Consider the following 72,089-nt stretch of genomic DNA (forward strand, 5'->3'; position numbering starts at 1 on the left):
TATTTCTTAATAACAGAGCCATATTTTCATAAAATAAATAAAATCTGCTTTTTATTGATCATCGACTTTCTTTGGTTAAATAGTATAAATATTCTTATTTTATTTACGTTATTCTAATATTTTACTTTGGTCTTGCACTTTTAATTAATATTGTATTTTTTCTGCTTTCATCAAATACTGTTTATTCTTTAAACATTAACCAGTATTACGATCCTTATCTAGGTGACTTTCCTGCTTCTGCATGTTACATTAATTTGTTTCTGGTTTATTAAATGAGCAATACAACCTAAGAATGGTAGCAATATCTATTTTTTTCTTAATGAAGTTGTAGAAGAAAATGACATTTTCTTGAAAAATGGGATCACTTTACATCTCATAATTCTTGAATCCATTATTCACATAATAATTTTAAAATAGATTAAAATACACAAACATGTATACATACACACACACACACACACACACACACACATATATATATATATATATATATATATATATATATGTATATATAATTGGATTTAAATTTTAAATAGGTGAAAGGATGGACATGATCAAACTTAATAAATGGTTAATAAAAAGCCAGACAATTTCATAGAATTATCATTTTAATGAGAAAATATTATTTGGACGACTAGGTTCATAATTTAACGCAGACACTTATTTTTTGTAGTCTGACATACACACATGCTGTGAATAATAACATCAATAAGCAAATGCCATGCCTTCTGTACAACAAGGAGACTGAGTGGTCACTTCTTTACAGCTCAGATGACAGCAGGGTAACTTTTAATTAACTTAAGTTCACCACATAACTTTTTTTTGTATTTTTAAAACATTTTTTTAGCAAAGGGCCTAGATTAAAACAAAAAAGTTGGTAAAAAAGTGCATTAAACACATTTTATATTCATTCATATACATAGACATTTACAATACCCTCTTCACTGCACTTTTTGTGAGGTCCTAAAAAAAACCTAACAATTAAGAATCTACCTGTGCACAAGGCTTTATACTCCTCACTCCAAAAAAAAAAAAAAAAAAAACATATAAAAATAAATAGATATGCATTTTTAAATTCAGTGACATGGACCAATAGTTTTCCAGTGCCTTGAAATCAATACTCACCATTGACAGCCAAAAAGTACAGTTAATGATTTGATTCATAAGTTGAATATTTACATTAGGGCAGCCAAAGTGTAAACAATTATTTTTCTCTTCAGTATTTTATGTTTTGTGTTTATTACAGTGTATGTGCAATTTCTATATTGTAAATATGTGATTAGTTAAAACTAATAAGTTTCATGTTAACACGAGAACAGGTTGTAAAGTGATTGCTATTACCATAGTTGTACATGGATATATATTGGAAATAAAAAATATGTCAATGTCTCAAGTATATTAGTTTCTGTCTATACAACTAAGAACTCTTACTAAATAAAATAGCTTGGACATAAATGCTTGTATGTTACTATGTTTTACAATATAATAGCATTTTCAAGTCATTAAACAGTAGATGTACCGTAAGTATGCTACATGAAAATGCCTGTCCTTTTCTTTTGCAATACATTTAATAAATGATGTGCAAAACTGTATTTCAGATGGCAATGCTCTGCAGTAAAACATTTTCAAGTGTATGAGGACATGTACAGTATGTAATAGTCAAAAAGCAACACTGAATAAACAATAAACAAAGCTAATGTAAAGTATTAACCTCCTTCCTGGAATGAGTCTTCTTTACTTAAGAGAAAAAGTAAAGTGTGTAAACTTTGGAGAAATAATGTATACTGTCCAACAGGTTAGTGTACAGCCACAGAAAGTAGAGTGGGAGGACTGGTGAGAGTTTCACTAGGGGTAGCTGGGCTGCTTTGGCTTGTAGCTGTTAGGGGAGATGTTGGGCTCAGAGATGGAGAAGAGTTCGACAGAATAGCAGGGATATGTGTTGGGAGTGCTGGTAGCCCTGGCACAGCTGCTGGTGTAGGTTTTATAGGAACTGGGATAGCAGGCAACGTTTGTCCTCCGTGGCAAAGTGGCTTTATGGGAACTCCATAGGCACTCACACTGTAATCACTGTTAGCCATTGATATAGGTGTGGTAGTGTCTATCATGCTGGAACTGTACATGTGGGGCCAGCCTGTGCCAATGGAGCTGCCAACTGTAGTCAATTGGTTATGGAGGGGATAAGCAGCTGACATTGGTGGCATTGTGGAAAAGGCAAGTCCTCCTGGCATTTTATATTCTCTAGCAATTATATTCTCAATAGCAAAGGGATGTTTGAAGCTCGATGTCTGTGAAACTCCCAGGTTGTAAGTTGACATCTGTGGTAAATGGGTACCAGAAGCAGCTAAAGCACTTAGTCTAAGCTTTGCTTGCTGCTGCAAATACTGTGCTGCATCTGATGGCTTAGTAGGGGCAAGATGATCAGATTTCATCACCTTGAATCGCTTTCTACGCCGTAGGAAACTACCATTTTCAAACATATCCCCACAACTGGGATGAAGTGCCCAGAAACTGCCTTTGCCAGGCTGATCAGGTCTCCTTGGGATCTTGATGAAACAGTCATTGAAGGATAAGTTATGTCTTAGAGAGTTTTGCCATCTTTGGGTGTTCTCTCTGTAATAGGGGAATCTATCCATGATAAATTTGTAGATCTCACTCAGAGGCAGCATCTTCTCCTGAGAACTCTGAATAGCCATGGCAGTAAGCGAAATATATGAGTAAGGAGGCTTCTGATCACTGTATGTGTTTCTCCCTGGTCGAGGCATCTTGGCTACGGTCAGAGGTGAGCTGCATGTAATTGGGGAAAAACAACCAGGTTAGCATATAGATAATGCAGCCAATATATGAATGTTTAATATTTTACTGTAAATTACACTAATAACATAAACAACAGTATAGACCATAATATGGGTTCACTTTATGCCATACATATAGTTAATTCTTTCTATACAGTACTGTATATTACTTGGCTCTATCTGATCAAAAGCACATATCATATGTGCCTCACAGCGCTGAGATCATGGGTTCAATTTTCACCATGGCTCTAACTGTGTGGAGTTTGTATATTCTCCCCGTGTTTCGTGGGTTTACTCCGGGTACTCCGGTTTCCTCCCACAATCCCAAAATATACTGGTAGGTCAATTGGCTTCCAACAAAAATTAACCCTAAAATGTCTGTGTGCGCGTGTTCATGTGGTAGGGAATATAGATTGTAAGCTCCACTGGGGCAGGGACTGGTGTGAATGTTCAACTATACTCTGTAAAGCGCTGTGTAATATGTATACGCTATATAAGAAACTGTAAATATCATATAAAATCATATAAAATTCATGTCATACCTTAAACTTTTTACAAGCTGGCACTCTGCATCCGAGAAGTAGCTACAAAGTTGCTTGCTCTTGTCACAAAACAAAATCCACAAGCCCCCTTTCTGGTATTTCTTGTCTTAATTCAATTCTTTGCCAGCCAGGTCCCTTCTTGGATAAACTCTGATTTTATCTTCAGCATCAGGAATAAGCTTCTTGTCTGAGCAGCACTTGAATGGGAGCAGGAGAAAGTATTTCTCTTTTGCTGGATGAGATAAACTAAGTAGTTGTGTCCATGTCCTTCCTCAAACCATCTGATAGTTTTATGTGGTGACATGAACAGAAAAGACCCCTGTAGAGGCGCTTCATTAATGTGCCACTTCTTTGCTATCATATGACAATCGCCTTGGGAGGAGGAGGGAGGGAATAGAGAAGGCAGAGTAGAGAGGAGGGGGGCGTGGGGGAGAGAAAGGCATAATCTGGTTTCATTTACACCTATTTACATGGACACCTTGGGCCAATAGAAATCATTTCCATTTGAAGACAAGGCAAGGGGTGAAAAGGCTCAGCAACCGGAATTGAAGTGTGATGGCACCCAGTAACAGTGTGTGTGAAGGTATGCACCAACCTTCCTGTGTGCATTGCAGGGAGCTTAGTCTGCAATTCACACTTACAAATGGAGCTACTGAGCAGTGGGATGTTTGACATGGAAATTGCTTGGCTGTAGTATTCTGTTTGTTCTATATTGTTATCTGATTTGTATTGTTAACTAACTTAAGGCAACGCTTTTACTTTTTAACAAAAAGGGAGGGCACTTGTTCCCGTGGCCAACCTAATTCAGTGAGTTTTACTTTCTTAGTCTGGCAATGCTTATGTTGGTATAGATATAATCAGGCAGGTATATATATATATATATATATATATATATATATATATATATATATATATATATATATATATATATATATATATAAAGACATATCTATATGTAAATGTGTAAATATAGCTACAGTATTAGTATCATAAATGTGTTATCTTTCTGATATGATAGCAAAATGTATTCTCTGCAGTGTCATTGTATCTTTTTTAAATATGTCTCCATAAATATTTTTTTTATTGAGTATAGTGTAAATATAAAAATGTATATTCTGGAGAAATAAATATTTGTGAACACTTGACATTACTCAGAAGTGTTTTAGCTTTGTACAATATTTCTAGATTGCTGTGATAAAGTATCAACACATGTTTTGGTATATTCATGTGAGAAAAACTTTGCCTATATTGTATGGCTACAATAGATAGATAGATAGATAGATAGATAGATAGATAGATAGATAGATAGATAGATAGATAGATAGATAGATAGACAGACAGACACACAGACAGACAGACATACAGTGTTCAATATTGACACTTTTGTATGAACAGTTTTGTGTTCATATTGCATAAATTAACAAATAACTTTCTTAACTTTCACTGTTTTAACAGTTATTTAGAATAAACACTAGTAGAACATTGTTCTTCTGAATTGAGTGTCAAATTCTGTTTGACTTTTAACCCAGTCACTGCCAGCTGGCTTTTCAACAATTTATAGGGACAATTCTTCTGGTTATAGCTGGGAGTTTTAAAACTGTGCCTAGAAGAGAAGCTCATGGCCAGGTAAGTGGGATGTATATTGTAAGCAACACAAATAAACCACTCATAAAAAGACAACAATAGAGTAATACAGAAACAGAGGTGGGCTGTTGGTGATGCTAAAATAATTTGTTAGATTTCAGTGCAATCCCATTCTTAATCTCCAGGGATGTTACTAATAATCCCTAATTATTCAACCTCATAACAACATCCCAGACTATACATTAACAGCTGCTAAGCAGCCAGATGTGAATGCTTTAAAATGCATCATCACTACTACACAATCACAGTCATACTAATTACTGCATATGTGTATTCCAATGAGTGGTGCTTGTGCTTTTTATACAGTATTACATATCATACAATGTTATCAACATATGATTTTTACACCATAGATTGTTCAATGCACCATGGCACAGAAATTGGCATGAATTTAAGGATCTAACCTTACTGTAAATGCTATATGGATATGAGGGGCATGTTGAATTAGTTATTGTCTTCATCTCTTTCCCCTGCTTGCCTCACGTAACCCTTTCTCTCCTTGCAGCGTGATACTCTGAAAGTCTGGTGGTTCACAGGGATAGGGCAGGTGATTATCATGATATTAATCAACTGCCTTTCGAATTTCCTGCTGTTCTTGCTGTACAGTATGTCGTCACTTGCTCTAAGGAAATTCTCAAGGAGGTGTTTTTTGTCCTCTTCTCACAAGGAAAATATATTATTATTATTATGATCAATGGATGAAAATGCATAAACATAATAACAAAAACAGTAATTTTATAAATAAAATTGGTATGCATATAATTGTAATTGTACAAAGTTTTAATGATAACAATTTAATAATAACAATATTACTAATAAACTAGAAGCACTTTTTGGTAATGAATTTAAAAAGAAAAACATAAAAGGCATATCTATTTATTTTATTGTATTGTCCTACCGGTTCAAAATAAAATCTGAAAAATGTTTAAGAGATAAAATAATGTAAGTATATATATATATATAAATGCAAAATTTAGCCACTAATGAATCAATCAATAAATAAATACATATAACAACTTTGATGGTTTTTTTTTTCCTTTCCTAAGTACTGTATAATATCTCTTCTTAGAAATGATTATTTCTTTATAGAAAACTTAAACTTTTATTGTAGTAGTTTTGAAAACATAACCTTTATTTAATATAGGTGGGAAACAATGAGAATGATATATATATATTTATATATATATATATATATATATATATATATATATATATATATATATATATATATTAACAAGAAAATTTAGTGTAAAAAAAAATCATCCAGTGTATTAAAAGATCATCTGAAAAAATACTGTTACAGTTTTAACCACATCTTAATGGTTTAAGTAAACAAAAGAAAGAACCAAAGTTTAGTCAATTTTTCCAGTTAATGCAAAAATAACTTATTTTCCCCTGTGATTAAAATAAAAATTATTGTAAGGAAAAACCTACAAGACCAATATTTTGATTTAAGATTTTTCTTGGCCTTTAAACGTATGTCAAATTTGTAAGTATGTACACACAAAGAAATATATATATATATATATCAGTTTAAATATAATGCTACTTTTATGAACTCAACATATTTATAAGGTAGACTGTGATTATTTTTTTTAAATACAATAATAGGTCATAGTTGAATTATTTTTTAATTATGTTATTATTATTTTGCTGTGGTGATTACAATTGCACTAGATCAACTTGTAATGAAGTTTTTAAACAGTTTTAGCAAATAAATACATGTCACTGGAAAAAAAATTTGAAAGTTGAATGAATCATATGATCATTGTTAACAGTCATTAATCTCAGAAAGTGACTTAAAATATATTTTTTTTGCATTTAAATGATTGTCATAACAATTCATTGCACTTATTACAATATTTCTATTTTTTTCATAGCAACATTTTAGCAATTCCCAATAGTGTAATGGGTTGGTGTAAATTACCTTTCAAATTTGGTATCCTTAAGCCCAGAGGGCTTTGTACAATTAGATGTAGCTCAACAAAAGATGTGTTGGGACAAGCAAAACATTAATGACAGTTTTCCTTGCTGGTCAGTAAATCACCAAATCGTTACTTAAACACGATGAATTTAGGAGATTAAACAATTTCATTAATATTGAAATAGCTGCTGCGATTCAAATTAGTTACTTGGAATGCAGAATCACGTTTCCCAATATTAACAGAAGCACTTGAGCACTAACACAATATGACCTTCTAAATTCAGGTAAAAGAAAAGAATTCATTTACAGAAAGCCTGACCTGTATGTTTCATAATAATTTTCATTTTTTTTCAGTATTAACCAATAAGTTGCCAAAGCAGTTCTGTGAATTGTGCTGCTAAACTCTCTGTTCTAGAAAAGGATAAGAAAGAAATGATAAGTGACTATCATGTGCATGAATAAAGTGACATGATAAGACTCAAGGATTAAAATAAATTAACTCTAAACAGAATTAGAGTTGCTTCTCATCAGAGAGAGTTTAATTGAATATTTAAATTTATTTACATTGTAATTTTTACTGGAATAATTTATGGTGATAATTAATTGACTATGCTCTAATACAGCTCTTACTTACATATATATATATATATATATATATATATATATATATATATATATATATATATATGCATGGTTTAAGTCCTAGTATATAGGATATTTACACAAAATAAAACATAAAGTTAGTGTTTATGTCACTAAGGGTTTGTGTATATTTACGCTGCAGTAAATAAAAACATATTAAGCAATGTAATAAAAAAGGCCCTATGCAAATATAACATACACATTCATTTATTTAGTATAATTAGGACAAGTACATTTTTAGAGAACAATATTTTGTGCGTGTATTAAGCATTTGACTGTTTCATCTAAATGAAAAATACCACCAACAGAAAATAATTTATAAATTAAACTTACCAGTACAATATTGTTACAGAGTATTCTGGGAAATATAGCTTATATTGAATCTAAAGTACAACAATGGGTATTTATTCTATAGCATACCAACAATCCAACTAGAGGTAATTTTTTTTTTATACATGTTTAAAATGTGCTTGATAGTATGTTTCTGTAACAGGAGATAAATAACAATATCAATGTATATATTCAATGATGTTTGTGGATTTCTTATTTTTAAAAATGTATGTGAGCATTACCATTGTGACTTATATGTACACCATGCTTATTTGAAATATTCTAATACATTGAGTATGTATTGTGACTAACTTTTCACTGCAGCTTGTTGCTGTTAATAATGGGAATGAAAAGGATGTAAAATACTGTGTACTGGGTGTCTTTTAAAAGGGATTGTTTCTCTTGAAAAGAAATGCAAAACAAATAATAAAAAAGAGAACTTTCAGGGGACTCATTTAAATAAGAAGTTCGAACCGTTGTTGGGAAAATGGAATAAAATACACATAAGTCAATTATATCAATGTGTAAAGCAAATGGGAATCTTCTTCCAACCACAGCTATTCAGTCTTTCCATCACGATGTGTAAAGCTCATCTTTCTGCATGAAAGGACTGCAATAGGCTCCTGTTTTCCCTAAAAGCAGGACCCCACACGTTTACAGGTTTGGTAATAATTTATGCTAATTTCCCTTCAATAAATCCACAATTCGTTTCAGTAGCATGCAGCCTGCTCAGATGTCAGAGGCAGAGAGGGATAAAGGTGGCTAACACAATATTGGTTTTGATCCCGTATGGTTTCAATGCAGGTGTGAGCACATTCTGAGCCCAGGACCTATGTTTTAACTTCAGCCCCCAAACCTCCCCTCTAGGAAGAAAACTAACCCTCCTTTTCAAACCCATCTTAATATGTACAATATAGAGATAGGGAGATGTTAAGCAGCTTTTTAAGGTCTCCTAGGCTTCAAACAATACACAGATCCAAACCAGATTTCTCAACTTGAAAGTATCCCCTGCACATTTCTAGTTAAGTCCTAGATTGTATTTGATGAACTTACTTGTGGTCCCTCTATTTACTTATTGGCAGTGAAAAGAGATCTGATAGAAATGGGTTTGGGGACTGCTTTCTTTTGTTGTAGTTGAAGGTTTTTAAATTTACCAAAGTGATTTTGCTGCCTATGGGAACTAAGAGCAATGGCTCAAACCCTTTGTTGCAGAACACTATTTAACAAATATACCACATTGCTGTGAGAAGCTACTTATCTTTCATTTAAATGGGGCTTTTCTGCTAAGTGCAATCTCTGTGTCCTGTCAATGGCCTATCATTATTCCATAATGCAAATTTCTGGAATTAAACAAGCAACAGGGCGATGACGTAGTAGTTTTATTATCACATATGACAATATTATTCCTAGAAAAAATAATAATAATGAAGTATTATTTGTTTCTGGATTAAATTCTATCTACGACATATTTGTTTATCATGTATAATAGCAATTTTTTGTGAACAGCACAACATTGCTAATTATATGTTCTACCATTATACATAACTCTCTACCTCTTTCTCTCTCTCTCTCTCTCTCTCTGTATATATACCAGATCCAAATAATAGCACTCGAGAGGCAGTTTTTTGATGAAAAAAAGGATGTGTATTAAATGCCAAGCTTTCGGGGTGTAACCCCCTTCGTCAGGACACAATCCTACAGCTGTAGGATTGTGTCCTGACGAAGGGGGTTACACCCCGAAAGCTTGGCATTTAATACACATCCTTTTTTTCATCAAAAAACTGCCTCTCGAGTGCTATTATTTGGATCTGGCGTATTGCTTTACTCTGGGCACCGGGGCTTGCTGATTATCATGTTTGGAGTGCCGGCAGATTTGGATCTCTCTCTGTGTATATATATATATATATAGAAGCAAGTTATCCGCACACAAATAAAGTTTTTATCCAACACGATTGTGTTTCAATCCATGGAACAATAAAGTCCAATAGTATAGGGAGGAAGGAGAGCACTCACCAATTCACAGCTGACAAAGTCCTTTTTGGTAAAAGTTACTTACTCATCTTTAATGAAATAAACACGTAAACAGGCATAGTCAACGTTTCGGTCTGTCTTGCAGACCTTTGTCAAGACATCCGGCCATAGGTACAAGAAATCCTACTTCATCAGAGACCTATATATATATATATATATATATATATATATATATATATATATATATATATATATATAATTATATTTCAATTTTAATACTATGGGTGAATTAAATTTTCAGGTAAGATAACCAAATGAATATTATATTTTACATTGCAAAAAAAATAAATCCGTCATTGTTTATAGTTATGTGTATTTTAACATGTATCACACTATCGACTATTAAGTGGATTTAGGCTTACATACTCTGACATTCACAGACCCTTTATTGTATTATGGTTTAAGAAGCCACATATTGAAAAGCAAATATCGGTACTTGTGTAGTTTCACGGCGCCAGCATGGCACCGTGCGTCTGAGTCCCCTTGCGGGGCTCGCTTCGCTCGCCCACGCTGCAGGCTCGGTGGCTCGCTACGCTCGCCATGCTATTTAGAATCAACTCCATGCCAACATGGATAGTGGAGGTATAAACTATCCATGTTGGCATGGAGTTAAGTTACTTTTTTGGACATATTTCGTGGCTAGCGCCATGCTGGCGCCGTGAAACTAAACAAGTACCCAAATATCATAGTACAATGACAAATAGACACCTCCACTGTTCCTCTACTGTCAGCCTAACACTATTCTGGGATCACTGTACAGATACTTTTCTTCAAATTATTTTCCACTAAAACAGCATTTAATGGATTTTCATATGTTGAGTCTATTCAAATACTCGCAAGTACAATAAATGTGCTAGTACTGTATATTTATAGGACTGAAAACATAATGCAACATTGCACCTTGAATAATGCATGAAGCATTTGTGTAGACTTTTGTGGTACTACAAGGTCCAGCCTGCTATGCCGTAGGATAAAGTTAAGGTTATGGAAATTGTTAATACTTAAAGAAAATGATAGAAATGTCCTATTACTTAAAAAATGTTATGCATTTATTTATGAAGGCGCTAATGCAGTATGTGTCACTTACGTAGGACTGATTGGTGACTCACGTACTCAGATTCCATGGACTTAAATAGGTAAATTATCTCAGATTTTTATCATGTGAACAAAAATGTGAGGTAGAAGTGTTGATAAAACGTGAAACATGGAATGATAAACTAGAGCTGCAAGATAGGAACTGCGAAACAAATATTTGGTTGATTTATTTCACTATAAGAAAACTAGGTGATTTGTTCTGTATCAACATCATTAATTTGATATGTAAGCACAGTTTCCTTCATGAACAGCACTAACATTTACCAGTCTATCTATAGTTTATATAAGTTTTATATATTGTATAAGATGGCGGGAAAAATAAAATGAGACCTGTTTTTCCCAATCAGTAGGCAAGACAGCTGCTCTCCTTACAAAAATCTCTGTTTATACAGGTCGGATCTCCCTTATATGTGTATTCCAAAAACCGAAATATTCCGAAAACCTCGTCCCTGGATATCCACGGCAGCCTCCGGGATCCTCTTCAGCGACATCTCTGGTCCCAGGGGTGCAGAGCGTGAATGAGCGCATGCCAGTGATGTCACCAGCGCACCCACGAACTCGAACAATGCACCCCTGGGACTGGAGATGCAGCTGAAGAGCATCCCAGAGGCCAGATGCTGGGGGACACCATGGACGATGACGGGGGACCAGGTAAGTATGAAAAAAAAATCCAAAAATGTGAAAAAATCCCTTATCCAAAATGCTTGTGGTCCCGAGCATTTCCGATAAAGGATACTCAACCTGGTACTATCAGATTAAAACACAGACTACAACAAATTTTAGAAAGGACATACAGTGCTATACACTGGGTGACATAATAACAGTAATGCAGTTTAATGTTGTGCATATGTATAATTGCAGCGTCTGAGCCTGGCGGTATAAATAAATGAGCTAAAAAGAGAGAAATGCTCTACTTCTATTATAAACCAGCATTTCTAACAGCATTGTTCTGTGTACAAATGGATTTATACAGCTCAAACATGAATGTCCTCATCCACATACTGTAAAATACACTAAGGCGTCTGCCATGCTGCTCTGCAAGACTACTAATTACACTATGTTATATAGTGCAAATACAGTAAAAGAAATTTAAATATCATGCAATTCATTTTATATTAACAATCTGCAGCAAATCTTATATAATAAAAGGCTAACACTGCTCCTCATGTCTATGGTGTGGGTTGTTAGGTCTACAACAACTAGGTCAACAAGCATTGGGTCAACATGGGCATGGTCTACAGTCAAAAGGTCGACATGGGGGTTTTTCACAGTTTTTTCAACACAGTCAACATGGACACAGTTTGAAGTGCACCGCATCCCCTCGCAATAGTGTGCTTCGGACACACTATTTTATTCTCCCACCACGCCCTAGTGGATGGTAGGGCATGAAATACCACCTGTCGGCACATGTCGGCTCGAAAAACAGTGAAAAACCCCATGCCGACCTTTTGACTGTCGACCTTGCCCACGTCGACCTAATGCTTGTGTCAGCCTAATGACCTGTCGACCTTGACCCATGTCGACTGAAACCCATGTTGACCTTGTGGTGTCGACCCAATTCTTGTCGACCTAGTTGCTGTAGACCTAATGACCATATCCCTGTCAATGTGGGGGAATTCAAGTTTTGCAGTTGATGGCCACTAGAGGTGCCTGACGGAACAATTCAAGTGCTGCTCCATTCTGCTGCACATAGTACCGGTGCTGTCATTACTGTTATGTTGCTCTGTCATTTTGACTTGCAAAGAAATAGTGTAAATATATTGTCCCTAACGTAAACAAACTGCAAATAACTAATTTTCGGTAAGTATGGAGATATATATATATATATATATATATATATATATATATATGGAATATGGAATATATATATATATATATATATATGGAAAAGAAGGGGGCGAGAAACAGCGCTCTCTAGTGTGTATATATATATATATATATATTTATATTTGTCATGTGGCAAAGAAGAAATGTAAAATTATGTTGCTAATTAAACCATATCAAAAGTATAGTTATAATATGCTTTGTAAAAAATGAAAAGCAAATAAAATAAATATGCTTGTAAAACCTAGAATAGGCCATAAAAGAGCTAGAGGAAAAAATGGGAGGCTCTTCATTGCCTCCTGCTGTCTATACTTGGTTCTTCTCATTCTCTCCCCAAGTGATAAAGGGGTTTATTTACTCAGATAGGAGTTCTACTGAAAATGGGATGTTGCTACAGGCAACCAATCAGAATCTACTTCTTATTTATTTAACACCTTATTGAAGATAATAACTAGAATCTGATTGGCTTGCCATAGCAACATCCCATCTTCAGAAGAACTCACAACTTTGTAAATAAACCCCCAAAAGGCCAATTACAGTACTAGCTAATTAGCAAGCAGAAACAAATGTTTATTTGTATCTCTCAGTTGTACTTATTTCATTTATTTTACTCCCATGTTGCAGTTCATGCATAGATTGGAATTCAGTGCACCATTTATCAATGAGTTTTAGCTATTTAAAACTCATTGTTTATAATAACTGGTGCTCCAGCCAATCATCTCCCAACTATCATAAGTTTGACTAATGATAGTTGCAAGCTGATTGGCTGAAGAACAATTTATCACATGCAATGAGTTTTAAATAGCTTAAACTCATTGATAAATGGTCTCCTAAGTTTTTATTTGCTAGAATGCATGCTTGTAGTATGTTCAATGACTCAGCAATTATACAGTAAGTAGCATAATGACAGCCCAAGTTCTGTACAGCATACCTGTCAATTACATGGGGCCCTCAGCTGCCTCGGCCATTATTTTTGCTAATATGTCAAACTCAAGATACATTATTTTATCAATAGTCATGTATGTACCTTCATCATTCATCATTTATACACTTGCAACTCATCATTTGCAAAAAAGACGGTATTTCCAGGTGCATATATGTCTTCAATAACACAAGCTTGTCCTTTCTATACTTGCCGTAATTTAGAATGCCCAAGTCTCATCCTTTTTTGCCCAAGTACATGTGCCTGGTGAAGGGGATGCGGTCATCTATTAGAATGAACTTAGGTCTACAGTCATTAGGTCGACCCCACTAGGTCGACTGGCAGGAAGGTCGACCTAACTTAAGGTCGACATGGGCCAAGGTCGACATGACTTAAGGTCGAATTTGCATAAAGGTCGACATGAGGAAGGTCGACTGGTCATAAGGTCGACATGGGTTTTTCACTGTTTTTTGAGTCGACATGTGCCGACAGGCGGTATTTCATGCCCTACCATCCACTAGGGCGTGGTGGGAGAATAAAATAGTGTGCCGAGCGCAGCGAGGCACCGTGTCCGAAGCATCGCGAGCGAAGCGAGCGATGCGAGGGTCCGATTCTCATTGCCAACTGTGTCCATGTCGACTGTGTCGACATTCGGATAAAAAAACAGTGAAAAACCCATGTCGACCTTATGAACAGTCGACCTTCCTCATGTCGACCTTTATGCAAATTCGACCTTAAGTCATGTCGACCTTGGCCCATGTCGACCTTAAGTCAGGTCGACCTTCCTTCCAGTCGACCTAGTGGGGTCGACCTAATGACTGTAGACCTCAATGCAGTCTGACGAATGATCCCATTCCCTGGTGAAGTACATGTGTCCGGTGTTCTGTGATTGTGCAGTGTGAATTAATGAAAGATATGTCATGCCAACTGTGCAGTACTGTATTTGGTACAAAGCTGTCTTGCTGCACAGCATAGACTGATTGTTTATTTAACATTTTCTCCCATAAACCTTATATTTACTCACAATCTATTGGAGGCAAACAGATTTGTGTAGGAATTTATGGACAAATATACACACAAATACACACATACACACACAAAACACACACACACATATTCTTCAGTCCTTTACGTTCACATCATTCCCTTTATTTTATTTATTAACTGTAAATCTTATTCATTCTATGTTTGGTATTATGTAGTATAAAGTTGTTGCAATAGCTTAAACAACACATGGTTTGCTAATGCCATCTCATATGGTGGATAACAGTTGGCCGACCAGAATGTTAAAAATGGCTGCCACACATAGGACCAGCTGCACTGAGCTTCAAAAGTGATAAAATGGAGAGTGATAAACATCCAGCCAATCAGCTCCTACCTGCCATGGCACAGGCTGTGTTTTAAAACTGTCAGTCAGGAGCTGATTGGTTGACTGTTTATCACTCTACTTTTTATCACTTTTTGAAGCTTAGTGCATCTGGCCCATAAGCTGTTACTGATGAGCACATATCTTACCTAACTGCCTTGCCATGGGTGACAAAAATCCAAGTTTCAGCCCTGGGCAAGTACACAGTGTGAACCAAATTCATGTTTGTATACAGTGGCCGATTATCACGCACCGGGATGATTATCAACAGACTGTACATGTGTTGTGATTGCAATAAGCAAATGGGATTGCTTGGACCAGTGATTGACAGGAAGTGTCCCTTTGAAGGTGTTAACGGAGTGTTTATTCAGAGTAGTTAGAAAAATGCAAGCATGTTATGGGGCATGTATCTGTCAATAGCTGTGAGCTTTACATACAAAAACATGGTTGCTACTGTTGTGTTAAGTCTGCTATCCATAGAGCAATCATTAGCCCCAATAATAACATAGTAATTAAGGCTGAAAAAAGTTGTTAGTTCATCGAGTTCAACCTATCTAAGTAGTCAATTCCTAATGACTTTTTTCATTTCTTTTCATTCCTGGGAAGCAGCTTCCCTAGCTAACTTTAGCTGCTCCATAGTCAAGAAAACTGCAATTGTTTTTGTGTACAAACATGAATTAGGCCAAGTGTGCACAAAGACTCATTGTTGCCAGTTATCAAGATTTGTTAACTGGACCAATAGTGGAAATAGCGAGTGGTGGGCCCAGGTGTAAAATCTGATCTAGTTCCTGTCCTCCCCCCCCCCCCACTTGTCCCATTATTAAGCTATGGTACAAATAAGTAAAACTTATGCAGTTGCAGTTGTGGCATTTAAAAATACTATATAGAAAGGAAGCAAGATATGTAAAGTACAGAAGACAAGTGCTCTGTAAAACAGGTAGAGTCCTTTCACATTGTGAAATCAGTCTATGTCATCACTAACAGGCCAAGCAGTTACTCATAGAAAAAAAAAATCTTAGTAAAATACGATTTTTTTTGGCATATTCATATTTTTTAGCATTTACTATTGCCAAAAATAAGATTTTTCGTATTGATGGGACATTCGTATTTGTATTTACAAATACGAATGAATACACCATCGATAGAATACAACAGGAATCACCATTTAAAAGAATGGTGATTCTTAATTTACAAAACGTCCATATTGAAAATACGGCTGCTAATTAGCGTAAAATTACCGCAAATTGCCTGCCAAATATGCCAGGAAAATACACTTTATTTTCCTGTCGTATTTGGCAGAAGCCTGCACGGATCAGTCAGATCCGTGCAGGCTTCAGTGTAAAAACAATAGAAAAATAAATAAATAAAAAACCCGGCGTGGGCTCCCCCCCCCCCCCCACTCCACGGCCTTAACCAGCACCAGGCTGAAAGAGCTGGTAATAAAAAATCTGGAAACTAGGTTTTCAGCAAGTAGGGGTTCCCCGATTTTAAAACCAGCCCCAGGCTGGTTTCCAGGGCAGTTTCCCAAAATACGGGGGACAAAATGAGTAGGGGTCCCCCGTATTTTAAGAACCAGGCCCAACCAGCCAGCTGGGTAATGCCACAGCAGGGGGACACTTATTATATAAGGCCCCGCGGCCAAAGCATTAACCCTACCGACCAGTCAGTCTGGCCAGGGGTTCTGGGGGAGTGGGGACCCCCCCAATAAAGGGGTCCCCACCTCTAGGACTTACCTGGCCAGGCTGAAGCATGGTGCTGTCCCCGGTGACCCTGGGCTGTGGTCAACGGGCTGATTCAGTGTAAAATAATAGAATAAACTATTGTCTAATACTGTGAAACTATGAATTCCAGCAAGCCTCCCCCACATGCTGGGACTTGGAAAACCACAAGTCCCAGCATGCGGGGCATTAAAGGGCCTGTTGACACTTGTAGTTCCACAGTATTAAAAATAGTTAAATAAACACACTGACATCCATTTTAAAGAAAACTTTATGGTACTTGTTTCCTAGCACGGCCACCACGATTTCTATCGTGGTGGTCGTGTCGGAAAAAATCGTGTCGGTCGCGTCCGGTGCATACCAAAACGCACACGACGCGACCGACGCGATGGACCCGATTTCTCCATAGGCTTCAATGTTAAATTATTTTAACATTGAAGCCTATGGAGAAATCGGGTACATCGTGTCCATAGGCTTCAATGTTAAATTATTTTAACATTGAAGCCTATGGAGAAATCGGGTCCATCGTGTCCATAGGCTTCAATGTTAAATTTTTTTAACATTGAAACTGAGTCCATTTAACATAGTAAAAAATGGTAAAAGGGCCAATATGGGCCATTTCTCATTGGGTATGGCCCCGTCATGCGTGTAAAAAATAATGGCCCCCCATTGCGGCCGCCACCCCCACGATTGACGCGAACCCGAAGCGTGGCGAGCGCAGCGAGCCCGCGAGGGGCGGCGGTGCGCATCCTCCGACCTTTTCATTCCCCTACTATCCACATAGGCGTGGAGTTGAGAATAGATTAGTGTGGCGAGCGCAGCGAGCCACCGAGCCCGAAGCGCGGCGAGCGGACGCTGATACCTTCACAGATCCCTGCATCCCCTCGCGGGCTTCACAGGTATCAGCGTCCGCTCGCCACACTTCGGGCTCGGTGGCTCGCTGCGCTCGCCACACTAATCTATTCTCAACTCCACGCCGTCGTGGATAGTAGGGGAATGAAAAGGTCGGAGGACGCGCACCGCCGCCCCTCGCGGGCTCGCTGCGCTCGCCACGCTTCGGGTTTGCGTTAATCATGGGGGTGGCGGCCACACTGGGGGGCCATTATTTTTTACACACATGACGGGGCCATAGCCAATGAGAAATGGCCCTTATTCGGCCTTTTCCCATTTTTTACTATGTCAAATGGACTCAGTTTCAATGTTAAAATAATTTAACATTCGGATGGACAAATCGGGTCCATCGCATAGGCTTCAATGTTAAATATTTTAACATTGAAGCCTATGGAGAAATCGGGGGCATCGCGTCGGGCGTGCATAGGCTTCAATGTTAAAATATTTTAACATTGAAGCCTATGGGTAAAACATGGGCATCGCGTCGGTCGCGTCGTGTCCCTTCTTAAGGCACACGACCGACGCGATGTACCCGAGTACTGGTTTTTTCAAAGGAAATCGCGGGCATCGCAGGCATCGTGTGCCTTAAAGTTAAGGCACACGATGCCCGCGATTGTGGCCGTGATAAGAAACAAGTACCAACTTTATTTCATTCACAGCCCACACATACTGATACTTACCTATCTTGATCCCATAGGTAGCCGTCAGTCCTGGTCCGGGGGTCCGGTTTCCTGGTCCGGGGGTCCGGTGTCCGGTATCCCCCGAATATCGCTATTGGCTGGCTGCTTTGTAAATTACCCTCCAGAACACGAATTTGCATACGGCTGAAACAGCCGTATGCATTCGTATTGAGAATACAAATAAGAAAATATCGTATTCTTAGTCAATTTTCCCCTTATTTGTGCCTGGGATGAGACCTCATGATAACACATCACCTCATTCACCAGCAATTGCATGAGAAGAAGGTTATCCAATGCCAGGCATGGTCAGATGTCATAACTTGCAAAGATAGTTGTTATGTTCATATGCTAAATGCTAGCACTATTATATATGCTATATGCTAGTATGTTCATATGCTATATGCTTGTATTTTCATATGCTATATGCTAGTATGTTCATATGCTATTTGATAGTTGTTATGTTCATACTCTATATGTTCATATGCTATGTTATGTTCATAATGCAATAACATTGAGAGTCAATGATCCTACACAGCAGTGGAACCCTGAGTGCCCATGGGCCCAGATGTGGAAGACCTGCCCCATCCCCAAAAAGTGCTATGAATGGAACTTAACCAACTTAACCAACATATGGAATGGCATTAAATGGGGGGATGCTCTAACATCCGCTCTCCAGCTCTGCCGCACATCGCCTGCATAATTATTGCATATGCAGTAACATATGCAATAATTATGGCAAAGGACAGCTCTTGCGTTAAGAGCTGTCCTTTGCGATAGAGTCAGCGGGTCCCATGGTCACAGGTCCGGGCAGCACAGCTCTGTGCTGCCCGGACACAGGTGAGGGGGGGGGGGTCGATGCGGGGCGGCGGGGGTCCGTGCGGGGCGGCGGTGGGTCAGTACGGGGCGGCGGAGGTTTGCGGTGGCTTGCTATGGGGCATCGCCAGATTTTTCTGGCGATGCCCCCCGCCGCGGTAACCCGGTGGGGGATGCTTACAGCATCCCAAAATGCGGTAAAACCCTGACAACGGGGTTTTTACCGCATTTTTAGCTTACAGAATCTCCCACAAAGTCTTCTTTCTTAGAAACTTAAACCAGATTACACTCCCCCTTCCCCCCTGATGATGATGAAGATGTAGATATTAATAAATATATGGAACAGGCTCTGTACCCATGGGCATATCTATAACATGAGCAGATGCAGGATGTGTGGACACAGGACCCTGCACCCCACACAGCATAACCTGAACCCATTCAAGCTACATACATCTCCATCGGCACTGCAGGATTACTGGGAACATATATAGTGCCATGTTTACTGAGGTCTAGATAACACAGGAAATATGTAAAAGGTTCCATGCTTCTGGTGATCTGCACATACGTACTAAAGAAATCACCAGTAAAATGAAATTTGTGTTATTTTACCAAAGATTGGCACATGTGCAGTATACTTCAAGTGCTTGCCAGGAGCCGACTGCAGGAACATTCAGTGAGAGAGGGGGGCCCCAATTGAGGTTGTACACAGGCCCCGGAATATCGGCCCGTGTTGACACTTTCACACTAGAACAAGACCCGTGTTGAAAAGCAAATTACCGGGAGGAAATGCTTGAACCAATCATTTGCATGGCAATGTGAACAGTGGTCAGAACTGCACCAGGCAACATGACCCAGCATTCAAATGCCGGGTAAAGCCTGATTATCAGTATGAACATAGTATTAATGTGGCCCTTCCGACACCTCACTGATTTGAATATACCCAGGTGAGAATTTCTAATCAGCCAGAATTTCAGCCAACAAATATCAAGCTGAGCATAATAAAAAAGCATCTTAGAGCACTATCTCTAAACATTGGATTAGCAACAATGTTTGCATTACAAGTAACACCTACAGTATACTTACAAGTATTAATGACTTTTGCAGAGCTAATACAGCAAGTAACAAGTCTATATTATTTTTCAAAAAAAGCTGCATGCACTTTCAATGCCAATTTTGTTGCCAACATACAATAATCTGCTTTTCAGACATCTCACAGAAAGCTTCAGCATGCACATAAACCCCACTCTTCTAAAACAAACAAAAAGTAAAACTATTTCATATCAATAAAATACAAAATACTATTTATACCCAATTGTCCATTATATCCATTAACATTATTAACAGCAACCCTATATTCTAATTTTCTTTTTAAGCATTTTGGACTTGACTTTGATTTGTACCCAAACTTGATGGTTTACTTACAAATCTGATGTTTAAGGATTTGTGCAGTCCTGCTGCAGTCCCTCCTTAGCTGCAGCATGGCTGTCATGCTGCAGTGTTTGGGGGTGGGGGGGAGGGGGAGCGTGATAAGGTTCATTTTACATAATGGGGAAGTGGCGCACCAGATGCAGACTACCTGGACCCAGCCCAAAAAATGGGGTCCCCTCAAGCTCAGACTGCTTTCCATTTGGCCACATCCCCTTTTCGGATGGAAGTGTCTCCGGCGTGAGGAGGGGTGGAATGACAACACTAGATGCCACCACATCCGTGATACCTCTGGTCCCGGCTGACCAGATGCAATGATCAATCTGATTAAACTTCAGTTGACCTAGTGTTGTGACCAATCCGACCAACGATCTTCCGACGCAGCACTTTGATAACCGATTCATTCAGCAGGCATCTCCAACCGAATCCTCATGCTTCATTTGAATTTCCTGTGTACAGTATTGCACAATCGCTTCCATTTGTCTATGCAATACCTTAGAAATCAGTCTTTACTGATTAACTGATTATGTTTTATTAACACATACTATTGTATATAAGCCTTGCTCAGTAACACTTGTCGAAAAATGGAATCATTTATATTTTATATATCAATATTCTTATGCTGTTTTATTAGTTTATATTTATACATTTACTATTTACACCTGCAGAGTCATACTGTACGTGTCCAGTAATATTATTTATATGAATCATACAGGTGTATCTGCAGGCACCAAGCCTCAGAGTGAGATAGACCTAGAGCTATTTTCTAAACTTTTTTTCCTATTATTCACATTGTAGATGTGCAAAATACTGTTTAATCTGCACTAGAGATGCTGGCCTGCGACTTACAGTCACACATGAAGCACAACGGAACTTGGCATGAAAAGTCATGTCCGCTGCATTGTATCACTTTGAATACAGATTCAGACTCATTTTCACACAGATGTACAAATGTGACTCATCAAAATTATAAGTGCAGTATAGCTAAGTCCTCACTTAGTAGTGTGAATCAGATGGTGACATACCTACCAACTGTCCCGTTTACATTGGGACAGTCCCGCTAGTTGGACACTATCCCACTGTTCTACCCACGAGACGCAGTGTCACGTGTAATATGTATACACTATAACTTTATAACTTAGTGGATATTTTTATAAATTGCAGTATATTTGGGATCAGGTATACACCACCCAGCCAGAGTGAAATCATGCCCCGTTCTAGCCTGTGAATTGCTTAGCATGGCTTGCAAAAATTAGCTGAATTGGCGAATAGTTGCAAATCTATTTGCAAGTCGCTCACCATCAAAAGATTTTTCCAGTGTGTAAATTCTTTGTATCGCCCAGGACTTACTCACCAGCTGCAATAGAAGAGTTCGGATTGGGGCCGTAGCCAGTGGCGTAACTATAGCAATGCAGGTGCTATAGTAATCCCCCCGCCCCCCATCCCCCGCATGCTTACCTGTCCGCGTGTCCCGGCTCCCCTCCTGGCTTCAATCAATGCTATGGAAACGGATTACGATAAAATGACCGCCTCATAAAGCAGACTGTTCTCTGAAACTGTCTGCGGTATGGGGGCGGCCATTTTATCGTGGTCCCTGTGCATAGAATTTATTGAAGCCAGGAGGTGAGCTGGGACACGCGGACAGGTAAGCACGTGGCAATGGGGGGAGGGGGCACGGGGGGCCGGCCAGAACGACAGGCGGGCGGGCAGGGGGGGGGGGGCGCACCCCCATTAACGGCGGGGGGGCGCCCCAAACAAAGCTATGCCGCTGGTTATAGCTGATGTCCCACGACTTCCCCTCAAACACCTGGGCATGACTGCATTTAGCCCTACACCAAGTACAACCCACAAACGCCGGCTTTCTGTCAATTAACTTGAGAACAGCCAGTGATTAAAAAAAGAATCAGGATTTTATCACAGGACTCCCTTGCGCATATGCGATATGATCCGTATGCATACGCAGTCTATCAATAATCGCTTGCTTTGCGAATTTGCAGCTGTGCGATTAGGTCTGAAGTACCCCCTAAATCCAATAATTAATGCTCGCCATATATTAGAATGACCAGCATTTCACAATTCCCTTGAACTCCCCGGCAGTCCCGGACTCACGGTTCGGTGCATTTTTACACAGAAACAAAAAATGCAGGAAAAACCCAGTTTTTGGTGTTTTTACTGCATTTTCATAACTAGCAAAGCCCCACCATCGGGGGCCTTGCGCGCCACCAGCCGATCCGCGCCGCCCCCACTCACCTGTATTTGGGCAGCCTCCTGCTGTGCTGCCCGGATCAGTGACCACCTCCTCCCTGCACCGCTTCTGGGTGCAGGTAGGAGGAAGCGGAGCCCTCAGAGCCGGGTAAGGGTTCAGAGAGGGAGGGGGGACCCGCTGCACATCGCCGGCCATCGCCTTTGCGTTAATCGCATATGTTACTGCATATGCGATTATTAACAATGCGAATTCCGGCGATGTGCGGCCAGGGTTATTAGAGAATCCCACCCATTGTGCTAATGATGTAAAGTTCGATCTAGCTGCCCAGTACTATGAATCATCTCACGATCGATCAATCTGCACCCAATCCCAAAAGATCATATGTGCAACAAGTAATATCATAGAATTCATCTCATGACCCACGGGCCTGAGCATCGTATCGTAATCGTACCAAAATACCTCACAATGTGCACAAAAAAGCAAACAATGCTTCGCAAGAGCCATTGATATTGTGTATTTGTCTCTGAAATCGCTATAATGTATGGACAGCATAACACACATACTGTATACTGTATGTCCAATAACCACTTTCTCTCATTTTAAAATTTGTATATTAAATCTGTGTAAAGTGTGTATGGACAGCGATGACCATTGTCATCGCTGGGAAGAAAGCCGCTCAGTGCATACACACTGAGCGGCTTTCCTCCTGCCCGGAGCTGTCAGCTGGGGGCGGATGGCTTTCCATCTGCAGTGCTATGGGAAGCCATCCACATGCTGAAAGCCGCTCAGACAAGAAAACTTTCACATGAAAGCCGCCCAGTGTGTATGGGCCTTTAATGTCTCTTATACACTATTTATCCTTCTATATCCCACATTACACATCATTTATTTATTATTCAAGTCCACTCATTGATAGCTAATCAAGCAATCAAATAAACATAACCCTCTTTTAACAATCTCTAGTAACCAGGTAAATTATAAGAGGTACAGAAAGCTTTTGGTTCACATTGTATTATATTTGCTCTACAACAAATACAGTCATTATTCAAAATATAATTTAGTATATACATTTTTTATAAATATACGGTTTGTCATGTTAAGTCATTATATTGAATTATATACAATGAGGGGCATAACAAACTGTGTTGTAGATGTATGAAGCAGTGATAATTTAGAAGAAGTGATAAAGTGCCTGGTACTTTATCACCGGTCAATCATTTCCTAATTGTTCCTTTTTAAAACCAGCCTGTAACTTAACAGTCAGGAGCTGATTGGCTGGTGATAAAGTACCAGGCACTTTATCACTTCTTCCCCATTATCACTGCTTCATAAATTTACAACTGAGTGGTAACATCAGCAAAATACTAATTTTTGTTGTGTTTTGCATTTGGTATTACTGATTTTGGTGTCAAAACTGCAGAAAATTGGCAACCTGCAACATCCACTTATTAATTCGAATGTATATTTCTAATGCACATGCATAGCACTGTGACATGTAAACATTAATACTGCCATTCCATCAGCAGCATCAGTAACCTCAGTGGCACCCGCTGTGTGCTGCATAAATGGGGGCAAGGCTTTTCTGGATTGTGCGTGGCTTTGTAGGGAGTGGTGTAGCTTCGAGGCCCAACCCTCATTTTGCCTCTTTGGGCACCCAGGTGTTCTGGAAACTGACACTGCCAGAAGACTTCAGGTTACCACCCACAAATGCAGGCTTCCTGTCAGTCAGTTGTAAGGGGACTGCAAATAAAAAAATTGCAGGTTTTTGTTGCTGTTTTGGCTCGTGCATACACGTTGTGATCTGTGGCATGCGCAGTTGTTTTATTATCGATCACCGTACATATTTGCACAACAGTGATCAGCTCTGAATAACCCCCACTGTCTGCAGCAGTCAGTAGTTCTTACCCAATAGCATTGCTTTAACTCTCATGTACAGCACTTGACTTGTCACTGTTACAATCGCTTACTAAAAATGTAAAACTGCAAATTCTCATAGATACTGTACCCACAAAATAGCCAGTCTAACTGAATATAAAACGATGTAATGCACATATATAAAATACATACACAGACATACATGAAGTACTTAATGCTATAGATATTCTATACAAATGTGGGTTGATCACATATTCATGTGACTTTAGCATCATTGTGTGAAACATAATTCTGTTTTGTGATGAAATATCTCGTTGTAGTCTATTGTATTGTGTTCCACATAGAAAACAATAAAACAAACATACCTAGAACTTTTACCATGCCACTGACGCCATGCAAACCAGCAATATTTACAATACACAACATGTGTGTCATTATGAAATGGTTCATTCAGCTACAAGATTGCACCACAAAAGCAGAGGTAAGATAACATAACGCTAGTAGCCATGATGTCTTTATGAATTCCATTTCGTATGCCCGTATTCACTGAATAGCCTTTCAGCACTCTTCTTCACCCCCACCACCTTTCTCCACTCCCATCCTGCCTCATTAACACTGACTTTGCATCCTTCTTCTGCACCAAAATTGAGAAAACCCCAAAAGAAATGTTCTCCTTTCTACCGTCGGCAGCCCCGCCACCCCCACTATCTTCTACCTCCATTTATCCCACTAGATGTTCATTCAGCCTTACCACAGACAAGGAAGTCAACTTCTTCATCTTACCCTCTCCCATCTCACCCTGCCCACTGAATCCTTTCTTGCTGAACTGCTTGCTCCTACCTTACTCACCTTTTCAACCTATTTCTATCCATTATCATCTCTCCCTTACCATTCAAACACATTCTTATCTCACCTATTCTTAAAAACCCAACCTTTACCTTCCTCATCCAATAGCTACTGCCCCGTCACTCTTCTCCTGTTTTCCCCAAACATCTTGAGCATTTAGGCATACGACTGTCTCACCAACTACCTGACAGCTTCATCCTTTATCACTCTTGACTCCTCTCTCTCATTCAATCTGCTGTTTGCAATGTGTAGCTTGCCTCCTCTACTACTCTACTAACATAGTATCAGATATACATTATGAGGTCTTTCCACAGTTCTGTGTATAAAAAATATAGGTTAAGGAAGTCACTAGCAAGAGATATTAAAATACAATGGACTTGAATTATCACTAGCTGTGCTAATATTCACAGAATATTTCAATCAAACCAGTTTAAAAAACTTGTCTACACACAGTTTTCCAGTGTTTGGGAGCAAATGGTTGATTATCATTTGCTCATATACATTACCAGCCTTTCAATGCTTCGAGCCAACTGGTCATCATGAAAATTTGTCTAAGTCAATAAAAAGTGTGTAGGCACAGAGGTGCAGGTGCAATTGAAATTCATGGTATCAGAAATATATTGGAAATGTTTTGTGAGTTCCTGGACACAGACTGGCAAATGGTTATCTTAAGGACAGGCTATGGGAGTGTTACAGGCATGCTGCTGAAGTGGTTGTTAGGCTGGAGGCCATACTCTGAAGTAGAACCTGCACCTAGTACAGAGCTGTAGAAAGATTGTATGGTACACGTGAGGATTTCTTCTAAAGATGCACCAAGCAGAAACTTAGCATCCTAAGATGGTAAAATGTTAGCCTCAGTCCTTGAACTTGCAAGAACATGTATATAAACCAAGGTATGGCATGTGATGTATGTTATTTGCAGAAGCAATACCGACAGAAGACAGACTCTGCAGCATCAAACTCAGAAGTGGCCCAGTATCTCCTGCTTCTTGCATTCTAAAACCCTTCAGTACAAGCTTTGATGTGGTGAATCATAGCTTTTTAACAGTTTATAAACATAATACATCCTAAGTTGCAGCCTTAATTCAACTAAACTATAGGGCAATTAATAGGACATTCTTCATTATATACTAGGGAAATTCTTTTACTTTATAAGGGCACATACAGTAGTAAATGATGCATGCAGTATGTTGTATACAGTATATATTATTGTACCTATGAACACTCAGAATAATCCCTACATTCTAAAAAAAATTGTAGTAAACACTGTATTTTATATAACTCTACATAATACCTTGTATTTACTAAACTTCAGTTTTTCGATACATAAATTGTTATTTACATAATTCTATATATTTTAATATAGTTACTGTACACTATTTGGTTAGTGTATTCCATACTTCTGTTTTATATAACAGATAATTAAACTAAATAACAGCAAAATATAAAAGGTCCAATTGATATTGTATTATGACCAGTGGGATGCTAAGTCCTTGTGAAAACCATCAAATACGAATTTCCACATTTTCCCTGTTGGAAATAGTACCAATACAGAAAATGCCACCTTGGTACTGGAGGGATTAGCTCTCTCCCAGCCTCTCACTTCAGTGTTACGGCAGCAGTAGATCAACTGTATAATGTGTACTCTGTTTGGTCATTTGTACAAACAGAACAAAGGCTGAGCTTAGCCAAATTGCATTGCACTTGTGAACTGAGTCCCAATTTGAAGTATCTTTTACAGCAGGGGGAATGAGAACAATTTTGTGTGTGTCTAAAAAAATGGAATAACAAAGCCACTTTCTAGAGCATCTCAAAGTGAAGTACTGAGGCGTGACATTCCCAGGGTGAGAGGGGACAAAGGCAGGGTCAGGGGGATGAAAAAGAGAATCAAACAGCCACTTTCACATGTCTGCCCTCAACTGCTGCACCTCTCCATAATAGAAAACAAATGTTGTATAAAGGGGGTTTGCTCCAATTCATTTAAAATAGCAAATGATAGCTAAACAACATTGTCAGAACGGAATCAACTTCTATGCAGTGCCACCCAGAATGGGCTATAGGGTTTGGTTTAATAAGAGGCTGCAACACTTTTTAACTCTGCTAAAACTTTTGCTGAATTCGTCTGTATAAACTCTAACACACATCATTTCTACATCACATAAAATAAAATACATTCGCCCACTACTGTTAAATGGTACCAGTCACAGAGGACATCCTGCAGTATTTCACCTATTTATCCTACGTAGTGAAATAGGGGGTACACTTACTAAAACTTCTAAAATTAAAAAGAGGTGATGTTACTCCTAGCAACCAATCAGATTCTATAATTTTCTAGGATGCAATAGAGACATTATAGACAGCATTTGATTGGTTGCTAGAATCTTTAATAATTTACCCCTTAAAATCTAAACTTTATATTAAATGTACAATATTTATCAGTAGAGAGCTTTATTGTAGATACAGTATGTAGTGTCCTGTCTTTTTTGTTACTTGAAAAGCAAGGAGTGTTGCACATATTTGTTGTTAGTGTTAGAATGCTTGTATTATACTATTTATTCTGCTAATCATATACATGGTTTAAGTATACCAACAGTTTATTATTGGCTCTTGAAAAGGTTAATAGAACTCCATTCATTCCTTTCAACTTGTCTTTTTTATTCCTCTTTCCTCAGTTCACCATTGCCTTACCACCCACAAAGCTGGCAAAAAGATGTCATGTGATTATAACTAACCTCCAGTGAACCAAAGGATGGCTAATTCCTTGTGTCTAAGAGCACCATTGATCCCTTTCCAATGAATGATCTTTGCATTCAACAAAAAAACAAGCACTTTCTACAGGAAAGAGGTCATTTGTAAAAAGTCTGGACATGAAAGACTTAGAGACAACAATATAGAGGGTTTTTTTCCATGTTAAAATATGAAGGCACCCACTTAGAATGTTAAAATATCCACACATCCATCTCTTCTTACATGCCAGACCATTTTATATCACAAGAATTGGTGGGTAATTTATTTAAATGTTCACATAGAACAATTTATTACATGTCTGGGTGTCTGTCTATTGTGTCTGTGAGGGTGTAGGTATATATGTGTGTGTGTGTGTGTGTGTGTGTGTGTGTGTGTGTATACATTTTGTATTGGTGCTCAAATTGTAACCTGAATAAAAATATTATTGAAATGTAAAATACTTCCCATTGCATAGATCGTTGACATCTGCTCAACATAATGTTAACGTTAATCCTATTGAAAGTCTTACCAAACCTCGGTGCTTGAGCAGAAGGATATATTTAACTTCTTTAATATTTAATTCTGGGAATATGTTCTTTAGATCTGACTTTAGAAAGGATTTCCCCCGCAGCTATCCCCTCCTTTGTGTTATTTTTCTGAAAGATATCACACAGATAGGCAGGATTTAATCACTTGCCTAAAGTAGAGATTGTGGCTTAGACTTCTTGAGAGGAAACTTTTATGATCATGGAATAGAACTGGAAAGTTCATTTAAAAAAAAAAAATAAGTCACTATTTCAGCGGATAAATAAGTGCTTTGTAAGTATTTTCCAAAACCATCTACATTAAAATGAGATCTCTGCTAAGAAAGATAGAGGGGAAGATGCATAGTTGAACCTGCCAGCCCTAATTGTCGCTGCTTTGCATGCCCAAGTAAATGCTTATATTCATCTTGTATGCTGAGCTGTGAGCATCTCTGTGGCCAGACAATCCCTACCTATACACTTATTATCAGGGTGCACTTGCACCAGCTCTATCCTGCTGCTGTAAACAGACATAATTAGGAATATGCAATGTGTTCGTTAGCCTGCAATTTCATCAACATACCTTTATTTAATTCTTGCACTCAGGTATTACCCTTGGTACTTCTGTAGTTTCGCTGCGGCAGTTACGTAGTCAGCGTAGTGTCCCTGTCAGCATTGCAGCCAGCGTAGTCAGCGTAGTCCACATAGTCAGCGTCCCTGTCAGCATCAGCGTTGTGTTCCTGCAGCCAGCATAGTCAGCGCGTATTCAGTGCAAAGTTAGCGTAGTAAGTCAGCGTTACGCAGTTAGTGTAGTTAGTTAGCATTGTGTCAGCGCTTATGTGTGGGAACCATTGACCATTTTTACCCTGCCTGACATGACAGGTGTGAATGTAGCAAAAGAAGGGGAAAGGGGAATTGGTTTATTAATCGCACAGGAGGTAAGGTTTTGTACAAGAAAAAGGCCCCTCATATATATTCTTTGAGTACAACTTGTTATAAGCAAGAGGGTGTGCTAGCACTGGACATCTGAGTGAGGCAGAGGTTTGTGGAGAAAGAGAAAGAATGGGGCAGATGTATTAAGCCTGGCGAAGAGATAAACTGGAGATAAAGTGGAAGGAGATAACGCACCAGCCAATCAGCTGTGTTTAAAATATGACAGTTGGGAGTTGATTGGCTGGTGCGTTATCTCCTTCCACTTTATCTCCAGTTTATCTCTTCACCAGGCTTAATACATCTGCCCCAATGTCTCTATGTGATGCACCAAGAGATTTCAAAGTAATAAAATATAACCTTTATTAATTGAAGGATAAAATATAGCGAAAATAAATAGACACAAAAGACATCAAACATATAACATGTAATAAAAAAGGATATCTCTATCCTTACAACGTGGGACCCCCACACTCCCTAAATATGGCGTGTTCACTTTAATAGTTTTTAATGAACTGTCACTTGCAAGGTATAGAAATATGCAAGGTTATAACGTGATCCTGCTGTTTCAGATTGAATTATACCACACTTAATAGTGTCTGATTAGCAGTAATATTGTAGCGACTAGATGGCTCCTAGGTAAGTATAATATCCTTTCACTGAGTATTACTGTGTGCCTGCCTGGATTGAGGAGCTAGGCAACAGCGTACATCGTGGAAAGATATAGAGCTCCCGACTGATGCCTGGTCAATACCCTGTGGGGCAAGATTCGTAGCCAAATGGAGGTAGGCTAACAAATCTACATAGGAGCGTGGTGCTCAGCACGGGGTTATCTGTGCAGTCGGCTAGTGCTCCGGAGTCCCGGAGGTCGCAGTGCTACGTGTCACGCACTGCGCCTCACACGCCGGACTTAGTTCGTGGTTCTGATGTTTGTTTGTTTCTCCCAATGGTGCGGTGGGTTTGAGCTGCTGAGCGGCAGTGTCAGTCTGGCTCCCTCTCTGCTGTGGCTGCCATCTATGTGACATGAAGATGCAGCCGCTGGCAGGCAGGGGGAGTCCCTCTATCTCTCTGAAGTTAGCTACAGCCTCAGAGCTGGCCTCTTTGTAGAACCTTAACACAGTCAGAGTCCAACACTGTTAACAGAGTTTTTATTGGGGCAGTGGATGAAGGCGTGTAAGCCACAGCAAACAGTAGTCAGCCAGTTCCCAAAGCAGGGAGTTCCTTAGTGCAGGGTGAGCCATTGATGTCACAATTCAATGTGAATCACATGATCAAACCATGGGCCACCTGGACCCAGAAGACACTACTGGAGCCTCTGCAGCCACCAGGAGAAGGTAAATCCCCAATGTGGCTCTAGGGATAGAATGCTAACAATATAACTCTTATCAATTTATCACTGTATACATGATGAATGTCGACATTTCATAACAAAACAATGAAAACAATATCCACATGTACAAGTGCAAGAATTTTTTTTTACCTGAATCACTGACTGTCATAGTGGGCAAGCTACCACAGCGAAAGTTGTGTCATTTAATTATTATTCTGTATGATACTGACACTGGATTATTTTGTGGTCTGAAATTCAATGTATATTAGGTTATAAAGATTAACAAGTAACTTAAAAGCATTATCTACAATAACCACTTGGTCCATCTAGTCTGCTCTAAAGATATGTACATGCAATTAACCTACTAGTAAATTCCCTGAAGGAAATCCATACCAAGCACGGTTATAATATACAAGCTCCACACAGTTAGGCAGCCATGGTGGGAATCAGTAATACTGTGAAGCAGTAGTTCTAACATTTACACCAACTGTACTGTTACTTACATTAAGGGGCCGATTCTGGTTCATTTGCAATTAACCAAATTTGGCCCCTGCCCCGATGGTTGGGGTTTGCATATGCGCATTTGTGCACAAAGGAACACCCAGATTGCAAATGGCCGCGGCGATTCGCTAAACGTTCCCATGGGATTGCGGGACGAGGTGTGCCGGGGTCGGGCAGCTGACGTCACATGATCATGACATAGAAACATAGAATTTGATGGCAGATAAGAACCACTTGGCACATCTAGTCTGCCCCTTTTAACATAGGGGATCCCCAGGATTACTAAAGGATTTCTAACATAGGGGATCCCCAGGATTTCTAAAGGATTTCTAACATAGGGGATCCCCAGGATTTCCAAAACCAGCACCAGGCTCAAGGGCTGGTCCTGGTTCCCAAAATATGGGGGATAAAATTTTTAGGGGTCTCCCATATTTTGGCAACAAGGACCGGGCCCAAACAGTCAAAAGAGTAATGACACAGAGTTATCCCTGCCAAGGCTGAAGCCCGGGCCTGTCCCTGGTGCTCCTGGGGTGGTGCGCGCTGGGCTGATAATTGGTTAATAATAGATTAAACTATTGTATAATGTTGTGGAACTACAAGTCCCAGCAAGCCTGCACAGCATGCAGGGATTGGAGAACCACAAGTCCCAGCATGCGGGGCATTAAACGGTCCTCTGGGTCCTGTAGTTCCACAACATAAAAAAATAGTGTAATAAAACACACACACTTACAGTATAACTTTATTACATACTACATTCATTCACACATACATTACCTATGAATTTCCTTGAAGGCCTGTCCTCTTGTCCAATTGAGTGCCTGTTGAGGGAATTATACTCACCACACACCTCCCGGATCGATCGATGCCTTCTACTCCTGGCAGTACCCCGAATGATTGTTTACATTCACAGCTCCACCCACATGCTTGGGTTAGTCCCTCCCACCAGCCAAAGGCTGCTCCTTATTGGCTGTTGGGCAGGGCTAACCCTTCGGCATGTGGGAGGAGTTGTGAATGTAAACAATCTTTGGAGCTTCTCTCACAGGGGTATTGCCAGGCGGAGAAGGCATCAATAAGGGAAGCATGTAGTGAGTATAATTTCTCTCAACAGGTACTCGTTGGGATTCTTCATGGAGAAGAGGACAGGCCTACGAGGGAATCCATAGGTAATGTATTTGTGAATACTGTATATGTAGTATGTAATAAAGCTATACTGTTCATGTATGTGTGTGTGTTTTATTTCACTATTTATCATGTTGTGGAATTACAAGACCCAGCAGACCCTTTAATGGCCCGCATGCTGAGTTGTGGTCCCCAAGTCCCAGCATGCGGGACAGGCTTACTGGGAATTGTAGTTCCACAACATTACATAATATTTTAATCTACTTTTTACCATTTATCAGCCCGATGCCCACCATTTAAGGTCCATCGGGAGGGATGGACAGACTTCACTCTGGAGGGATGGACCCCTATATTGGGGGGTCTCCACTTCTTCGGGATCCCTGCCCGTGCTGACCAGTCCCAGGGATCAATGCTTTGACTGGGGTAATTTACGTAAAAAGTTTCCCGAGGCTGTGGCATTACCCTGTTGGCTGTTTTAGAAATCCTGGGGATAACCTATTTTTTTCCCTTGAATTTCTAAAACCAGGACTTGTTCTTTAAGCCCGGGGCTAGTTATGCACAGGAAGGCTGACACCACACCATTTTCCCCCAAAATTTTTACATTTATATATATTTTTTCGACAGAACCATGCGATATAATAATAATCATATAACTATTTAAAAAAAGACAATGCATATTATTTAAAAATTGTGTTTTCACATATACTGTAAGATGTATTATTATTTATATTATTATTATTAATAATAATAATAATAATAATAATTTAGTATGTGATAAATCTAATAATTTATGACAATCTGTACTTTATTTTCTTTGTCATTGTATATTTAACAATAAACGACACTAATGCGTGGAAGCTATGTGTTAAATGTAAGTACACTCTTACTGTGCCCATATCAGTAGCTACTGTCATTTCAGCCATTTACTGCTAATCAAAGAGTATATAAGAGTTAAACAACAGCAGTTTGTTCAAGAGTATTTGGGTTTGTTTTAGCAGCAAGGCCATGAAAAAGACTTCTGCAGTCATATCACAGAAGCAGCTGTTGCTGTTCATCGGTGTCACAAATATTGTATAACACAAAAGTCCATATCAATAGTTTCTTTCTTTATTAATAGTCTTTTTCAATTAAAGTGTTCAATGAAGATGTTTGTTGTACATTTATAGTAAAACGTGCAGCATCAACCAACGCGTTTCATGCCCTAAGGGACTTCTTCAGGGTTTTAGCTAAAACATTTTTGTAGTCTTGGCAGGGTATAGAAAATTACAAATCTAGAGTTGGGAAAAATGGGGGTTTTGGATGATTAGAACACAAATTATTTCCCTTAAGAAAGGGCACCAGGCCTATTCAAATGGTACCACAGAAAAAAGCTTAGACAGGCCCAAAGATATCACCTGCTCGAGTGGTTCAATAGTACAGAAATTTCTATAGCTTTTTTTCTTGTGGGACCATTTGAATAGGCCTGGTGCCCTTTCTAAAGGGAAAGAATTTGTATGTGTGAGAAAGAGAGAAGTAGTTACACGCTCTGCCAACAGAGGGCAGTGTTTCAGAGACTCACATACACTAGAAATATATATAGCTGATACATGTGTTTCTTTCCTTGCCAGCAGGGAGGTTTGTGGATAAGGCAGCATTGTGTTGTGCTCAGTCTGGATTCAATAAATATATATACTCACCTCTATCAGGGCTTCTCCCTCCGAATGCTGCAATTGGCCACCTAGCGGTGCCTAGCAGCCAATCAGGAGCTGCTAGGCCGCAAGCCGGCCAATAGGGGCATTCAGGAGGAGGAACCACATTATGTAAACAAACATCCTGCGTCTCCTCCTGTCAGTTTGCGTTGGTTTGGGTGTTTGCGGGTTTTTTTTTGCCAAGTACATTGGACTACTTCAGGAGTGAAGAGGACAGATCTACGCCGGAGGAGCCCCGTGAGTATAATTTCCCTCTGCAGGTCCCCCTATGGATTTCTTCGGACGCCCAGACCCCAGGACACTGGACCCCGGACCCCAGGACACCGGACCCCAAGACCTCTGCAGGTAAGTTCTGGAGGGGGGGACACTCCTCCAGGACCCCTGCCCAGGTTGACCAGTCAGGGGGTTAATGTTTTGGCCGTGAGACCTTATAAAATAGTTGTTCCCCGACTGTGACATTGCCCTGCTGGCTGGTTGGCCTGGGGCTGGTTCTTAAAATGCAAGGGACTCCTATTCTTTTTGTCCCCCGTATTTTGGGAACCATTGCGCACCACGCATACACATTCTCTCTTTTTCATTTTGGGAACCAGACCTGGCCCTGGGGCTGGTTTTAAAAAATCAGCGGAGCCCTATTTCATGGTTTTCTGATTTTTTTAAACCAGGCCCGGCTCTTTGAGCCTAATGCTGTTACGGCTGTGGAAGGTGGACCCCATGGTGTTTTTTTATTTATTTATTTTTCTTTCTTTTTTTACACACTGCAGCCTGCACAGATTTGACTGATCCGTGCAGGCTGCCTATACGTATTTGTATTAGCGGCTGTATATACGGCGTCGGGGATTACAAAGCAGTCGTATTTGACTGCTTTGTAAATTCCCCTCCGGAATACGCATTTGCATACGGCTAAAACAGTATTAAGAATACGAATACGAAAAATTGTATTCGTATTTTTAGTAATTTTCCCTCAGCGTGTTAACCATGAGGGGGTCCGAGGAATTGAGGTCCAGTCCGGATGCAGCCAATAGGCTAGAGGATTGGGATGGACCAGGGCTAGTTACAACCCTGGGAGTCAATACTAATGGGGATGTTAGAGACCCCTTAGGCTTTTTAGAAGGCATGGCAGGATGGCATAAAGAGGATTGATACTGTAAAAGATGACACACTATAGAATCCAATTCTCTGCAAAGGTAGTTAGATGAGGTGACGCATGTAGTAAGATTAGGAAATATTCAAAGGAGCACCAAGTGATGGCCAATGAGGGGGTAGCATCACACCCACACAACGTATGCCAAGAAGGTGTACCCAGCAGCCAGTAGTGGGATTTTAAAAGGGGGGTTTCCAAATAGTACATTCCCCTCCAGCACAGTCTTCCCCCCACCCCCCAACAAAGGCAGACATGTCAGACATATTCAGAATCAGAAAAGGTCTATATGTGGCATGTCTGCTTTTTTTGGGGGGAAGGGGGGGATGTGCTAGAGGGGAATCTGAATATTTCACATGTCTGCCTATGGGAGGCTGTGCTGGAGGGAGATCTGAGACTCCCTCCAGCACAGCACCCCCTCCACCATAGACAGACATGTCATATATTCAGATCCCCTAAAGCACAGCCTCCCCTAATAGTGAGACATGTCAGTAAAATGTAATCCCCCTTCCCCACACAGAGTTGTCAGTCTGCCATAATGCAGACAATCGCAGGCACAAACAGCCAGCCTGCCCCAACTCACAGTTAACAGTGGTGCCGGTGAGCTCCGCAGTCTCCTCGTCTCTCTCCTCAGGCTGTAAATAAACACATGACATCATTTTGGCACACTCGCACCTTAGCTGGCAGGCAGGACTTCACCTCCGACTGTTCCTGCTCGCTTAGGAAAGGCGGTGTGGGGGACTGCAAGTTGCGGCATGTCTTGCCGGGAGCGTTACAGAGCACACCTCATTGTCCAGGGGGCAGGAGAGGAGCTGCTCCCCCTGCCTGCCAGCGGCTGCCTCTTAATGTCACAGAGATGGCAGCGGCAGCAAGGAGAGAGCTAGACTGCCGCTGCCGCTCAGAAGCTGAGACCCGCCAGCGTGCTGTTGGAAAACACAAACATCGGGACCACGACCAATATATCGGCGGCCAGGGGGGGTTTCTAGATACTCGGAAACCCACCTGCGTTGCCGCTTGCCTGCAGCAACTGACATTGAAACTGAAGTCATGCTGCACTAGATTAAAACTAGAGTGGATATGTGATGTAGAAGAGAGACCACTATGGAGTCCATCATTAATTAATTAATTAAGTAATTTATTATTGAATCAATTAATTAAATTAATTAAATCAGTCCCCAGCACCAGGGGGAAGCAAGGTGACCCAGCAATGGAGCAATGTAGAGTAAATGTGGTATGGCACACTGTGCCTCTTACCACCTTGCACAGACAGAATGTTCACAGGCAGCGAAGTCACCAGCAACTACAGGAGACTGCAAGCAAGATGGCTGCCGCGGCTGAGGGAGAAATGTCTCTATGGCCAGGGAGTGTGAGCAGCATCACACAGCATCCCCAGAAGCAGTCCGGGTGAGGGCGGCCAGACACACAGGGGTCCGCTATAAGTGCACAGGACATGCGGCTGCTGGATCACCCCCCTAGATCACCACCATGGGTGCTGGATGAAATCGAGGCCCTGGTGAAGGGATTTTGAGTAGGCTACAACCTGCAGAAATGTCCCCTAGCTCCACAGCGCAGACTCACAGACTGAGGGCAGGCAGGCAAGGTGGGATACCTCTCAGTGCAGCAGAGGGCTCAGGTAAAGGCAGGGGAACAGCTGCAGGGTAGAGCTCTCCCCAAAGAAATCCAAAACGTTAGACGTTCAAAGAAAAATAAAACTTTAATACATACTACAATGACCCATACATACTTACCTATAGGGTCCACCATAGGCCTGTCCTCTTCTCCAGTAGAAATCCTTAGGGTACCTGTGAAAATATATTATAGTCACAAGCTCCTCTGGCATAGATCATGCCCTCTTCTTCCATGTAGGCAATCAACGGGGGTAAAAAATAACAAACCAAGTAACCCAACACCATAGAGACATAAAAAGTTGCAAGTCTCAGGGGCGCCGATGACAGCCCCGGGTTTCATCCCTGACTGGGTGTGCCATGGAGGAGGGAGACCCCAGCATTGGGTGGCAGTTCCCACTCCCCCAGGGTCCTGACCCACCACAGGTTGAAGCTTTGTCTGAGGAATCTTGCATAAAAAGTATTTCCCCTGCTGGCTCTTTAATCTCAGTGCTGGTTGCCAAAATACAGGCGGTCCCTACTTGTTTTGTCCCGCGGATTTTGGGAACCAGGACCGGGACAAGAGCCTGGGGCTTGTTATAAAAATACAGGGACACCCAAGCATTTCTCCCCCTTTATTTCTGCAACCAGGACAGGATCAATGAGCACAGGGCTGGTAATTGACATGCAAGGTTTTTTAAATTATTTCATTTTTTTTACACAAAAGAGCCTATACGGATCTGACTGACCTGAGTAGGCTTCAGCTAACTACGACCCAAAAACGTGGTCTTCTTGTCATTTGTATTTACTGGTGAATTGGTATCCTAATTCACCAGTATGAATGATTGTAAATTTGCCACTTGTTGCTGATTGTAAATTTGCGAGGCACCGGGTCACGGCCGTATATGACATCATATGGATACGAATGAGTACAGTTGTACCCATCTGATCTTAGTAAATTTACCCCTTAGCTACTTTTTTTTTGTCAAATCATCACGTTACAAATAAACATTTCAAGTTCAATGTTTCAGCATGTCATTATTTGAATTTTAAAACTAGACGGGATACATTCCATGTAAGAAATATGTTAGCCATAAGAAACAGGCAAAAAAAAACCCAAATAAATATGTTTAACATTTTTTCTGTTTACTGACATAATACCTACGGGCCACATACATGATGTGTGTGGGAACTGGAGTTTAGGATTAATTCATATCTGTCATATTAGTGCTTACATACTCCTTCCTGTCTCCTATGACACCTAGCTTTTATGTCTAAACCCCATTGAGCTACTGTATCTGTATACAGTATCATTTTGTGTATTTCACATTATCACCAATTTATCTAGAGGCAATGTAGATTTTCTAAAGATCTAATTAAAACACAACCAGCTAATGCTGGCGGTGTAATTTACATTGTTAATGCCTACATGTGTATAATAAAAATGCATTTCTATGTCTTCAAACAAAATCTTTGTAGTTTATAACCTGTGGTAATTTAGGTTGTCTTCCAAGTAAGAACTTCTCAGACAACAACAAAAAATGTACTAAAATAAATGATAGACATGTTGGAGAATCCTTGTGTCAGCTATTTGGTCTCACTGTGTCCTCCAAATAAATATACAATTAATGCTAATATATATATATATATATATATATATATATATATATATATATATATATATATATATATATATATATATATATATATAAAAAATAGTGCTGGGCACGTTAACACATTAATAGCGCGTAAATGCAACAGCACTTTAACGTCGATTACATTTTTTAGCGCCGTTAGCAGTGGCAGGGGGATCGAAGGTGCAGTCTTTGACAGCATTACAGAGACCGTGCGGCTCTCCAAAAATGGCCACCGCCACAGAGGAGACACACTAAAAGTACTCTTGCACCACTAGCGGCTGTCTCCTTTGCTGTGTGGGCCATCTTTGGAAGGATGCTGGGTCTCTAATGCTGTCAGAGACTCTGCGCCTCCGTGGCGCCAATCTCCTCCTCAATTTATATTTATCTCCCCCTGGGCAACAAGCATTTAACCCCATATGGCAGCAAGCATGTATTTCCCCTGCCAACGAGCATGGAACCCCTGCCAATGAGCATGGAACCCCTATGGAATAGCATGCACGTCTGGACCATCAGTCACACTACAGCATCAGATTTGACAGTCTGGTGCCAATTGGGGGCACAGATTGTAGTGACATCTGTTGGGGATGTAAGAGGCCAGGACTTCAACCAAGGGCTAACATTTCTTACCCACTTGCTAGGACCTGGGTCATGCAACTGGCTAGTATAGTATAGGCCATGGGTCTTCAACCCGTGGCCCTCCAGATGTTGTTAAACTACATGTTCCAACATGCATTGCCACATTTTTTCCTATAAGAGCATGCCAAAAAACCTCAGGGCATGCTGGGACATGTAGTTCCACAACATCTGGAGGGCCACAGGTTGAAGACCTGTGGTATAGACTATCCTTTACTTTGTTCTACAATGCAGCTCTGATCAGTAATGCATGGAGTATGGATCATTAGGTCACCACAATGTTGGTCGACAGTCATTAGGTCGACACCATTAGGTCAACATGCATTTAGGTCAAAATGAGTCAAGATTGACATGCATGAAGGTTGACATGAGTCTAGGTCAACATGGGTTAGGTCGACAGGGTTATTAGGTCGACAGGGTCATTAGGTCGACAAGGGTTAGGTCAACAGTCAACAGGTAGACATGGGGTTTTTCACAACTTTTTGTCCCGAATGCCGACACTGTCTGACACTGACACTGAAACATAGCACTGTGTCCCCTCACATGGCTTGCTGCGCTTGTCATGCTTCGGGGCACGGTGCCTTGCTATTCTCGGCACACTATTTTATTCTCCCGCCACACACTAGTGGATGGTAGGGCATTGGTTAGAGTTTTAGTTGTCATTGCATATGGCTGTGCCCGGATAGGCTGTGGCCTGTATTGAAGTGGGCCGTTTTAAAGTGGGAAAATGGAGTCATAACTACGAGCGTTATACCTGCGTTACACCGAAGGAAAACTGAAGGCAAACAACTACAAATCAACAAAAACACACATGGACTGCATTGATACCTCAAGAGTATGTAATTAATCTCCAATATGCTCTCTTCATTTCTGTGTTATGCAAACTCTTGTATGATTTGAAAAGTTCTGATGTAATGAATTGATTATAATTGTTATTACTTTTTTCGGGAAGTTGTTCAGTGAAGCATAGTTTAGTGTTGCATTCTGTCTGATGTCTACTCAAACACAGTGCAAATTATATCCTTTGACCATTTGACCATTAGTGTTCAGGTGTAGCCTGACCTGAACAAACTCACAATATTCTTAGAATTAGTGACCTGCAGCTTTTCTGAACAGTAAAAAAGAAACAGACATTGAACAACATCATCAAACAGGTAATTTCAACTTTAGACTTTGATTTTGTACTGTCTGAACATGGCTAGGAATAACAGATGCACAGGCAACATTTTTAAGACTATGTGTGCAAACACTAGAAGCCTAGGAGACAAAATTCCTGATCTAAGTGCAATAATGACAAGGGATGTCCAAGACATTGTGGCTATCACAGAGACATGGTGTAATGAGAATCATGGCTGGGACATAGCTATACCAGGATACAATTTATTTAAGAAGGACAGAATGGGAAGAATCGGAGGAGGGGTAGCAATGTATGTAAAGAAAAACATAGATGCTACTTTAATACAAAACACTGAAGAAAAAACTGAGGCCCTTTGGGTGACCATAGAAATGGGGGAGAAGGACATTATTCGTACTGGGGTCATCTATTGGCCACCAGGCCAGGGGCAGGATTTGGACAGGAGCCTATTTCTTGATGTCACTAAAATGGCTTTAAAGGGAGAAGTCATAATCATGGGAGACTTTAATCTACCTGATGTGAATTGGGAGGAGTCTTTTTCAAGATCATCTACAAGTGGCAAATTTCTAAATTCCCTACAGGGAGCATCTCTCAAGCAATTGGTGAGGGAGCCTACTCGCAAAGACTCAATATTAGATTTAATACTCACAAATGGTGACAGGATATCAGACATAAATGTGAGTGAGAACCTGGGATCCAGTGATCATCAAGCAGTATGGTTTAGTATCAAGGTAGGGTCCAACTCCAGTCACACAAAAACTAAGGTGTTGGATTTTAGGAAGGCTGACTTTGCAAAAATGAGGAGATGTTTAAGCGACTCATTAGCGGATTGGAGGAACTTGAAAGGAGTGCAGGAGAGGTGGAAAAAATTTAAAAGTGCAATACTAAAGGCAACGGACCTTTGTATCAAAAGGGTTAAGAAAAGTACCAGGAAAAGGAAGCCAGTGTGGTTTACTAAAGAGGTATCAACTAGTGTGAAAGCAAAAAAGATGGCCTTTAGGACATACAAGCAGACTCAAAATAATAATGACAAAGAAGTGGATCTTGCCAGACGCAAAGAGGCTAAGAAAGTGATCAGGCGTGCCAAGGCACAAGCTGAGGAGAAAATGGCTCAGTCGGTAGATAAAGGAAACCAAACTTTTTTCAAGTATATAAGTGAAAGGAGAAAATCAAATGGAGGAATAATAAGACTGCAGACAGACACTGAGATTTTGGTGGAGGGAGACAAGGCAATTGCAGATCATCTAAATAATTACTTTTGCTCCATATTCACTATAGAAGGAGAAGGGCAGGGGCCACAGTTAAGTTGCAAAGACATTCATAAAAATAAAGTACTGGAATGGGTGGTGGTGCCGCGCTCTGTCACTGAAATTTTACAGATGTTTGATAAAATGTTGTTCTTTGGCATGGCAGCCATGTTGTAATTACAATACCTGTGTTCAAGTATGGAAATCCTTTAAACTTGGACTGCGAAGTGGCTGTGCGGAATGTGCCTAGGAACCATTGAAGTTCTCAACTCCATTTCTCAGAAGAAGGCAAAAGCCGAAACGCGTTGGAGGGTACATACCAATGACCACTGACACTTCAAGCCGACCAAGAGACCAACACCTGTGAGCGGCGGGTGCACACGCCACCACGTAACGGAAGACGGAGAGAGACTGACACGGAGCAAGTGTACCAGCAGTGGTGAGTATCAAACAGGAGGGGGAGCAGGGCGAGCCAGCAGGGTCCTGTCCAAGAGGTAAGCGGTCACCGCGAAGGACTCCACATCCTGAAACGGTGAGCCGCGACACCTCGCCAAGACAGGGAGCAGCGTCTGCATTCACACGGAGCTGCCGGTGCTCTACAGTACACAGACATAGCACACCCAGTCCGGGACCCGGGGATCCCCAGCATCCTCGACTTAAAAAATAAAGCTCCCAAACACGAAGCACCGCGCGCACAGGTATCATCATTTCCTTTTCAGGAAGCATTTCAAATCATAAAGGATTACAAATAGCGGGACGCCGCTTCACATTGCAAGACTGTGTAAACTTTTTTTCAGGAATTACCACTTAATTGTGTGCATATCCAACCCGAGTGTACACACCATACAATTTATTGGACATCCAATCCATGACCCAATTTATTTAATTCTTCAATATTTTTTCTATGTTCACATTTTTTTCGTTTAATTGTATTCTTATATTGTGTAATTCAGGCACAACATTCATGTACCATTTTGTAAATCATATCTATTGACCTTGAAGGAATGCACTCTTTCAGCCCGATTGAATGAACAGTGTATTGAAAAGGCAAATTGCTATATGTATAAAAGCTACATTTGTAAACAAATAAAGAACAACATTTTATCAAACATCTGTAGAATTTCTGTGACAGAGCGCGGCACCACCACCCATTCCAGTATCTTGTACAAACGGACCCAGTCATCCGTTCAAAGTGCAGCTGCTAGTCAAAGAAAACACAAATAGATTCAGTGCGCAGGTACAAAAACTTCTTCTATAAAAATAAAGTAGATGGAAGTACATTTACTAGGGAGATAGTCCTAACAGAACTTTTTAAGACTGAAAGTGGATAAATCAATGGGGCCAGACGGAGAGCATCCAAGGATACTAAAATAACTAAAAGATTTGTTGGTAGTGTCATTAACAGATTTATTCAACCAGTCACTAGATACAGGTGCAGTTGCAGAGGACAGGAGAAGAGTAAATGTAGTTCTACTGCACACAAGCGGAAGCAAAGAAGAAGCAAGTAACTGCAGACCAGTGAGCCTTACATCAGTAGTAGGGAAATTAATAGAAACACTATTAAAAGAAAGAATAGTGGAATATCTTAAATTAAACAACTTACAGGATCCAAAACAGCATGGTTTTACTGCAGGGAGATCATGCCAAACAAGTCTCATTGACTTTTTTGACTCCATGACCAAAATACTAGATGAAGGGGGGGGGGGGCTGTAGATGTGGCATATCTAGACTTTAGTAAGGCATTTGACACTGTCCCACATCACAGGCTGCTAAATAAACTTGAAAGTGTGGGATTGGATTATAAAACAATTAAATGGATAAGAACCTGGTTGCAGGATAGGAAACAGACAGTTGTAGTAAATGGAGTGCATTCTATGGAGGGACATGTTACCAGTGGAGTACCCCAGGGATCTGTACTTGGACCAGTGCTCTTTAATATCTTTGTTAGTGACATTGCAAATGGTATTGAAGGGAAAGTATGCCTTTTTGCAGATGACACAAAGATATGCAACAGAGTAGACACACCAGGAGGGGTAAATCAAATGACTGATGATCTAAGTAAACTTGAGAATTGGTCAAGAGCATGGCAACTACAGTTTAATGCTAAAAAATGCAAAATTATGCACTTGGGTCTCAAAAACCCAAAGGCTAAATATAGTATCAAGCAATGTAGCAAAGAAATGAGGAAAGCTAGTCAGATGCTTGGTTGCATAGGGAGAGGAATCAGTAGCAGAAAAAAAGACGTAATAATGCCACTTTATAGGTCATTGGTACGGCCTCATCTGGAATACTGTGTCCAGTTCTGGAGACCATATCTTCAGAAGGATATAGATACATTGGAGAGTGTACAAAGAAGGGTAACTAAAATGGTGCATGGCCTACATCACAAATCTTACCTGGATAGACAAAAAGATCTTAACATGTATAGTTTGGAGCAGAGAAGAGAAAGGGGGGACATGATAGAAATCTTCAAATATATTAAGGGTTTTAACATGGTACAGGAGGGAAATTTTCTTCAAAGGAAAAGAAGTAATAGAACACGAGGACATGCACTGAAACTGGAGGGAGGTAGGTTCAGGGGAAATGTTAGAAAGAATTACTTCACAGAAAGGGTAGTGGATAAGAGATATCCAAAGATAGGCAATGGAGTCAACTGCCGCCGGGCTCCTGTTCCCAAGGGGGCACCTCTCCTCCCCTGCAAATTTAAATCAGTTCAGTGAAAGCCTTCAATATCACTTCTGTGGCTGACTTCCCATCCTAGTAGGGCCATAGCCATCACACCCTCTTTATTTTAAACATACATACATACTTACACACATGCATACATATATTTATATAAGGTGCTGTGTGTGTGTGTGTGTGTGGGGGGGGGGGGGGGGGGGGGCACCAATATTTTTCTTGCCTCCGGGCAACTGGGGCGAACGTACGCCACTGGTCTGTAGTAATAATCACTGTTGGGCTTCGAGTTCTGGCTCAGGTCTGTTCTCAGTTTGGAACTCAGATTTAAAAACAGCTTCATAACTGAGTAATTAAATGATTATTAGGCAGATACAAAAGGAAAATGGTAACATATACAGTAGATGGTTGCTTTGTTACATATAGGTGACTGACATAAGCATAACAGATTAAAAAAAGATCACTCTACACTACAGTACTTGTATATAAGTTAATGTCACTATCAATGTGACACATTAGAATTTTATTTTCCAGATATTAATTATTTTTTTCATTTGCATGGTTTGAATTTCATTACTATCTTTTTTTAAAAATTAGCACAAATAAAACATATAGTTTGATTGCTAGAAGTCCTAGAAAATATTAAAATTGTAGACTAGTACTCACAAGGTTCTGATAACCCCAAGCAATGCTTTTACAGGATCAAATTGGGTCCTGACATTGCAAAACCTCCAGATAATGGGAAAATTGTCTATAGTTGATTCCAAACATTTGTGAAGATATTATTTAACTTGTGATTATCTTTTTTCTGAAGTTGTAAAATTCAAATGGCTGAAAGTTGGCTATCAAAATAATATGCCTCTGAAACAATAGTTTAAATGGCATTGTCTTATCTCTTAGCATTACAAAGTAACTTGGAACTGTTCCATCAATAACATGTCAACCATGACAACTTGCCAAAATGGAAAAAAATGGTAATGAGACATTTCTTGGTGGCATGCCATGTGCTTAGCCAGCTGCCTGCCCTTGAGCCTTATACTTGGCACAATACTCTTTTGAAGTTTGAGTATTTGAAAATCCAGCATGGCAACTGCTTCCAAGGCCCATGGGTAATTTCCTAAATTGTTGGCAGAGAGGTAAAGCTGAAGGCTTTAGAGATTGCACTGCTATCTCCCAAAATTCCTGGAGCCTCCCTGATATAAGTCAATTACCACAGAACAGAAAATATCCTCAGAGAGATACTTTAATCTCCATCACCCTATAGACATGTAAGAGGCGTTGTATACAGAAAATGAAAGGAAGGGTCATGACTATCTAACATCCTAGGTACTGTCTGGCTGGTATACTAGAAATGCCACAAAGCCCATACTTTAGGTTTAAAATATTCATAAATTCAATCCCTGCTTCAACTATATTCTAATTAAAATGGAAACTTGAACTGAGTGTTCCCCACCAAATATTAGAAAGCTGTAGCACCACTGCCAACTGAAATCTCTAATAGACTTGTTGACACTGTCTGGCAGGAGAGGTGCCATTTATTTGTGGAGAGCATAAAGCAGATGAGAGTGTGAAGGGAAATACAGTCAGAATTATAAATGGGAGTTGGCTTTATGGGTTGTTGGGAGAATTGAGTTCTGAAGGGAAATGGAGCCAGTGCACAAGAGGGGACATAGAATATTTGTAGAGAAGGTTGAGCTGAGCAGTAGCATTGAGGACAGATTGACATGTAGAGAGGTGATAGCCACAGAGGTCAATAGGAGGAGGATATACCAAATCAATAGTCCAATATAGTCCAATATAGAGATGACCAGTGAGTAAGGGTAAGAAAAGGTCTGATCCTGGAAATATTTTTAGATGCAAACAGCAGGACTGGGAAAATTAGTGAATGTTTTTGGAGGAGTCAAGGTTAACACCAATAAAGAGCATATGTGGGCTAAATGGTAATGGTTGTGCCATCAATTGATAATGAAATTATTTGAGGTAAGTAATGCAGGAGGGTGGCAGAATGATCGGTTTAGGATTAACTGTTTAGGGTTAACATATAACCTGGCGCCCCTTACTTATTACAGACACAGTGCTGCAGCACTGATTAGTACTGCATGTCAGAAGTACAGTGCTGAGAGGCTCCATCACTGGGATTCCCCCTGACACACCGCACACATGCTCCCAGCTGTAGCAGATGGACTAGCACCACACCTCTGGAGTGTGATGCTGATTGACAGCTACCACCCAGCTACTTGATGAGTGGGTGTGGTGCCTTTTTCTCTGTTAAAAGCACAGTCTATACTGCACTTCTGGCACCCCTGACAAAAACTGTAGTATTGCCAGTTCATACGGCTGTCGGGTCAGCCACTGTATTACTGATTGTAACTATGTTGTAAACCTCTCCATACAATTTTTTTTGCTTCACTTGAAAATTTACTTGTGTAACCGGTCTAGCCCATTTCGGGATTACTCTTTTCATCAGGACTCCCTTCATTGGTCCTGACGAAGGGAGTAATCCTGAAACGGCACAGACTGTTTACACAAGTAAAGTTTCACGTTTGTTTTCACCTAAAGACCCGGAGTGATGCCTGTTTCTTTTGCTGTGCTATATTGGTGGGGAATCCATCAAGGGAAGGCATCAAGGAGAGTGGGGAGTGCCGGACATATTTTGGATACTATATATATATATATATATATATATATATATATATATATATATAGTATCTGAAGAAGCCCTGAAGAAGCTGACCTGCGAAGCGCGTGCCGGCTAGCGGTGCGCAAGCAGATGCAGCTCTCTCCTACTTTGTTATTTTTCTGACTAGGTTGTATTTTGATTGTGTGTATATGACACCATCTTACAGCCCTTGTTAGGGCAGTGGATAGTGTCTGGTACGATCTCCGGCAGACCCTTCACTGACGTGGCCGGCTATTGAGCCGAGACTCTGAGGCACGGAGGTTTGACGGGCGGCCGTTGTAAGCAGTTTTGCCATAGCTGCAATTTACCAATACCAGTAGTCCCGCAGCACCCTTAGAGCACTGAGATAACAACACCAACGTAGTTGCCATAGGGTCCGGCTGTGGGCTAGATAACTGGGTATTATAGATACTAGCATTAGCATTGTTTGGGCATCTGTACCGCTAGTGCAATATAAGCACTAATAGCAGGAATCGTACCACTGTTTCACCGCAGGCTAAAGAAGAGTTCCCATGTGTGGGCTCTCAGTGGACAACCACCAGCTGTGACACGAGAATTAGCGCTACCCCTGATATATATCCCAGGTGAAACACATCCTGGGCAGGGGACTTAGCGACCAACTTACTTGATCCAGCAGCCTGTCAGTACCCGATACTGGGGCACTATCTGAATATTAAAGAAGTTTATGTACCTATGTTAAGACACTTCTGCCCCACCACATAACACACACCTACCAATTAAAGAACTGATAAGTAAAGATGAGAGAGCGATCTGCTTGCCACCTTTACTTTTAATTATATGTAAATTCCTACTAATATTGTTGTTCATCTCCTATCTATGTTTTAATATTTCGCAGCTATTTTACAAATGTCTATTAAAAGTTAAATTTTAAGATACCTCTAGGTGCACCCACTTAATAGGACATCCTTTTTTCTCTTTTTCACTATATTGCTCATTGTCCTAGGGTAGCACACCTCCGCCCAACTCTAATTAATATTGTACCAAGGGGGTCCTGCCACATACTCTTTACTTGGGTCCTGTGCGACTGACAACCCTCTCCCCTGTGTTCCTATATATATATATATATATATATATATATATATATATATATATATATATATATATAGTAGTCCGTGACCTCAGCACTCCGTTCCAAAGAAAATGCTGCTGCTCCTGGTGCCCTCCTGTGGGGGAACAAGCGTCCACCATTGTTATATAGAACAGACGAGGCAGCACTCAGAAGGCTTTTTAAAGTGCTTTTAGTGTAAAAGGTGCATCATCAACGTTTTTGGGTTCAGGACCCCATCATCATTTACACATGGCTGCGAAAGGGGCTGAAATCGCAGGGAATATGGTCGCTGGCGACCATATTGTCAGTAAATGGGAGTGTGCCCTGGCGATAAATCACCAGGTGCGCGCTCCTGTTTTCAGCCCCGTTCTAATCGCTGGTCGCAGGAGCTTGCTCCTGCAACCAGCTGATTACCTCTGCAGCTCCGCCGGCAGAGGTTCCCTTTCATCAGCGACCAGATAAAAAGGAGACACTGAGCAATATATTGCTCAGCAATATATTGCTGAGCAATATATCTCCCCCCATGTGTATGAACCCCTAGTTTGAGTGACTTTGGAGTATTCTATCGATCTATCTTATAAACTGAATTCGGCACTAACGATAATTGAAGAAAGAAATGCTGTATTAACATAGGTGAATCTAGGGGGTGGTCCGTGGGTAGCGGTCACCACCCAGTAGCCCATTTTGTAGCTGAGGGATGGGGCTTTCCAATGAGCCCAGCCCAGTGTCTTTAGCCCCCAGGGAACTGGAGATACTGCCAGGCAAAGCTGGAACGTTTTCCCTATAGGATAGCATGTCTCTCCCCCTCACACCAGAAAATGCAGGGACTAGGCTGGTGTATAAGGGGTCAGCCTGGGAATGTCCCTGCATGATCCTGGGACCATATTCTCAGGTAAATCCCTGCATTTTCTGTTGTGAAAGGGGTATTATTTCAAACAGCCGTGACCTGCAGTGCTCTGAATACAGCCGGGCAGCCCCCTGCTCTCTGCCCAGCTGTCAATGACTGTCACCACCTTCTTCTCCCGGCTTTCACCTCAGCCCGCCCCCCTTTAATCATGTGGTGCCGGCGCCCCACGTGCTCCCCCGACATCACGCACAACAACAGCGCGCACAATATTTCAAATGTCCACTCGGCTAGAGGGGACACCAGGAGGGGAGTGGGAGCTCCTCTCCCCTCCCCATAGAAGCAGCTGCACGCTCTCCATCTCTCCCTGCAGCAGCAGCGAAGGCTCATATAAAAATTTACAGTAAGTGGCACTTTTGGGGGCATTGCTTAAGGGACTCTACAAGTGGTGGTATGTGGGGGCATTACGCATAATGTGTGGCTTAATGTGTAGGGGCATTATGTGTTCAGCATCATGTGTAAGTGGCATTATGTGTGCAGCATCATGTGTAAGGGGCATTATGTGTGCAGCATCATGTGTAAGGGACATTATGTGTGCAGCATCATGTGTAATGGGTACTATGGTGTGCGGCATCATGTGTAATGGGTACTATGGTGTGCGGCATCATGTGTAATGGGTACTATGGTGCCTTCAAGCAAGAACCCTCTTGCTTGAATGAGCAATGTGCTCATTGCTGCACATAGGTAAGCAGCACTTATGTGGCAAATATGTAATGGGCATTACGGTTTGTTATATAGTATGTAACGGGCATCATGTTGTGTGGCACAATGTGTAATGGGCATTATGGTGTGTGGCCTTATGTGTAATTGGCATTACAGCGTGTGGCTTTATGTGTAATGGGTATTACAGATATTGCTAAAATGTGTAAAGGGCATTACTGTGTATGGTCTAAAGCAAGGACCGGCAACTGGCGGACCGCGGTCCATCTCCGGACCGCGGACGCCAGATTTCCGGACCCCACAGTTATCAGGGGAAGTGAGACATGACGTCTCCTTCCCCTGACGAGCGAGCAAGCTATCACATGGGCGGCGGCTGAAGACGCGCCCAGCGTGATCAGCGGGAGACGCTGCCCTTCAACCTCCTTCCCTCCCACCCGCACGCCCGCCGAGTGAAGCACCTGTGCCAGGGGGAGAAGTCTGCCCTTCGACCTCCTTCCCTCCCACCCGCACGCCGAGTGAAGGACCTGACGCCACGCTGCACCCCACGCCTGAGCAGGGGCTGTCAAGCGCGGGCTGTCTCAGCGATCCCCGTCCACTGCTGGAGAGAGGTGCATTTTTTAAAAGGTGAGCAGAATGTGCCTTCATTGTCCCCGTATTGCCAGCATTGTCCCTGTTTTCAATACAGGGACAATGCTGCCAATACAGGGACAATGCTGGCAATACAGTGTATTGTCCTTGTATTGCCAGCATTTTCCAAGTATTGCCAGCATCGTGCCCGTATTGCCAGCATCGTGCCCGTATTGCCAGCATTGTGCCCATATTGCCAGCATTGTCCCCGTATTGCCAGCATTGTTCTTGTATTGCCAGCATTCTGCCCATATTGCCAGCATTGTGCCCATATTGCCAGCATTGTCCTTGTATTGGCAGCATTGTGCCCATATTGCCAGCATTGTCCTTGTATTGCCAGCATTGTGCTCATAGTGCCAGCATTGTGCCCGTATTGCCAGCATTGTGCCCATATTGCCAGCATTGTGCCCGTATTGCCAGCATTGTGCCCGTATTGCCAGCATTGTGCCCGTATTGCCAGCATTTTGCCCATATTGCCAGCATTGTCCTTGTATTGCCAGCATTGTCCCCGTATTGCCAGCATTGTTCTTGTATTTCCAGCATTGTGCCCATATTGCCAGCATTGTGCCCATATTGCCAGCATTGTCCTTGTATTGGCAGCATTGTGCCCATATTGCCAGCATTGTCCTTGTATTGCCAGCATTGTGCTCATAGTGCCAGCATTGTGCCCGTATTGCCAGCATTGTGCCCGTATTGCCAGCATTGTGCCCTTATTGCCAGCATTGTCCTTGTATTGGCAGCATTGTGCCCATATTGGCAGCATTGTCCTTGTATTGGCAGCATTGTCCTTGTATTGCCAGCATTGTCCTTGTATTGCCAGCATTGTGCCTGTATTGCCAGCATTGTGCCCATATTGCCAGCATTGTACACATATTGCCAGTCTTTTGTCCTTGTATTGGCAGCATTGTCCTTGTATTGCCAGCAGTGTCCCCGTATTGCCAGCATTGTGCCCATATTGCCAGCATTGTGCCCGTATTGCCAGCATTGTCCTTATATTTCCAGCATTGTGCCTGTATTGCCAGCATTGTGCCCGTATTGCCAGCATTGTCCTTGTATTGGCAGCATTGTGCCCATATTGCCAGCATTGTCCTTGTATTGGCAGCATTGTCCTTGTATTGGCAACATTGTGCCCATATTGCCAGCATTGTCCTTGTATTGCCAGCATTGTCCTTGTATTGGCAGCATTGTCCTTGTATTGCCAGCATTGTCCTTGTATTGCCAGCATTGTGCCTGTATTGCCAGCATTGTGCCCATATTGCCAGCATTGTACACATATTGCCAGCCTTTTGTCCTTGTATTGGCAGCATTGTCCTTGTATTGCCAGCATTGTCCTTGTATTGCCAGCAGTGTCCCTGTCTTGCCAGCATTGTGCCCATATTGCCAGCATTGTGCCCGTATTGCCAGCATTGTCCTTGTATTTCCAGCATTGTGCCTGTATTGCCAGCATTGTGCCCGTATTGCCAGCATTGTCCTTGTATTGCCAGCATTGTCCTTGTATTGGCAGCATTGTGCCCATATTGCCAGCATTGTCCTTGTATTGGCAGCATTGTGCTCATAGTGCCAGCATTGTGCCCGTATTGCCAGCATTGTGCCCGTATTGCCAGCATTGTGCCCATATTGCCAGCATTGTCCTTGTATTGGCAGCATTGTCCTTGTATTGCCAGCATTGTCCTTGTATTGCCAGCATTGTCCCTGTATTGCCAGCATTGTCCCCGTATTGCCAGCATTGTGCCCGTATTACCAGCATTGTCCTTGTATTTCCAGCATTGTGCCCGTATTACCAGCATTGTCCTTGTATTGCCAGCATTGTCCCCGTATTGCCAGCATTGTCCCCGTATTGCCAGCATTGTCATTGTATTGGCAGCATTGTGCCCGTATGGGCAGCATTGTGCCCGTATTGCCAGCATTGTCATCGTATTGGCAGCATTGTCCCCGTATTGGCAGCATTGTCCCCGTATTGGCAGCATTGTCCCCGTATTGCCAGCATTGCCCCTGTATTGCCAGCATTGTGCCCGTATTGGCAGCATTTTTTGGACCTCGACCAAAATTATTTCAAACTTCCGGACTCCATCAAAAATTACTTGCCTACCCCTGGTCTAAAGTGTAATACCACACCCCTTTTTGTGATGCCACGCCTCCTTCCCACGAGGCCATGCCCCTTTTGCCACGCGGCTATGCCACGCAAAGGTCCCCCTGCTATTATGTCTAGATCTGGGACCACCCATTACCATAATTCTAGATTCACCTATGTGTATGAAGTAACTTTAATGTCCAAATAACATTAACATTCATACAGCCTATATACTGTATATATAACATAAATGTTATGCTCTAAAATTGTGACTATTGGTCCAATCTCTCTAAACAAACACTGAGCAAGATGAACCAAGCTTCAAAAACTGATAGAGTGGAGAGTGATAAACAACCATCCAATCAGCTCCCAATTGCCATGTTACAGACTGTGTTTGAAAAATTACTGTTATGAGCTGATTGGCTGGGTTTTTGTTGCTCTCCGCTTTATCACTTTGGTGCATCTGGCCCAAAATATGGTTACGAAAGGTTAAGTACAGTACAGTGACTCTACCTTTAAATATACATATATGTTTTTAAACCATTTCATTGGTTTTTTTTTTCATTTTACTATATTTTATTTCTAAGCTAGCCAGGTGCCCTTTATTGTGGCTGCAGACTTATCATCTTAAGCGTGTTATATGTGGAATACATTATTTTAATTAAGTCTAGGGTGATTTACTTTCCTCTGAGATCCATTTCACTGAGCAATTAGGGACCTATTGATAGTAGTACATATGAATATTCAGAAGGGTGTCAATTAATTAGCAGACAGAAGAATCTCATTATAAGTACTCCAACCCGTTATTGCCTAGCAGAATTAGCAGGGCTTTTGCCAGTGCTTTGGATTACTGAATATTTTACTTTGCACTCATTTACCTTCATTACAAGATTACTTATAGTGCCCTTTGACTTTATCAATTAAAACCTCATTACTTTATCTACAATGTACATTTCACCATCATTATCAATTTCAATGATGTTGTATTATCTTCAGAACATACCATGGATTAAAAGCAATGACAAGTGTTATAAAAGTGTCTGTTGAATTCTCTTGTTCAAAATCATTGCTTAACTGTTATGTGGATGTATTTAAATTTTCATAGAGCACTTAATCCAACAGTACTACTGGAAAATGTTATTGCCAAATTGCAATATCTTAAGTAGTTTAATTGCATAAAAATTGTTTTAGTTATTTGGTAATATACTGTAAGTGAAACTCAACCCAAAAAAACATGAATGGGAATTGTGTTTTAAAGTAAGTGTTATTTTGGAATTATTATTTATTGACTATAGATGCTATTCCCAACTGCTCTGCTTAGCATTAGAATTTCAACTTAAAGATGTAGGAACACTCACCTGAGCTGTAGCTACAGTGTTTGCACTTTAGACTACATGTATGCATATGCTTAGGTACATAGGTATATTGCCACCTGCAGCCCATCTGTCACTTGGTCGTGGGTTTGAATTGTCACTGCTGAAAGAGAGGGGAGGGGTCCACAGATAAGCTGCAAGTATATTCAGAAAAATTATGGAGAAACAAGTAAATTTACAGAGGAGGAAATCCTAACAGAACTCTCAAAACTGACAGTGGATAATTCAATGAGGCCAGATGAGATACATCCAAGGATATTAAAAGAGCTTAAAGGGGAGCTTGTAAAACCATTAACAGGATTATTCAACCAGTCACTAGCTACTGGAGTATTTCCAGAGGACTGGAAAACAGTGAATGTAGTCCCACTGCACAAAAGTGGAAGCAAGGAAGAGGTAAGCCACAACCGACCAGTCAGCCTTACATAGGTAGTAGGGAAACTTATGGAAACACTCTCAAAACAAAGAGTTGTAGAGTATCTCAAAACCAGCAATTTACAGGATCCGAAACAGCATGATTTTACTTGGGAGAGATCATGTCAAACAAATCTTATTGACTTTTTTGACTGGGTAACTAAAGTAATAGATCAATGTGGGGGTGTAGATGTAGCTTATCCAGATTTTAGTAAGGCTTTTGATACTGTCCCACATCGCGGACGGTTAAATAAACTTGAACGTTTGGATTTGGATTCTAAGATAGTTGAATGGATAAGATCTTGGTTGCAGGCAGGGCCGGCAACAGAAAACTTGAGGCCCGGTACACTGATATCTGTGGGGCCCCGTAACCACGCCCCCTTGAGCAGAACATTTTTAGTATACCACAACAACAGAAACAATCAGGCGCAGATAATTAGAAAATTGCTCCACCTTTTGATCTATACACATGAAGGTATTCAAAAGATTTTCCTAAAGGGTCGAATAGTAGTATGGCTGCTCCCAAATGCAAATCTGGAGATTGACTATAGTAGCAAGAGAAGAGAGGATATTTCACAGTAATTTAAATGAATAAGATGAAACTATATTCATGTATATATATGTAAAGGTGAAAAAATAGAGAGCGCCACACACCTGGGAAATTTTTAGTTAATAGAAAATATTTTACTAAATATAAAAATCAAATACATATAAAAACAATGACAACAATATAATAAATTCAGCTCCTTATAAAATAGGGAAATGATCAAGATTTATCATCGGTAAGTCAGACTCCGCTCCAAACATATGCCTGATTTATTGAAGAGACAGAGCTCTATGAAGTGGTATCGCGTTAAATGAGTTCTTTCAAGTAAATGTTAGTTCATTTGTAGTGAAATGACAAAGATTAGCGTGCCACTAAGTGTCCAATGACATAAGGTTTTTCCAATATTTAGTAAGGTGAGGGACCCTCAAAAGAATTTCTGCTCATACTACCTCTGTAGTTTAAGATGGATTGCCTCTCATATGCCTGCGGTCGCCAGGAGATGTTTTGTTCTTCCGTGCGGCTCAAACTACAACCCGCTAGGACGGTCAGCCGTGAACGGCGTGCCGCCGATGGATTGAGCAGGGAGTGAGCCCGCACTGACCTGATATGAATTTCCAGGTGCTCCGTTAAAGGCTTCCAGAGTTTAGCAGGTGCGAGGTCCACTTTCGCTGGATCGCGATGGTACGATTTCAGAGCGGCTGCTCGTAGTGACAGGCAGTCTGGGTAGAGAGCTGGCAAGGTAGTCAGTGCCTTGCAGATATTCCTTGACGCGTTTCTCCGCTGTGGAACAATAGCGGTTTCATCAGAAGGGGATAATTTGGGTGCATCTGCCCCCCGGTATTTAACAGACGGGTGTCCAATCAGACAGGACTAATCAGGAAACCTGTTAGAGTAGTCCAGGTGTGTTTTAACTCATTCAGAGTTATGGAGAATAAGAGGTGGTGCGGTGGAGCAATTGATTGTGCAACCTTATAAAAGGAGCATTTGTTTTTAACTAAACTGATAAATAGTTGCATTTAAACATAAACATATATATGAGTATACAATAATACAGATATGAACAAAAAACTTTATTGGATCAAATAAAGAAGGAATGGCATCGCTTGAATAAATAGAACGTGATGGAGAGATAATGTAGGTAACAAGTAACTGTGTGGGTTCGAATCCAACAGAAATCCTCTTTGATTTTTATTTTTATTCGTTTTTAATTTTTTATGTTTAGTTGATTTTTTATTTTTTATTTATTTTTTATTATTATTATTATTCTTTAATGTTTAATGATGAATTAAATTGAATTCGATTGATTGATCCCATGTATTTTTTAAAATATAATTTAATATACCTCTACAAATATTCCATTCAGTAGGAATCTTTTGCGAGATAATTTATATGAAAATTTAGCTGTCTCTATTCATATGTGATATGGAGGATTTCTTATGTACATGAAATAAACCAATCAATTCAATTCAGATATTCAGTGTCTCTAGTAAAAATAGAGACGGGGGAAACAGTCTAGTCTAGATATTTAACAATAAAATAACGATAATAATAATAACGTATGATTATAGATATGATCCATTATATCTCCATCAGGTCAATTTTAATAGGAATCAAACAGATACAAGTTCGATGAAGGGTTGGTCAATGGTAGGAATACATAGATAATAAATCCATTACGTATATATATAAACACAAAATTATTAATCACATTATCTTCAGTGGGGACATCTTCAACATTTTTATTCAAGAACTATAATTGCTGGTTATCTTATATACTCAGATCAAAAAATTAAAAAATTAATATTTAAGAAAATAAATATATAAGCAGAAAAAATGACTAAAGGATACATGAATAATACTACATAAAAAAAGGTAATTTAATACCTAGTGGTATAACAGATGAAGGAACAAGGAATGGGGGGGGGGGGGGGGGGAGGGAAGAAAAAAAGGAGAGAGGGTTACCTTAGAATAACTATTCATCAAACATTATTTAACTCAATTGATTCATTTAGGCCTGCTGGATATAATGTATTTAATGCAAAAATCCATTAGGCTTCTTTTCTACAGAGATGGTTAAACCTATCACCTCCTCTAGATGTGATATCAATCTTCTCAATGCCCTGAACTTTTAAATTCTCTATATTGCCATGATGTCTAGATTTAATATGCCTAGACAGACTGTGTGCTTGAACCCCTTTCAAAATATTTCTTCTATGTTCTAAAAATCTAATATTTAAAGTGCGGGTGGTGCGTCCCACATATTGCGCTCCACATGTACATGTGACCAAATAGATGATATAGGTTGAAGAACAATCAATATGGTTATTGATAGTATATAAATTACCAGTAGAGGAGGAACAAAACTGACTGCCAGTTTTCAGGAATTTGCAAGTGATGCATCTGGATCTCATACACTTAAAACATCCTTGGTTTTTAATGTTATGTGTAGAGTCATTTTTGTGATTAGCTGTCAAAAAATGGCTAGGTGCCAAACAGTTTTTCAAAGAGGCATTCTTCTTGAAAACCAATCTGGGATGTTCATCCAAAGCATCCGCCATAAACAAAAACCATAGAATTCTTAAAAGTGATAAATTTTTGGCGGATGCTTTGGATGAACATCCCAGATTGGTTTTCAAGAAGAATGCCTCTTTGAAAAACTGTTTGGCACCTAGCCATTTTTTGACAGCTAATCACAAAAATGACTCTACACATAACATTAAAAACCAAGGATGTTTTAAGTGTATGAGATCCAGATGCATCACTTGCAAATTCCTGAAAACTGGCAGTCAGTTTTGTTCCTCCTCTACTGGTAATTTATATACTATCAATAACCATATTGATTGTTCTTCAACCTATATCATCTATTTGGTCACATGTACATGTGGAGCGCAATATGTGGGACGCACCACCCGCACTTTAAATATTAGATTTTTAGAACATAGAAGAAATATTTTGAAAGGGGTTCAAGCACACAGTCTGTCTAGGCATATTAAATCTAGACATCATGGCAATATAGAGAATTTTAAAAGTTCAGGGCATTGAGAAGATTGATATCACATCTAGAGGAGGTGATAGGTTTAACCATCTCTGTAGAAAAGAAGCCTACTGGATTTTTGCATAAAATACATTATATCCAGCAGGCCTAAATGAATCAATTGAGTTAAATAATGTTTGATGAATAGTTATTCTAAGGTAACCCTCTCTCCTTTTTTTCTTCCCTTCCCCCCCCCCCCCATTCCTTGTTCCTTCATCTGTTATACCACTAGGTATTAAATTACCTTTTTTTATGTAGTATTATTCATGTATCCTTTAGTCATTTTTTCTGCTTATATATTTATTTTCTTAAATATTAATTTTTTAATTTTTTGATCTGAGTATATAAGATAACCAGCAATTATAGTTCTTGAATAAAAATGTTGAAGATGTCCCCACTGAAGATAATGTGATTAATAATTTTGTGTTTATATATATACGTAATGGATTTATTATCTATGTATTCCTACCATTGACCAACCCTTCATCGAACTTGTATCTGTTTGATTCCTATTAAAATTGACCTGATGGAGATATAATGGATCATATCTATAATCATACGTTATTATTATTATCGTTATTTTATTGTTAAATATCTAGACTAGACTGTTTCCCCCGTCTCTATTTTTACTAGAGACACTGAATATCTGAATTGAATTGATTGGTTTATTTCATGTACATAAGAAATCCTCCATATCACATATGAATAGAGACAGCTAAATTTTCATATAAATTATCTCGCAAAAGATTCCTACTGAATGGAATATTTGTAGAGGTATATTAAATTATATTTTAAAAAATACATGGGATCAATCAATCGAATTCAATTTAATTCATCATTAAACATTAAAGAATAATAATAATAATAAAAAATAAATAAAAAATAAAAAATCAACTAAACATAAAAAATTAAAAACGAATAAAAATAAAAATCAAAGAGGATTTCTGTTGGATTCGAACCCACACAGTTACTTGTTACCTACAGTGGAAGCGCGACACCTTACCACCTGAGCCATGGCTCTAGTGAACAAATTTTAGTAACTAGATCTAATTATCTCTCCATCACGTTCTATTTATTCAAGCGATGCCATTCCTTCTTTATTTGATCCAATAAAGTTTTTTGTTCATATCTGTATTATTGTATACTCATATATATGTTTATGTTTAAATGCAACTATTTATCAGTTTAGTTAAAAACAAATGCTCCTTTTATAAGGTTGCACAATCAATTGCTCCACCGCACCACCTCTTATTCTCCATAACTCTGAATGAGTTAAAACACACCTGGACTACTCTAACAGGTTTCCTGATTAGTCCTGTCTGATTGGACACCCGTCTGTTAAATACCGGGGGGCAGATGCACCCAAATTATCCCCTTCTGATGAAACCGCTATTGTTCCACAGCGGAGAAACGCGTCAAGGAATATCTGCAAGGCACTGACTACCTTGCCAGCTCTCTACCCAGACTGCCTGTCACTACGAGCAGCCGCTCTGAAATCGTACCATCGCGATCCAGCGAAAGTGGACCTCGCACCTGCTAAACTCTGGAAGCCTTTAACGGAGCACCTGGAAATTCATATCAGGTCAGTGCGGGCTCACTCCCTGCTCAATCCATCGGCGGCACGCCATTCACGGCTGACCGTCCTAGCGGGTTGTAGTTTGAGCCGCACGGAAGAACAAAACATCTCCTGGCGACCGCAGGCATATGAGAGGCAATCCATCTTAAACTACAGAGGTAGTATGAGCAGAAATTCTTTTGAGGGTCCCTCACCTTACTAAATATTGGAAAAACCTTATGTCATTGGACACTTAGTGGCACGCTAATCTTTGTCATTTCACTACAAATGAACTAACATTTACTTGAAAGAACTCATTTAACGCGATACCACTTCATAGAGCTCTGTCTCTTCAATAAATCAGGCATATGTTTGGAGCGGAGTCTGACTTACCGATGATAAATCTTGATCATTTCCCTATTTTATAAGGAGCTGAATTTATTATATTGTTGTCATTGTTTTTATATGTATTTGATTTTTATATTTAGTAAAATATTTTCTATTAACTAAAAATTTCCCAGGTGTGTGGCGCTCTCTATTTTTTCACCTTTACATATATATACATGAATATAGTTTCATCTTATTCATTTAAATTACTGTGAAATATCCTCTCTTCTCTTTTTAGTATACCGCTTATTGAATGTGTTTTTTTATTATTACAAAAACACAATTAATATTCACTAATACTAGAGGGGTGTCTGGGTAAGTACCCTTACAGGAATCCAGGTGGGTGCCTTTATAAACCATTTCTAGGCACTGCACTGCCGCAGCTATGCTTACAGCCCGTCAGAACTTTGGGGCCCCTCACAAGCTTGGGGCCCGGTACAGGTGTCCCCCTTGACCCCCCCTGTCGCCTGCCCTGGTTGCAGGATAGAAAACAGAGTTGTAGTAAATGGAGTACAGTCAAATGAGGGAAAGGTTACAGGGATTTGTACCTGGACCAGTGCTTTTTAATATCTTTATTGGTGATATTGCAAATGGAATTGAGGGTAAAATGTGCCTTTTTGCAGATGACACAAAGGTAGACACACCAGGAGGGGTGATTATCTAGGTAGATTAGAGGAATGGTCAAGAGCATGGCAACTACAGTTTAATGCCAAAAAATGCAAAATCATGCACTTGGGTCTCAAAAATCCAAAGACTAAATATAGTATAAATTGCACTATAATGGAAACTACTGAGAAAGAGAGGGATCTAGGTGTCACTATTTCAGGGGACTTAAAGCCAGGTAGGCAATGTAACAAAGCAATGAAGAGAACAAGTCAGATGCTTGGTTGCATAGGTAGAGGTATCAGCAGTAGAAAGAAAGAAGTAATAATGCCACTGTATAAGTCATTGATACAACCTCATCTAGAGTACTGTGTTCAGTTCTGAAGGCCATATCTCCAGAAGGATATAAATACATTAGAGACTGTACAAAGAAGGGCAACTAAATCTGAATTCTCTAATTCTTCCTTCCCACTCTCTGACCACAATCTGCTCTCTTTCACCCTCTCCTCCTCCCCTCTCCCCTCATTGCCCAGACCCACAGTCACCAGACGTAACCTCGGGTTTCTTGACCCCACTGTCCTGTCTTCCCTGGAGACCTTCCTCTCTCCTCTCTCAACCATGACGTGCCCCAACCAGGCTGCCTCTTTCTATTACTCTTCTCTCACCTCTGCTCTCGACTCTGTAGCCCCCCTCCACACTGTTCCCCTTCGACGCTCTAAACCACAACCCTGGCACAACAAAATAACTAGATTCTTGCAAAAATGTGCACGCTCTGCTGAGCGCCTCTGGAGGAAATCTCACTCTCTGGAAGACTTCCTCCATTTCAAGTTTATTCTCTCCTCCTACAGCGCTGCTCTCTCCTATACCAAACAATCTTTCTTCAAATCTCTCATCTCTTCCCATTCCTCCAATCCCCGACGTCTCTTTGATACTTTCAACACTCTACTTCGCCCAGCACCACCCCTCCTCCCTTCATCCCTCACTGCAACTGACTTTGCCTCCTTCTTCCTCTCTAAAATTGAGGTAATCCGACATGATATCTCCTTCCATACCCCCTCTGCTGCCCACCCACCCCAATCATCCTCCCCTACCAACTACCCCACTCTGTCATCCTTCTGCCCTACTACAGCTGAGGAAGTCCGCTCCCTCATCTCATCCTCTCCCCCCTCTACCTGTCCCTTGGACCCTCTCCCCTCCCGTCTCCTCAGTTCCCTCTCCCCCACTGGCTGCTCCCACCTTGCTCACCTCTTTAACCTATCTCTTTCTACTGGCATCTTTCCCTCACCCTTCAAACACGCTCTGATCTCGCCTATTCTTAAAAAACCTAACCTGGACCCTTTATCTCCCACAAGCTACCGCCCTATCTCTCTTCTCCAATTTGCCTCTAAAATACTAGAACGGCTGGTTTACAAGCGTCTCACCAGCTACCTGTCTGACCACTCCATCCTAGATCCCCTTCAATCTGGCTTTCGCCCACTTCACTCCACTGAGACTGCCCTAGTGAAAGTCACCAATGACCTGCTGTCAGCCAAATCCAAGGGTCACTTCTCCCTGCTTATCCTTTTGGACCTATCTGCTGCCTTTGACACTGTGGATCACCCTCTCCTCCTCCACACACTCCAAAACATTGGCCTCTCTGGCACAGTCTTCAACTGGTTTTCCTCTTACCTCTTCAACCGTTCCTTCTTAGTCTCTGCCTCTGGCTCTACCTCACCACCTTCTATCCTTCCTGTCGGGGTCCCTCAGGGTTCCGTCCTTGGCCCCATTCTGTTCTCTCTGTACACCTCCTCTCTGGGTGCACTCATTAACTCCTTTGGCTTCCAATATCACCTCTATGCAGATGACACCCAAATCTACCTCTCCTCTCCTGATCTGTCCCCCACTGTTTTCTCTCAAGTTTCCAACTGCCTCGCTGCCATCTCTACCTGGATGTCTGAGCGATTTCTGAAGCTGAATATGGACAAAACCGAACTTATTATCTTTCCCCCACCCAGAGCTATGCCCCCTACTAATATCTCTATCACTGTTAACAACACCATCATCTCCCCTGTTCCCCAACTCCGCTGCCTGGGTGTCACTCTTGACTCCTCCCTCTCCTTTGCACCCCACATCCAAGCCATGGCCCATTCTTGCCGGTTCCAGTTACGCAACATTGCTCGCATCAGGCCCTTTCTCTCACAGAGTGCAACTAAGCTGATCATCCACTCATTAGTCATCTCACGGCTTGACTACTGTAATGCTCTTCTCACTGGCCTCGCTCAATCCCAACTAGCTCCTCTCCAATCTGTCCTCAATGCTGCAGCCAGGCTTATCTTCCTCTCCCGCCGCTCTAACTCTGCTACTCCCCTTCAACAAAATCTGCACTGGCTTCCATTCCCCTACAGAATCCTCTTCAAACACCTCACACTCACATACAGGGCCATCTCTAATTCCATTGCTCCATATATCTCTAACCTCATCTCCATTCATACACCCTCCCGCCCTCTACGGTCAGCTGACGACTGTCGTCTCTCCTCCACCCTGATCACTGCTTCCCATGCTAGAGTCCAGGACTTTGCCCGTGCTGCACCCCTTCAGTGGAACGCACTCCCTCGCTCCATTAGACTCTCCCCGACCTTGCAAAGCTTCAAACGTGCACTGAAAACTCACCTATTCATCAAAGCGTACCCTTCCACTGCATAAACCAGCTGGTTCTCCGACCCCTTGCCTGCTTACATCCTGCTATCTAACCACCACCCCCTCGCTTGCACCTCTTGTAATCTGTCTGTCTCCCCTTCCTACTAGATTGTAAGCTCCTCCGAGTAGGGCCCTCTTCCATCCTGTTGTCAAAGCCCACTTCTCTTCACATTTCACTCACAGCTCTCCTTTAATCCAACACTCAGTGACCATCTTCATACTCATCTCCATCATTGGCCTCAAGGCTCTAGTTGTATGGTGATTGGGTCCTCACTACTTACATTTAAGCTGTAATGTGTATTGAACTGTGGTGCTCTTTATTTGTACTGTATTTTTGTTATTTATTCAATGTTATGCCAAGTTTTGTCTCCCTGTATTGTTCCTTTGTATGGCGCTGCGAAACACTTGTGGCGCCTTATAAATAAAATTATAATAATAATAATAATAATAACTAAAATGGTGCATGGCCTACATCACAAAACGTACCAGGAAAGACTAATATACCTTAATATGTATATTTTAGAGCAGAGAAGGAAAATGGAGGACATGATAGAAACTTTCAAATATATCAAGGGTTTTAACAAGGTACAGGTGGGAGACATTCTTTACAGGAAGAGGAGCAACAGAACACTAGGACATGCACTAAAACTAGAGGGAGGAAGATTCAGGGGAAATTTGAGGAAGAATTACTTCACAGAAAGAGTAGTAGAAAAGTGGAATAGCCTCCCATCAGAGGTGGTAGAGGCAAATACAGTAGAACAATTTAAACACGCTTGGGATAGGCATATTGATATCCTTACAAAAAATAAGGATCAAATATGGTTTGAGGTAACATGTTTAAAAAAGGGGCAGACTAGATGGGCCAAGTGGTTCTTATCTGCCGTCAAATTCTATGTTTCTATGTTTCTATGAAGGCTGTCTTCCATTCATCGTCTTGACGAATGCGGACTAGGTTGTAAGCCCCAGGAAGGTCTAGCTTGGAGAAGATTGAGGCTCCCTTGATCTTCTCAAACTATTCTGTAATAAAGGGAAGTGGATAGCAGTTCTTGACGGTAATGTTATTCAATGCACGATAGTCTATGCAGGGTCTGAGTCTGATCTTTTTTTTTTATAAAAAAAAAACCCTGCTCCCTTTCTGTAAATTTTCTTTAATGTAGCTGGACATAGCCTCGGTCTCTGGAAGAGACAACGGGTAAATTCGGATTCTAGGTGGAGTTTTTCCGGGAATTAGCTCAATAGGACAGTCCCATGGACGATGAGGTGGTAGTGTATCAGCACCCCCTTGCTGAAGACATCCAAGAATGAGGAATATTGAGGAGGTAATGAAGAAGATGACAATTAAGATGATGAAAAGAAGAAGATTCCTGAGACTGAGTTTGATATAATGGAATCACTGAAGATAAGCCCTCTTGAAAAGCAATTTTCACTCCAAGACTTGATCTCCATCTTGGCCCAATCGATAATGGGATTATGTTTGGAGAAGTCTTACAAGAACTATCTTGTGTGAGGATCGAGGATTAATTAACAGTTCTAGTCCCTACCCAGATATCTATTGGAAGAGTCTGGCTGGAAATTTAACTGTAAGGGATCCTGCTGCCATCGGTGAGGAACAGAGGTTGAACCAGAGGTTGTAAAGGAAGAGAAAGTTCTGATGCCAATTTGGAGGAGAGGAAATTCCCAGCTGCACCGGATTCCAACAGGGCCTATTCCAGGGCAGCTGGAAGTCTTTGCTGAGGTGTAACTAAGGTAACCATAATGGTTGATTCCACTGGTGAGGGATGCGAAAGAAGAACTCCTAGACTGACCTCCCCCTTGTGGACAAGGAGAAGTCGTTTCTCGGACGATGATCGCAAGTAGCCAATAGATGAGATGAGGAACCACAATACATGCAGAGATTTTCCTTGCACCGATGGGCTTTCTCTTCTAAGGACAATCGGGATCAATTGATCTGCATCAGTTCCTCCGGGGTAGACTTGAAGAGGGAGTGACTTTGTAAGCAGTACTGACATGGGAGGATAACTGGAGGCGTAATTGTTCAGACCGATTCCTCTCAAGCTGACGTCCTTGCAGTCGGAGATCCACCTTGATACAGAGGGAGATGAGTTCAGCCAAAGTAGATGGTAGCTAACTCGTCCTTTAGGCGACTGGTAAGGCAGTTCCAGAAGGTTGACATGAGAGCCTCCTTGTTCCAGCGTAACTCTGAGGCCAGGGTCTGGAATTGGACTACATACTGACCCACATGAAGGGCTCTTTGGCAAACTCTAAAGATTTTAGAATCCGCTGAAGAAACTCTACCCGGTTCATCGAAGATTCTGCGGAAGGTGGCAATAAAGTCTGTATAATCTGAGAGCAATGGGCCCGACCTCTCCCAAAGGGGTGATACCCAGTTCAGGGCTTGTCCCATAAGAAGAGACATGACGTACGCCACTTGAGCTTTGGGTGTTAGGACATTAGACGGGTGTAGCGTGAAGTGCACATCGCACTGATTTAAGAATCCTCGACATGCCTTTGTTGAGCCGTCATATTTATTGGGTGTGGGAAAATGGATGTGGGGCGGGGCTACTGTAGCTGCGGTAGCACCTGCACTGGTAGTGATGGTAGAGGTACCAGGTGAAGTTATCGATGCTGAAGAGACTGCTGGAGGAGAAGACAGTGTTTGCAAAAACTGCGCCATTTGTCGTTGAGAGGACTCCAGTTGTTCCAACCGGCTAACAATATTTTGTAAAATGTCCACTGGAGCTCACTACACTCCACTCAACTCCATTGGGTCAGTACAAACTGTCACGACTGGTGATGTTGATAGAGTTATGTGGGGTTCAGGGACTGAGGACGGACCAGAAGATGGAGGTTTGAAACGTTTGAAACGTAATAAAAGAACTCGTACTGTATAGGGATAACATAAATATGTAAAATACTTCTTTGATTAACAAATAATAATATGATATAACGTAAAGGAGCAGTCTTTGCTTGAGATAACCTCGAGGAAAGTGTATACAGTCTGTAACAAAAATAATGGCAAAGTCCTTGCACGGTTTACTTAAAAAATATAAAAAGACGGTGGTGAAAGAGGCACTGGGAGGAGATGGAAGGTTTTACCAGAGACAGAAGAATGCTCCCGGGTCCAACAAGGCCAGGAAGGCTGGAGGCAGGTGGTCAGACAGAGTGGATGCTGGAGATTGGAAGGGTGCTGCAGAACCGGACAGACAGGGCTGTGAGCTTAGGCACTATGATAGTCAGGAGGCTTCCAGGAAGTGAACAACCATAGGAACACATTCCACTGACCCAGAAGGCCCTAAGCAGGCCCTCCTTATAGCAAGAGGGTTGCTGCCATAGGCCCACTTAACAGTGGGATGGGAAACCTCCACAACCTGGCCAATCACTGCTTTGCCCTTATCCAAGATGGCAGCAAGTGCTTATCCAGCCCGCAGTTCACCCAGGTCTCCCAGCACAGTGTATGAGGCTGCCACACTGGACCGACACCTGCTGAGCAGCGAGCCCCCGAACCAGAAGCACGGCGAGCAGACACATAAAACGAGCCCGAAGCGTGGCTAGCACAGTGCATCCTGTGAGGGGACACAGAGTATACATAAAGTAATTCGCGGCCGGTCACCATGCTTCAGGCTCGGTGGCTCGCTGCGCTCACTACACTTTATAAAATCCACTCCATGCCGACGTGGATAGTGGAGGGTGTTACAGGATCACATTCACACCTGTCATGTCATCCATCTTAAAGACAGTGTTTGCAAAAACTGCGCCATTTGTCGTTGAGAGGACTCCAGTTGTTCCAACCGGCTAACAATATTTTGTAAAATGTCCACTGGAGCTCACTACACTCCACTCAACTCCATTGGGTCAGTACAAACTGTCACGACTGGTGATGTTGATAGAGTTATGTGGGGTTCAGGGACTGAGGACGGACCAGAAGATGGAGGTTTGAAACGTTTGAAACGTAATAAAAGAACTCGTACTGTATAGGGATAACATAAATATGTAAAATACTTCTTTGATTAACAAATAATAATATGATATAACGTAAAGGAGCAGTCTTTGCTTGAGATAACCTCGAGGAAAGTGTATACAGTCTGTAACAAAAATAATGGCAAAGTCCTTGCACGGTTTACTTAAAAAATATAAAAAGACGGTGGTGAAAGAGGCACTGGGAGGAGATGGAAGGTTTTACCAGAGACAGAAGAATGCTCCCGGGTCCAACAAGGCCAGGAAGGCTGGAGGCAGGTGGTCAGACAGAGTGGATGCTGGAGATTGGAAGGGTGCTGCAGAACCGGACAGACAGGGCTGTGAGCTTAGGCACTATGATAGTCAGGAGGCTTCCAGGAAGTGAACAACCATAGGAACACATTCCACTGACCCAGAAGGCCCTAAGCAGGCCCTCCTTATAGCAAGAGGGTTGCTGCCATAGGCCCACTTAACAGTGGGATGGGAAACCTCCACAACCTGGCCAATCACTGCTTTGCCCTTATCCAAGATGGCAGCAAGTGCTTATCCAGCCCGCAGTTCACCCAGGTCTCCCAGCACAGTGTATGAGGCTGCCACACTGGACCGACACCTGCTGAGCAGCGAGCCCCCGAACCAGAAGCACGGCGAGCAGACACATAAAACGAGCCCGAAGCGTGGCTAGCACAGTGCATCCTGTGAGGGGACACAGAGTATACATAAAGTAATTCGCGGCCGGTCACCATGCTTCAGGCTCGGTGGCTCGCTGCGCTCACTACACTTTATAAAATCCACTCCATGCCGACGTGGATAGTGGAGGGTGTTACAGGATCACATTCACACCTGTCATGTCATCCATCTTAAACAATAATGATGGCACGTGTTAACTGCACTAACTATGTAAGCTCCGGCTAGCTGCAAACGTACTGACTACGCTGACTACATGCTAACTTGGTAACGATGACTGTCTACGCTAACTACGTAAGCTCCGGCTAGCCGCAGATTTACTGACTACGCTGGCTGCAGCTGCGAGAAAATGCAGCTGATACTGACAGGGATGCTGACTATGATAACTACGCTGGCCGTGGGAACGGGGCTGCAGGAACACTATGCTGATTCTGACGGGGACACTGACTACGCTGGCCGCAGGAACACTACGCTGATACTGACAGGGACACTACGCTGACTTCGTAACTGCCGCCGTGAAACTACAGAAGTACCATAATTATTTGGTAATATATTTTGAATAAAACTCAATGTTTTTGGATATCATCTTTTGTACCCTACCCCATGACTTTTTACACAGTACCTAACAGCTTGCAAGCTACCCAACTAGTGGTATTGCTCCACACACAGACAAAGCATCATCTGATTTTGCTCCCAGCAGACTCCAGCCAGGAGTCACAAGCTCTGGAAGATATAACCTGCATGACATGCTCAGTGATACATTTACTACCCATAGCATTGGTAAGTGCTAGCCGCATTTGAGAAGGATGGGACATTTGTGGCCCCTCCACAGCATCTCCTATTTTATATTTACTGGAGCCCTCTAATTCTGTCACGCTAGTTATCATCACTGGTTATCATCTTCCAACATATAAGAAGGGCACATATGGTGTGGACTGTAACTTACTGATGGTATAGACACAGGAGTACTATTGATATTTCCATGTGATTGTTATTGTTTTGGAATATGTGCTTATTATTTATGCTATTGGAATGAATCTTTTTATTTCATGCTTACAGTGTATGTGATGCATTGGTAGTGTTCCCATTTCCATTTTTCAGATATATAATTTAAGGTTTAGCACTCTTCCATTTGGACGAGCAGCAGACAATAAATCATTATTTGCTTTTATTATTGTGTATGGATATCAACAATGTGACCAATAATTTGCATGAACTAAGAATCAGTTTCCATGAATTCCAGAATCTTTGATGTTCGAGATATAAAATTTTACATATTTTTCAAACTACAAAATGATAGGTGTCTCTTTATGCTTTTATAAATTTGGGCCTCGATTTAAGTCTATATTCAGGAATACGAATTTAAAAATACAGATTTTATACACCAGATCTACCAGAGAAAATACAAATTATATTTATAATCACCTACTTAGCATAATCTACCTTAATTATTTAATTGTCAATAGGTAAAATACTTGTCTAAATATCCTAAGGATATTGTTTTCTTAAAAACACACATGGTTTGCTTATAAAAATGTTTGATATTAATTATTTATTTTGTGCCACGAAAAAATTCATAATTCCAAACTCATCTAATTCTGCTGAAATAAAGTTAATGCAATATATTATTCAATATGTGAAGTGATATGCAAATTTTCATTAATAAAAAAACAAATTAAAAAGGAAGGCATGTTAAACAGTATTTGGAAAGTCACTTTTATTTGAACAATAACAGAGGAATTCTCCCCAAAAGGTTAGAAAGATAAATATTAAATCTTCTTTCACAAAGGGAGCTGCAAAACAGATATGAAATTAATATGCATGCAAAATTAATTAGCAGCATTTCTTAACATCAAAACAAGTACCTGGGATACAAAATACCTTCTGGGCATCTTAAGCATATGCTAGAAATATAGTTTAATTGACTAATTACATAAATTAGACATTAACTTTGCCACACATCAACTATAAAATGTATCTTAATTAATTCTGAATATATTATCAAACTAATGACACAATGAACTCCACCTATAGTGGAAAGGGTTGCATACATTTTGGACTCATGCTAGGATTGTTTCTAGTAAAGCCTGGGTATAAATAAATAAAAGTATTTAATAAAAGGAGGTGTAGGGTGTTTTTGGTTGCAGGCATTTTGTTTAACGTATAGAAAGAAAACCTCATTAAAATCAATTACACATCAGAAGATTAATTAGCTTCTTCTACATTTACACTAAATGATTGATGGTCTGTTTATGATTGTGTTTTTCTTTGTTTATTACATTTATCATTTTTTGTTGTTTTTTTGTTGTCTTTCCTGACTAGTATACTTATTTTTGCTGATGTATATTAATAAAGTGTCAAATATACATTTACAGTTTGCAATTAAATGCTTATTTATCATCCTAGATGTCTTCATTGCATTTATTGTGTCACACGTTAAGCAATGTGGTACTGTACATTTTGAGATATCATTTCATTCTTAAAATACTATATATTTCTCTTGTGAGCCCTACACATGTAGCGATTTAGGGGCATTTTCGAAGCGAAATCACTAGATCACTTAGAAATTGCCCCTACATCCTCCCTGTGTAGGGGCCATAGTGATAACGATGCGCGGCCCCGCGTGTTCTTATCGCACAACGATTTATATCTGGCATGCTGGATAAATCTATGATCGTAGGTGTCAAGGAGAGTGTTCTCGCCAGGGAACACTGGCCATGAAAGATTGCTTAGCGCACTGCGCTGAAACATCTCTGTGTGCTGAGTGATCTTGCTGAAGGATTCTAAGCGAACTAGCATTGCTCAGAACACTTCAGCGTCTCCCTGTGTGTAGACCCCTTTGGTTTCCAGGATTGTAAAGATATATATGAGCTTATCCATGTGACTGTGCTTCAAAGTTCACCTGCCTGTCATTTTGCTTACTGTATATATTTTATGTATACTGGGGGGTTTTTTTGTTTTTTTTTTGGTACTTGTTTCCTAGCAGGGCGCCCACTACTCTATTTACGTAGTGGGCTATTCAGGGTAAGGAAATTGGATCGCATCGCATCGTATGCCCTTAATGGCATCCAATCAGATGAGATCCAATTTATTATCTTATCCTATCTTTTTAATGGGCTAAGTCAGAGAATACATTAGAAAGATAGAAATCGGATCGCATCGCATCGTATGCCCTTAATGGCATCCAATCAGATGAGATCCAATTTATTATCTTATCCTATCTTTTTAATGGGCTAAGTCAGAGAATACATTAAAAAGATAGGATAAGATAAAAAAATCGTATGGCATACAATGAGATGGGATCCAATTTTTTTTATGTTATCTTATCTTTTTAATGGTGAAAGCGCCTAAATACATGTGAAAGATAGGATGCCCCCCACTATCCACGCCACCCCGTAGCGTGGCGAGCACGGTTGACGCCACCCCGCCATCAACGTGAACCCGAAGCGTGGCGAGCGCAGCGAGCCCGCGAGGGGCGGCGGTACGCGTCCTCCGACCTTTTCATGCCCTACTATCCACTAGGGCGTGGAGTGAGAATAGAATAGTGTGGCGAGCGCAGCGAGCCACCGAGCCCGAAGCGTGGCGAGCGCAGCGGATACCTTCACAGGTAAACGCGTCCCTTCGCGGGCTTCCCAGGTGTCCGCGTCGCCATGGACACCTGGGAAGCCCGCGAGGAGACGCGTATAACTGTGAAGGTATCCGCGTCCGCTCGCCACGCTTCGGGCTCGGTGGCTCGCTGCGCTCGCCACACTATTCTATTCTCACTCCACGCCCTAGTGGATAGTAGGGCATGAAAAGGTCGGAGGACGCGTACCGCCGCCCCTCGCGGGCTCGCTGCGCTCGCCACGCTTCGGGTTCGAGTTGATGGCGGGGTGGCGTCAACCGTGCTCGCCACGCTACGAGGTGGCGTGGATAGTGGGGGGCATCCTATCTTTCACATGTATTTAGGCGCTTTCACCATTGAAAAGATAGGATAAGATAAAAAAAATTGGATCCCATCTCATTGTATGCCATACGATTTTTTTATCTTATCCTATCTTTTTAATGTATTCTCTGACTTAGCCCATTAAAAAGATAGGATAAGATAATAAATTGGATCTCATCTGATTGGATGCCATTAAGGGCATACGATGCGATGCGATCCGATTTCTATCTTTTTAATGTATTCTCTGACTTAGCCCATTAAAAAGATAGGATAAGATAATAAATTGGATCTCATCTGATTGGATGCCATTAAGGGCATACGATGCGATGCGATCCGATTTCACTACGGTGCCGTACGTAGAAAATCTGGGCGCCCTGCTAGGAAACAAGTACCTTTTTTTTTTTTGGGGGGGGGGGGGGGTTTCCAGTTACGGAAAATAAATATGAATGTAATACAGATTTTCTTTTTGTGAAA

The 72,089-nt window shown here is 41.0% G+C and overlaps 1 protein-coding gene and 1 long non-coding RNA gene across 3 annotated transcripts; one reads left to right on the top strand and one right to left on the bottom strand.

The window, feature by feature from the left end:
* Nucleotides 1–611: 611 nt before the first annotated feature.
* On the bottom strand, nucleotides 612–3,730 carry FOXB1 (forkhead box B1). Its single transcript, XM_083183752.1, has 2 exons — nucleotides 3,335–3,730; nucleotides 612–2,784 (listed from the first exon to the last, which is right to left on the bottom strand). The coding sequence occupies exon 2, from the start codon at nucleotides 2,760–2,762 to the stop codon at nucleotides 1,797–1,799; it is 966 nt and encodes a 321-aa protein (XP_083039878.1). The 5' UTR covers nucleotides 2,763–2,784; nucleotides 3,335–3,730; the 3' UTR covers nucleotides 612–1,796.
* Nucleotides 3,731–3,768: 38 nt separating this feature from the next.
* LOC146074978 (uncharacterized) lies at nucleotides 3,769–29,818 on the top strand. 2 transcript variants are annotated; one of them, XR_014473488.1, is made up of 4 exons: nucleotides 3,769–3,917; nucleotides 5,484–5,525; nucleotides 26,489–26,592; nucleotides 28,239–29,818. It is a non-coding gene; the product is annotated as an uncharacterized LOC146074978 (long non-coding RNA). The 2 variants fall into 2 exon arrangements; XR_014473487.1 differs by lacking the exon at nucleotides 5,484–5,525.
* Nucleotides 29,819–72,089: the final 42,271 nt, after the last annotated feature.

Source organism: Crinia signifera, chromosome 4 (assembly GCF_055691185.1).
Source record: "Crinia signifera chromosome 4, ASM5569118v1, whole genome shotgun sequence".
In the NCBI taxonomy this organism is placed as follows: Eukaryota; Metazoa; Chordata; class Amphibia; order Anura; family Myobatrachidae; genus Crinia; species Crinia signifera.

Coding starts and splice junctions, on each gene's coding strand:
- FOXB1 (XM_083183752.1), bottom strand. CDS start 2,762: ATGCCTCGACCAGGGAGAAACACATACAGTGATCAGAAGCCTCCTTAC.